Source organism: Primulina huaijiensis, chromosome 7, assembly GCF_012295235.1.
Source record: "Primulina huaijiensis isolate GDHJ02 chromosome 7, ASM1229523v2, whole genome shotgun sequence".
Taxonomy (NCBI): domain Eukaryota; kingdom Viridiplantae; phylum Streptophyta; class Magnoliopsida; order Lamiales; family Gesneriaceae; genus Primulina; species Primulina huaijiensis.
In genome coordinates this window covers 9,063,489-9,127,894 of record NC_133312.1, presented here as the reverse complement: position 1 = coordinate 9,127,894, position 64,406 = coordinate 9,063,489, and the positions used below count along the sequence as shown (strand labels likewise).

The following is a 64,406-nucleotide window of genomic DNA, read 5'->3' as shown; positions in this document are numbered from 1 at the left end:
GACTAGTAATAAGATAGTGTGGGGGTGTGATGAAACTTAAAATTAATAATTTATTATATGTTAAAACTTATATTTTAAAATTTAAGTTTCATTAAAATTATAAAATTATGTTATTTTAGTATTGTGTGTTTATATTTAAATGTCTTACTAAATATGTTTTATTTTCAGGTTTTCTACGTGTAGGTAAAATAATGATAACTCAAGCTAGAAAATTCAAATGGAGGTGATTCAAATATTTTTGGAATCCTTGAGAAATTATCTACAACTTTGCAGAAGACATGATTGCCTAAAAAGTTGGTTAAGATGATCAAATTGTGAAAATATCAAAAGGAAGACAAATTTACTTTCACCATGACCAGCATATAGTAAAAAAATCATAACTATTTCAATATTTAACTAAATGATGTGAACCAAGTGGCCAAATTCATCTACAGACAATTCTCTACATGTTTGCTGTTTTGAGCTGAGTCAAATTCGGTGATTAAAGTCGTGGAACAAAGCATTGAAAGAAGGGGCAGGGAATTAAAGTTGGAGGAGACAAAGACTACTATTACAACTACTTTGCATTAATAGAATTTTTGACCCTTTCTCTCATTTGGCCTATAAATAGAGGCCTTGTGCTAGCTTGAGAATCATTCTATCTCATTGTAAAATATAGTGTGAGTGTGTATAAAAGTTCTGAGTTCCAATATATTTTTCATTTTCTAAATTATGAGTGATGTTTTTAGTGTTGATCAAAAGTAAGTTCATGGAAAGCTAAATCTATTATGTCAAGGTGAAGATGATGAATTCTTGGTGAAGTAAGATTGTTTATATTTTGTATATTCTTTCTTTATTTCTTTTCATTTTGCTAATTTCTTTTTATTGTAGGTATAAAAATGAATTATTTGTTGTTATCAATTTACATCAAATGCTTGATACCATTGAAGTGGTTATCTTGATTTGTTGTTTAATTTTGATACAATAAATATTTCATCAATTATTATTGTTATATTATACATACATACATATATATATATATATACATACATATATATATGTACATACATACATATATACGATAGCGTGGCTCTGCCGGTTGTTCTAAATGAAATATTATGATATCTAACAATCTAACATTTACTTTATCGCAACTAACTTTTACTTTCCGCATCTAACATTTACTTTATCGCAACTAACTTTTACTTTCTGCATCTAACATTTACTTTATCGCAACTAACTTTTACTTTCCCGCAACTAACTTATTAAATCATATATTTCATTTAGGCAATAGCGTGGCTCTGCCGGTTGTTCTAAATGAAATATTATGATATCTAACAATCTAACATTTACTTTATTGCAACTAATTTTTACTTTCCGCATCTAACTTTTACTTTATCGCAATTAACTTTTACTTTCCCGCAACTAACTTATTAAATCATATATTTCATTTAGGCAATAGCGTGGCTCTGCCGGTTGTTCTAAATGAAATATAATGATTTAATTTAACATTTATTTTATGCAGTTATATTTTTATATAGTTATATTATATATATAATCATAGGTACCATATATAAAATATCGGTGAATTCGGTATTTTCTATAGTGGGAACTATATTATATTAGGTGTGTGTTTAAATATTTTTATTTTCTTGGAACCATTATTTATGGTGGTTTCCTTTGTTTTAGTTTTAGTTAAACAATATGCATAAACCAAGAATAAATCATCGAGTCTTGACAAAATTTATAATTTGTAAACTTCGTTCTTGCATTTGGTAATCTATAAATTAATAAATTTAAACTTAAAATAACCTCTCTGTGGATCGATCTCGTACTTACGAAATATATTACTTGCAGAAAACCTACACTTGGGTGAGTTATAATTTAAGTAGTAGCATGTTACAACCTCCACTCTCAGTTCTTCAGGTATCTCCAGTAAATGCAATTGTGTTTCGACATTCTTGAGCCAGTTGTGACTGACTTCCGGGTCTGGGTTTCCATCGAAAGTTGGAACTCGATTCCTTCTTAGAGATTCATAATGGTAGTTAATTCCACGCGGTTGTGGTTCTTGAGGTGGTTGGATGGCGTTAGCTAGTGGGTTCACGAATCCTTGCAACGTCGCAGCTACGATAGTGGCTATTGCCATCATATCTTCTTGGCTGAGGTTTACTCTCTGAGGTGGTGGTGGATTTTCATTTTGGTTGGCGCCACGAGGGTTACGGTTGTTTCGGGGTGGTCTGACTGCCATATCCTATAAACATGTATTTTATTAATTTGTTTGCCACATTATTTAATCAAATAAATCATTTCATTAAATTGTAAAAAATTTTCATACAATCAATCTTTTCAGAATAAATGTTTAATCCAATAGCTCTAGGTACAAGTGGTGCCTATTCTAGAGTTCTTTCCCTACTCATCTATAACTTCACCGTCTCCTTCTGCTTCATTAATTCCTTCCTCTACGGGGTTTTCTTCTAGTTGTTCCATGAGTTCTTCCATGTTGATCATTTCGTTTTGCAGGTGCTCAATGTAATTCTGCAGTTGTGTGTTGTGATGATCAATGTTGTTTACTTGATCTTGTAGCTCCTGTATTGTTGATTGGCTTAGTTTCTCATTGATTTCTTGATCTGCGATCTGTTCCTCCAGACGGCGTTGTGTTTTGAGAAGGCTATCGTCCCGGATTTTGAGGGTAAAAATCCTATCATGAGCTTTGTTTAACTCTTGCTTGGTGATTTCGTGTCAACGTTCCGACTCTAGATGATAAGCGGCATAACGTCTTACGTCCTCACGTAGTTTCTTTTTTTCTTCTTTTGCCTCACGAAGATCCTCCGTCATGCATACATTATTCCCGTCTAACTGGAAATTATCTCTTTCGAGTTTTTCATTTTTTTCTTTCAGTGTTTTAATTTCTGACTCCTTTTCCTGAAATTGATTTTGAAGTTCATTTATAATGTGTTGAAGATCCATGTTGTTTTCCTATAAAAAAAACAATTTTATACATAAGATACTTATCAAATTTTTAAATATGCAATAGAAGGATAATAGAAAGTTTCAAAATAATTTGGTATACATAGTATTTTCTTAGTCACAAATTTTATTACAACGCAGATATTATAATGCTAATCTAATCGAACATCTCTCCGCCATCGCTGTCACTGGCGCTGTCATCTCCGGCCACCTCCATCGGTGCTACCTCCTCTTCCTCCATGTTCTCTATCACCAAATGCAGGTAATTATTCTGATCTTGAAGTCTGTCCATAGTGCCATGTAGCTTCGAAATGTACCGATCCTGCCTGGCGTTGTACTCCTCCTGGCGCTGACGGGCCTGAGCAGCATGTCCTCGCTTTATCTCCACTCTATTCAATAAATCCCTGTTAAGTGCAGCTAAGCGCGTGATGCGAGCGGAATCGGTCGGTATCTGCAGCATCTGGCTCTCCGCCAAGTCCAGATGATGAGTCAATCGTTGTACATCAGTCTCCAGTATGAGTCTACTCTCAATAATCTCCTGTTTCTCCAACTTTTCTCTAGCCAGTTGCGCCTTCAGGGTCGCAATTTCTCTAGTCTGGTTGTCAATCGTGAGCTGGCGCATGCGAAGGGCAGCCTGAGCACGGGTACGTGGAGCAGCCATTTCCTAGGATAAAATCGAAGGCAAAGCATCAGAATCGTATAAGGGATAGAAAGGCACAAATAATAGAAACAAAGTGGTCGTGGAAAAATTTTGATAGTAAGAATAACGAAGCGATTGAAGGGGTAGATTTCTGAAGTCTATTCGAAATTTAAGAATCAGATGAAAGTTGGACTCAAATTGGGATGCACTAGGCTTTTGCCAAAATTTGACTTCGCCAAATTTTGTCTATCAAAATCCCAGCGGGATTATGAACCTGGCGGCTCTGATACCACTAAAATGTCATGCCCCGAGTCCGAAGCATCGGTGACATACGGCATTGTTTAACAATTACATTGAAAACAATAAAGCCTCGTATCAAGTCAAACCAGTCTTTTTCATAAATAATATATTGTCTTACAATGAGAAGGAAATAAACGTTTACATCAGAGTTTTTCAGAAGCTAAACAAAAGGAGTACAATTTCTTGATTTCTCGAAATCTGATCACCATCCCCAAAACGCTTCTTGCTCCTCCTCGTTCATTTGTTCTTCATTTTTATTTGAAATTTGTAAGGGGTGAGTGTTTTGGGAAACACTCAGCAAGTGTGGGTCGATCGATTCCGGAGATACATATAGAACTTAATTGTTTAAAAATTTCTTTTAACATAATTTTATAACATACTTTCAAAACTCAATATTCTTGACTTGACACAACAGAAAGGAAGCGAATAAAAGACGGAGCTTATCAAATGATTCAGAACAGAACAGAAACAATTCAGATCATTTCAGAACAGACAAAACACACTGTTACTCATCTCATTTCCATGGTCAAATTGTCCCCAATATGTTAGTCCTCTAATGGGTAAGGCCAGAACATGGCTTTATACCCACCAATGGGGGCCAGAACAGAACATGGTTTTATACCCACCAATGGGGACCATAACAGAACTACAATTCTCGTCTCATTTCAAATTCGAATCGTAACAGTGCAATAGAATTCAGAAGTAACAGACAGAATTTTTTCAGCTATTCAGATTTCAGAGTTATTCATCCAGACACAGCGGAACCAAGAATTTCGAAACTTAGAAGAGAACACATAGTCGATCGAAATTTAAAATAGAACACACTGACATTTTCGGAAAAGGGACACACCAACATGCATGTCACGTTATTTATATCAAAATTTAAAATAGAAACGAAGTACATAACAAAAGCCCACTTACCGTATTTTGAAGGAAATTTCTTGTTGAAAATTGGGCAGCACTTCGACGCTATTTCAACAACTATGATCTCTAATTGAGCAGCACTTCGATTATAACTTCGAGTAGACTGAGTCGTGATTTCGACAGCACTTCGACTCCGACTTCTTCTTGCCTTGGACGAATTTTAGAGAGTTTTTGTGGAAGGGGGTGGCCGAAATTTTTGTAGGGTTTTTGAAGGATTATTTGAAGTGCCCTTGCATATGGTTTTAGGTGGTATTTATAGAAAAATCTTGGCCCTTTCACCTAGCCTTGGCCGAAATCTTGGCCTCCAAGATTAGTCATTATTGTGTTTCAAATCTCCATGCATTCTTCAAGTTCAAGACTATCCATAATTGTGGTCCAAAATCCCATGCAAGCTTCAAGAGTCACCTTGATTTTCTAAAGGGTCACTTCTTGCATCATTATTATGTCCTAGCTTTTAGCTCCTCCCGCAGCTCCTTCATGGGTTAACTCAAAAGTTATTTCTTGCACATTTAATTTGTCCAAACTCTTGGCTCATCTTGTAGCTCCCTTTTTGTTCTTGTTAGGACAAGATTGGTTGAGCTGCTTTGAGCTGACGTATTGAGTCCTTGAGCTGGGGTTTTATTCCTCCCATGACAGTACTTCAATGGATGCAGTCACTTCCAGCTAGGCCTCTCGTTGAGTTAATCTCCGAGCATTGAAGCTATTTCTTCGAGTTAAGTTAGCTGAAATCTAAGTTAATATTCAAGTTATCAAGTTGGAATAAAAATTTTAGTGCTTAGTTTGAGTTAAACTTCAAGTTCGTATTACTTACTTGGCTCGTAAAATCCCGGGTTCTCACAGCTACTATAAGTAGCTAAACAAGTTTCTCCTCCTCTACAGGAGGTTTCAATGTAATAATAAATGTTTGTGTTTGAATAAAGAGATTTTTGCTCTTATCCCCTCTCATGTATTATTTTCAAAATTTTATCTTTTATTGTACACCCTAAGGTAGGAAACGAATTAGGGTTGTGCCAAATACTGCTGAAGTAATCTGCGTCGGTAACCATCGGTTGCGATCGTGTGGTTGGACTGTGAGAAGCAGTTCGTAAAATACGGTGGATATAACCCGGTAGTACTCCGGTCAAAGAGGTAAAAGATTTAATTTATTTTACGAAAGCATGATGGGCCTTTAATTTAAAAAGAAAAATCAATTACTAAAATAAAAGGATAAGAGTATTTTTGGAAATTTTAAAATATTGGGGAGCTAAAACAAAGAATTGAGGAGTAAAAATAAAGTTGAGAAAAGATGTAGGGAGTTATTGAAAGTTTGCCCTATATTTATTCCTATTAAAGTACAAATATTCCCTTTATCAATAATTTAAAATACAATTGAATTTCGTCAAAAAAATTAATTGATTAAAATCTTATCCACAGGGGAAAAAATGTCACTTCAAAAATTATTCATAAATGACCGTTTCTCTAATTATCTACTTAGATAATATAGGTTATTTAATGCTTAATTAAATTAATCATATATGATTAGATTGTATTTTTCTATTAGATAAAAACAATATTATTTTAGCGTAAAATGTGTACATCAACGATTGTTATTATATTGTAAAAAAAATCTCTCAATATTTTTCTGTTAATAACGACTACTATTTTTTTCCGGTGATATTTTAAAGAAGAAAAGATTAGTTATTATTTTTGAATAATTTATTTAATATTTTGGATCTTTTATAAATAAATATTTTTCTTCACTTTAATTTAATATGAGATATGAAATAAATAATTACTTTGTATGTGCTATATGGAAAGTGGGCATGCCTACTATAAAATTAAATAATTTGTTAAAAGATAAATGAAAATGAAGTTGCCTGTAATAATATTACAAATCTGACACTCTCCTTGGGCAACAGTATTTTAAAAACAAAACCCTAAAGGGGTCGCTTGTAAGAAAAAAATTCGCCGTCAGATTGATCTTCTCTTTTTATAAGTTCTTGAGGCCATCTCTTTCATCACTCTTTTATGTACACAAACCCTCACCCAACTCGCTTCTTGGCTCAGCTATATAATTTTTCTGGGTTTCATTTGGAACACTCTGTTTGCTGCTTTTCTTGAAATCTGAAGCGAGGAAACATGAGCTCTTGCTCGAGGATTGTTTGTTTTGTTTTCCCGGACCTGAATCCGTGGTGAAAGTAAGTAGTTACCGTCTGTTTGAGCTTCAAGCTTTGATGATCTTGGTATTTTTCTTCGAGAATGGAGTTTCTTGAGTTTTGAAGGTCAAAAACTGGATGTTATGAGCTCGAAGATTCGATTTTTAATTTGTGCTCGTGGGTTTTTATTTTTTTATTCATTTTATTGTTTGATTAATGAAATTTTCTGTTTTGATTGCTTTCTAGGTTGTGCAATGTTGGATTCTGCTTAAAATTTCTTCCTTTTGTGGGATGAAAAAGTGAACAATTTGGGTTTTCCGTTTGTGAATAAATATGTTATCTGATATGGGTAGGAGACCAAAGCTAGGAAACAATGAAAGTTCCTTTGGTGATGATTTGGAGAAGGAGTTAGGCTTGTTGCTTCGTGAACAGCGGAGGCAGGAGATGGATGACCGTGAAAGTGAGCTGAATTTATATAGGAGTGGATCAGCTCCGCCTACTGTTGAGGGCTCGCTGAGTGCCGTTGGTGGGCTGTTCAACCATGATGTTGGTGGAGGAGGCCCGGCATCTTTTGCCGACTTTGCTAGAAGTAAAGATGGTAATGGTTGCATGTCCGACGAGGAGCTCAGGTCTGATCCTGCTTATTTATCTTATTATTACTCAAACATCAACTTGAACCCGAGGCTGCCGCCTCCTATGATGTCCAAAGAAGATTGGCGGTTTGCACAGAGGTTGCAAGGTGGGAATTCTACAATTGGGGATAGGAGGAAGGTGAATAGTAGGAATGACAGTGGCAGTGGTGGGAGGGCTTTGTTTTCGAATCCACCAGGGTTCAATTCAAAGAAGCTAGAGGATGAGGATGGGAAGGACAAACTGCAGAGTACTGTGGAGTGGGGTGGGGATGGACTAATTGGTTTGCCTGGATTAGGATTTGGTAACAAGCAGAAGAGTCTTGTCGAGATGTTTCAAGTGAGTTACTAGAATATGGTGGCCTTTCTAATTGCAGGATCCTTCTTTTACCCCAGAAGGACATTCATGTTTTAATGTGATTCCTGGTGTGCTGATAGTTGGAAATACTAACATCTAGTTTTGTATGCTCGAGGATTGTCCAGAGATTCTATTAAAAATAACGTGAATGTGCTCTGCTTTCCTCTTTCTCAAATACTTATTTAATTTATGTAGAAGAATATTCTTGATATTTAGTGAGATGAAGTCCATCCGAAGATGAATGACTGGACTATTGGCAGAATCGAAATTCCCATTTTGTTCACATTCATTTATGTGTTTGCATTAAATACTCAGGGATAAGATAATTTGATCTAATTGAAGAGTTTGGAGTCTTTGGATTATTTTTTTTGGATTATACATTCCTTTGTTATTATATTTGCTGCATTAGTCCAAATTGTTTGCGGTTTGAATTAATTTTATTTTTTCCAATTTTTCATTTTTCCTACTGTTGTGATAGTTGCTTTAGAAATCTGTTTGCTTGCTTAAAAAATTAAATGTTCTGTTTGTAAGAATTTGTTTGATCCTGCTGTTATAGTTTGTTCATTCTCCGTTTGAGCAGCCATGCATGTGAATCACCAAGAGATGTATTTTCAAATGCATGTTATCTTGTTGATTTGATTAACTTTAAAGTGCTACAATTCTTTCTCTGGCCTTTTATGTATATATATGTATATATGTATAGGCTTTAATATGCAGATGCCCATGCATTTTTGGGTGTCTCCAATACTGCTGGATTACTATTCCACATATTTAAATGTTTTGATTGATGTTACCTTTTGTGATTCCAAATCATGTTATCCCTCCTCTCTCCCATCGTGTTTTCTTTGATTAAAATACCTGATATCTTTGCAGGATGACTTGACCCGTGCTACTCCAGTTTCTGGCCACCTTTCACGCCCATCTAGCAGGAATGCATTTGATGAGAATACGGTGGAGGCCGAGTTAACTCATTTGCGTCGTGATTTGACATCATCAGAACCTACGCGCAGTAATTTAAATATTCAGGGGTCGTCTGCTGCACAACATGCTGGACCCCCTGCATCCTATTCTTATGCTGCAGCTCTTGGTGCATCCTTGTCAAGAAGCTCTACTCCCGATCCCCAACGCATTACAAGAGCTCCTAGTCCTTGCCTAACTCCTATTGGAGGAGGTAGGGTGAGCAATTCTGAAAAAAGAAATATCAGTAGTCCAAACTCCTTTAATGGTGTATCTTCTCACACAAATGAATCTACAGATCTAGTCACTGCTTTATCTGGCATGAATCTTTCAAATGGTGTGATTGATGAGGAGAATAATTTGTCATCTCGAATGGATGAAGTTGTCGCTGACCATAAAAATTACCCTTTTAATCTTCAAGGTGGCCCGAATAGCATGAATCAGCGTGCTTATGCCAAGAAACCTGAAACCGGGCAATTTAATACGTCTGCTGTTCATCAGTTGGGTAAAATGATCAATTTTGAGACTGGTCTTAACAATGGTGGTGGATCGGATCTCAGTAATACTTCGCTTCATACTGAGATGCAGAGAAATGGTGTTCCTTCTAATAACTCATACAGGAAAGGATCTTCTAATAATGGAGTTAATGGTGGGGTTGGCCTACTTTCCCCGTATCAGCACTTGGACAGCCCAAATTCATCATTCTCAAATTATGGGCTCAGTGGCTATCCTATGAGTCCAATTTCAGGCCAGCTGGGAAGCTCTAGCTATCCTCCTCTGTTTGAGAATGCTGCAGCGGCAGCTGCTGCTGCTATGGCTGTACCAGGATTAGACTCTAGGATTCTAGGAGCATCAAATCTTAACGCTGCAACCACTGAGCAGAACCTTGGTAGAATGGGGAATCAAATGGCAGGGAGTGCGCTGCAAGCACCTTTTGTTGACCCTTCGTATCTGCAATACTTGAGAACAGCTGAATATGCTGCAGCACAAGCTGGAGCTCTTAATGATACCTCTTTGGATAGGAACTACATGGGTAATTCCTACATAGACCTTCTCCAAAACGCTTATCTTGGAAATTTGATATCTCCACAGAAATCACAGTATGGGGCCTCATTAGGTGGCAAGAACAGTGGTTCTAGTCCTCATGGCTATTATGGAAATCCGGCATTTGGGATTGGATTATCATATCCTGGAAGTCCCCTGGCAAACCCCATGATCCCGAATTCTCCTGGAGGACCTGGGAGCCCTATGAGGCATGGTGAGTTCAACATGATATTTTCTGGTGGGATGAGGAATGTTGCTGGGGGTATAATGAATCCATGGCACTTGGACAACATGGACGCTAGGTTTGCTTCGTCTCTACTGGAGGAGTTTAAGAGCAACAAATCCAAATGCTTCGAACTTTCTGAGATTGTTGGTCACGTTGTTGAGTTCAGGTACAAGTTTTTTATTGAATAGCATTGAATCCTTATTTTCGTTCATGTCTGATTTTCAATGTTCCTATCTTCATGAACATGATTAGTGCGGATCAATATGGGAGCCGGTTCATCCAGCAAAAGCTTGAAACTGCCACAACAGAAGAAAAAAACATGGTTTTCCAGGAAATTTTTCCTGAATCTCTTACATTGATGACTGATGTGTTCGGTAATTATGTGATCCAAAAGGTACCCAGTGCATGGTTATTCATTCAGTCGATCTTTTTTTTATTGTACTCATCACAGCTGGTGCTTAGACTTTGTGAATCCAGCTTCTGTGCTAATATTACTGTCTTTCCAGTTTTTCGAGCATGGAATGGCATCCCAAAGAAGAGAACTGGCTTGCAAGCTTTTTGGACATGTTCTTACTTTGAGCCTTCAAATGTATGGTTGTCGTGTGATACAGAAGGTCAATCTGAATTCTCAGTCTTTAACAGCTGTTACTCCTGAAAATCTATATCTATGTTATTATGCTGTTAATTCATACTCCAGTTAATGACATGGAAGTACTAAGCAGTTCTGCATCATTTACGGCTAATTCTTCGTTTCTTTGCTATATATTTTTGTAAGTGTGTAACAGCTAATTGAAATGTAATGTTGTCTGATTATTTAGGCAATTGAGGTCGTCGATGTGGATCAGAAGATAAAGATGGTTGGAGAGCTAGATGGGAATGTGATGCGATGTGTACGGGATCAAAATGGAAATCATGTGATTCAGAAATGCATTGAGTGTGTTCCGGACGAGCATATTCAGTTCATTGTGTCTACATTTTTTGACCAAGTTGTGACTCTTGCAACACATCCGTATGGATGTCGAGTGATACAGGTTAGATTATTGTGGCATGTTTGAAATTTTTATGCTTTTACCTAGGGAGCTTAAATTAACATTCTATTTGGCAGCGCGTTCTGGAGCATTGCAAGGACGAAAATACCCAAAGATTAGTGATGGAAGAGATTCTGGGATCTGTAAGCATGTTGGCACAGGATCAGTATGGGAATTATGTTGTTCAGGTTCATAAATCTTCTAAGAATTCTGCACTCCATGTGAATTTTCAGAGAGTTTAACATGAATTGTTTGTGTTCATATCTTGGTGTCTGTTTTTGTGTCTGAACTAGTTATGCGTATTAGTGTTCCATTTTTTTCACCTTTATCTTCCATCCTAAACGAATACAGGCAAAAATAATGTTTGAATGAACAAGAACTAAAAAATTATTCGAAATTTATATCTAGTGAGCGGGATTGGCAATCTATTAGCTTATATTCATGCTCTGATATTGCACACTCGCTGCTCCAGATGCATGTCTTTGCTACGTTTTTCCCACAGTTCACAAATTAGATTTTGTATCTTTTTAATAGCATGTGCTGGAGCATGGAAAACCACACGAGCGATCGGCCATAATTCAGGAACTAGCTGGAAATATAGTTCAAATGAGCCAGCAGAAGTTTGCATCAAATGTTGTCGAGAAATGCTTGACTTTTGGAGATCAAAATGAACGCCAACTCTTGGTGAACGAGATGCTGGGAACAACAGATGAAAATGAGCCTCTTCAGGTAAAAGTTTTAGTTTCTCCGAATTTGATTTCAGATCGTCAACCATTCCTTTTTGAGAGTATTTCTTACCTTCCGCGTGAGATTTTAATGGCAAGTATGTTGAAGGGTTTGAGAATGTATTTTGTTGTAGTTCCTTTGGGAACCGAGGAAAATAAAACCGTTTGTAGTTTTTATTAGTTGGCAATTTGTTTTGTCTTGGATAAATATGTACTCCGTAGCGTACCAAATATTTGGTAAGTGTTTAAGTGTAGTTTATATCCCTTCTATCGAAGTGATTTATCCTGCAAATACAAATTAGATTGGTATATGGATAACACACTTAAGAGTAGACTGTATTAAGTACAAGTAAAAATCTCCTCAGACTGTGAAGATTGTCAAAGTCTTTGATGAGCTGAGAGTGGCTGATAAACATGCTTGCAAAATTCACTCGTTTCTCTCTCTTTCCTCCACTTGCCACTGCCTCCATCATCTCCAACTTCACGGTCACCTGTTCTCTCCCCCAACCCACGTGTGGCTGCATCCTCCTTTTTCCTGGTATTCCTTGCTGCAAATCTCTCTTACCACCACTAGGAGATCCAGTGTTGATGAAGGTGTTGGCATTATCCTTTGCAGCTCCTTTACTGCCACATCTGGCAGACAGTGGCGCATAGCTTGCGTTACAATGTGGAGGGAGTGACTTGTTTTTTTTAATAATAATTTTTATTTCCTAATAGAATATGTATTGAATGTATTCTTGGAAATATCAAATTGTTGTTTTCAAAAGAAGGGTTTTCAGTAACATTTTCAAATGATAGCAATAGAAGTGACACTTGAACCACCTTCTGTTCAACTTTTTCTGTTATGTGTTGATGCTGAGGAAAGGAAGTTTGGAAGGAATGAAGGAGAAATTATTCGGTCAGATGACCACTTTTTTTTATTGCTAAACGATTGAATTTGAAGGTAATTGATGGTAATCATCTTGTAATGTTTTTCTCTGGGTGCGGGATATGCGTTATATTTCATGTGTCGATGAGCAGTGTTTACTTTACATTGTTTCTTATCTATGTAATTCGTTTGACTAGTTCAACTTCTAACAGCAAAAAAATTCCCAACTTCTGTTTTATTTTTTACAAAAACATTTTTATGAATATTACCGTATTGCATTTTACTTGGTTGTGCAAATTGCTAGTTAAATGAAGTTGCATTTTGTTGCTATTTTTATATTATATGAAGTAACTTCATTCCTTCATAAAAAGTTTGATTGTTTTACGTTTATCTTTTACATGATTACGACCATAAAACTGTCAAATGATTATGCTATTTGATGTGTACTATAAATCATGGCCTTCCTAGTTGGGATTGTGTAGGAAAGTGATGAAAATAAATGGTCAAGGTAATTAGTGAAAATTGAGAGAGTTGATATTTTTCCTGTCCAAGAACGGCAGGTTTTAGGTTTCGGCAAGTTACCAGTGTAAGGTATATCCTATATTCTCGTGAAAAAGCAGGTTTTTCTGGTGATTGTTTATAAATTTTTTTATCCAAATCCGTATTTTTACATTATATTTCTTTTTCTCTACAATCAGGCTATGATGAAAGATCAGTTCGCAAATTATGTTGTACAGAAAGTGCTTGAAACTTGTAGTGATCAAGAACGTGAACATATCATGTCAAGAATAAGAGTACACTTGAATGCATTGAAGAAGTATACGTATGGGAAGCACATTGTAGCCCGTGTAGAGAAACTTGTTGCTGCTGGGGGTATGCATAACTCACCTTTCAATTTTTTCTCATGATTTTTTTTTTCCTGGAAAACAATTTAGTTACTCAACTTAGATCACTGGAACTCCAAACTTTATCTCTTTCTTACGTTTCCATGCAGGACAAAAAGATTAATGTGTCTTCAAGCTGTTGTTACTTGAGAATATTTTGGAAATGAATGTGTCCTTCCCCCCAAAAAAATTAAATTAATCGATGTATTCATTCTGATGGAGAAGCTTTTTCTAAGTATGCCCTTTTATTACAAGAGTTGATGTTTGGTTAGGTTATAATTTTTGAAGTGATTAAAATGTCGAAATCAAGAAGATAATAATAATAGTGTGGCTTAAAGGACTTTTGCTTCCGCTTCTTTTGAAAAAATTAAAAGTAGTGTTTTTTTAACTATCATTCTCAAGTATAAAAGTGCTTTTGCTTTTTATTCTAAAAAAGCACTTTAAAAACTTAACTTTATAAATTGGTATTCTAAGTTAAGTTCTTATCTTTTCCGAACTCAAAATCTGACTTCTTCTTTCCTGATTTTTTATTTTAAATGGTTTGATATAGTAGTATTCTTTTTGACTTTACCCCTATGTTTTCTCAACTAAACTAACACTCGCCTTGTTTGTTCTTACAGAGAGGAGAATTGCTGCTCAGTCGTTGTATCTGGCTTAAAATGTTGTAGGGAAGAACTTTGTACAGCTAACCGAGGCTAGTTTGAGCTACCTCTCTCATCTTTCTTTCAAGATGGTACGTTGTGTTTGCAAATAAAGTTAATGCCTGTACTAAAAATGTACATTGTTTAGTTCTTAAGTTTATATACACAGTCTAGTAAAGCTGAGGCTCAGATTTCGAATATTGATGCCCCGTAGAGGAGTTACAAGTGCGCGAGGGTGTAATATATATAAAAAAAAGGCGAGGTAGTTTACAGTGCGCTATGTGACTGTACAAAAATGATACATTGGTTGTCTAGGTTGAGGCTGAGCAATGCCCTGTATGGTAATTTAACAATTTTCTTACTTGGCCAAAGTATATGTTAATCCCTATAAATTTCTATATCACATATTTCATTACTTAGTATTGAAACTGATGTGTGCATGTTTATCGCTGATATAATCGGGTCTTGGGTGGCTTCTGGAGACCAAATGCGTAGACTTGTGTGTGTTTAATCCCCTAGAAATGGGATGCGATTGGTATGCATGGCATCTGCCAAGCTCTTCTACCTGTAGCATTCGGTTTGGCACAACGCAAACCCCTCGCCTGTCCTGTTCTTTAATCAGAAACTGCTAAACTGGAGAGTACCTCTGTAAATGCAAATATGCATGTTTGCACGAATTCTCAATGGAACGCGACTAAATCAGTAAATAGAAAGCCCTCTTCTTTTTCTTTTTCTTTTCCCCAATATTGCCAAATCTATATCAATTTCTTACCATCTTTGGTAGCTCCAAGTCTAGTGCACAAGATTGTTGAAGTTAAAGATTTGACTTTATGATAAATAAATCAAAGAGTTTGTTGTTTGTTTAGATAAATTTATTTTACAGTAAACCTAAGTTTTAGTCATTTTAGTTGATTTTAAATTTATCTCAATATTTTATAGTATTTTACTCAAATCTAAAACATGGAAATTTAGTTTGCTCACGTACTTCGCTAGTTTCACTTATCCCAATTAGCAATATGTCTGGAATACACTCAAGATTCAAAAACAAAACGTCGTATTAATTTGGTCCGGAAATGGGTACTATCTTCTTTAGCACGTAGTTAAGTTTGAACCACTGAAGTGTCAAATAAAAGAAAAAAATTGGCAGGACTCGATGAATATTCGCTTTTCAAATTTTGAGTCATCAGTGTGTCCCAGGTTCAGAACAAGATGAGATCAAAAAGTTTTCTGAATGTGTTAAGAGTAACTTTCAGTAACTTTAGCTTGTGACTGGATAACACAGCGTTTAGTTAGTCAGAAGTTAGTGACAAGAGGTTGGAAACAAAATATATAACTAAGAACATGAATTGTAAAAGATGATCTGTTTTTTCTTCTCTCGGATATCAAAGATGCTTTCTGCACTTCTCGTTCAATCTCCGTAATATGGTATCATTAGTGCTTCCGTTCCGATCACCGGAGACATTCAACTCAAATCGTCCAGAGAGATTCAACAATCGCTTGCATTTTCGATTGGAGATGCTAGATTCTATCGACCGGATCTACTTCATCATCTTATTTTCAATCTTTTTTCGGATCAAGTGCTTCAGAATTCATGGAGAACACAGGCTCATCAACATGGAATTTACCGGTTCGACCTGCCGTCTATTATCCATCGAGTCCATACTTTCTTCATCATTATGATAATCCAGGAATCATGCTCGTCTCCCAACCACTCATAGGTGACAATTTTGCATCATGGAGCCGAGAAATGAAAATTGCACTTTCCGTCAAAAACAAATTTGGATTCATCGATGGATCTATTCCCAAGCCATCAGAATCTGAACCGAATTTGATGAATGCCTGGAGTCATAACAACAACATAGTCATTTCTTGGTTATTGAACTCTGTCTCCAAAGATATATCAGCTAGCATTCCCTTTACGGAATCAGCTGCGGAAATATGGAATGATCTTAAGGATAAATTTAAGCATAGCCATGGTCCTAGAATTTTTCACCTTCACCACGACTTGCTTAATCTTAGGTAAGATCATGATTCGGTTAGTGTCTATTTTACCAAACTTCAAGCTCTTTGGGAAGAGCTAAATCACTTTCGCCCCATGTGAAACTGTGGGAAATGAATTTGTAGTGGAGTAAATAACGTCAAGACATATGTTCAAATGAATCATACAATGACATTTCGCATGGGTCTCAACGACTTGTTCACACACATCAGGAGTCAAGTCTTACTCCATGATCTTTTGCCACCAATCAGTCGAGTTTTTGCCTTAATTGTCCCAGATGAACGGCAACGGGAGATTGGAGGAAATCAAGGCACCAATCTTCCAAATCAAGGCATGGCTTTTACACTCAAAGCTGATCATACTCAGGCACAACTAGGCAGTCGAAAAACACAAAATCAAAAAGGGAGACCCTACTGCACAACCTGTAATGTTCCAGGCCACACGGTTGACACCTTAGAGGTGCTTTCAACACAATAAATCAATGAGCTGCAATAGCTCGTGTTCTAAGAATGTATACATCGATGAATTAGATCAAGTTTGGTATTAAACCAAGCGGAAAACACTTGAAATAATTCTTCCTTAAGAAAACTGATATGTTGTATATACTGTGAAACTGAAGAACTGAATTTACGGGAAAATCAGTTAGAGCTTATATCAGTTCAGTTATGGACAGAACTGAACTGATCAAATCAGTTAAGAACAAAACAAGCAGTTAAACAGTTAAAAGACACAGGATATGTATGAAACAGTTCAACAATAACAACAATAATCATAAATCATGCATAATCATATAATAAAATGTAATATGCAATGCATGAAAGGCTCAACGAATAACCGGGATAACAGGAGCCAACAAATGGTACGATAACAACTGGAATAATGCTCGAGCAACAACACAGGGGAGCTACATCGTCATGCAGCTAAACCGCCCTGCCAAGTATGCGAGGTATGCCAAGCTGTGCTGAATAACACCCCTGACTCGGCCTCCATACAGCTGATACGATATAACAAGATGGCACAACAGAACAAACATGATGACACAATCCCAGCGCTCACCTCAAAATGCTGCACTAACCACGGAATTGTTCAATCACATCTACGGTCTCATGTGTATAGGCCTATCAGCCACACAATGATCCCGAGATAAACAACAGTGCCAGATAACAACGGATATCAACAATGGGCTAACAAGAACGATAGGGCTCAACATGAATGTCATAACTATATGCCATATGCTAAATGCCAATAATATGTCATAATAATAAACATACATCACAACGAAAGCATTTAACAATTTACAATAGTCAACAAGTCATAAACACGATCCATGTAACACAGAATGACAATTAAACATAATTTATGTTTTACCGTCGTATGTTACCGAACTGTAACATACCTATGCCGATTGATAACGACAACAAGCTCAACTTTGATCTCCTCGGCCTAACAATGAGATGATATAACAAGTCGAGTAAATTTCCAATTCAATACAATATTTCCAAATTTCAGCTTGTACCTATACTAAGTTTTAAGGTCAAAACTTAACCAAAATATACTTATCATACATGTTTGGAATCCTAACTTAAAAACCCATATTTCATCAGAAGATGTCAACAAGAAATTCAATCATCTTGACATAGGTAAACATCCACAACCAGAATCTAGAAAAATGAATTCTGTTACAGTTTCAGATTCGGCACCTATGACCATAAAATTCATATCTAATTTATTTTTGATCCAAATCAATATCTGCCAATTGGAAATGAAAGATAACTCAATTATCTAAGTTTCTCCAGTTAAAACCATCTTCAGAATCTCAGTAGATTATTCTCAGAATTTTCAAGAACACACTGCTACTCAACAGATTTTCTGACAAAATCTTGTACTGAGCAGTTTCGGAAAAATGAGCATAACTATCTCAATTCTTAATGGAATTTAACGAATCTTATATCATTACAAAGAAAACACATAGCTCTACAATTTTTTTTTGAATCACAAGTCCAGAATCCGAGCGTATAATTGACAAAAACTCGAATTACAGTAGGTGTCCTGCACAGCACAGTTTCAGAATTCGATTTGACACATTTTGGTAGAAAAATCATATCAATTCCGTTTCTTATCCAAATTTGATGATTCTAGCGGCTAAAGAAAGCTAACAAACAGAGCTACAAGTTCTTTTTAGGTCATTTCTACAAATCCAAAATACAAAAATCGCAGCAACCCAAAAACGCTCACCCAAAAACCGGAAGAATTCGCCAGAAACAGAGCACCGGAACAGCAGCTTTGATCTTCCCGAATCCTTACTCAAACTTTGCGATTTCTGACTTAAATCGAAGCTTAGGATGTTAGAAAGACACCCCTTCAAAACCGATTGAGATTTGGACGCCGTACGGAGGAGTTATCGTGATTTTCCCGCAGCTGCTCCAAGGGTTGCGAAAATTTGGGTTTCTTCTTTCTTTTTCCCTTTTTCCCTTCTCTCACTTCTTTTCTCTTTTCAATGAGATGTGTGTATGTGTATGTATATTTATATATATTGTATATTTGATTACTCAAATAGTAACTCAAGCCCATTTATTGCGGTCTGTATTTATTTTGCTCTCGTGTGTTATTTAAACTCTATATGTATTTTATATCGTTAAATTCTCCGATATTTTAAAATACATATTTTTAACACACTTATTGAAATTATTTGACATAATTAATTATTTTAATTTATAACTCAATAATTATTCTAATTATGCCAAAATTACCGGATAATTAATTACAGGACCTTATATGCGCACTAAGGTAGATTATTAGAAACAACATAACAAGTTTTGTTAACATCAAAATTAAGCAAAGATTGCGAACTTGAAAAGTTCCAACACACATGCTATAAGATACATGGTTATCCACTTGGATACAAGGCTCGTTACAAGATTGGCACTCGAATCTCAGTTGCCCCCGTTAATCACGTGTCTGGTCACAATAGTATCCATAAAGCTCGAGATGACACCAATATTTTCCAGCATTTCAACAAACACTACAAAAAAAAGGCAAAAGACAACGGTTTTTAACCGTTGCTGTAGGTCAAATAAAGCCGTTGTTAAAGGTCCTATAGTTAAAGGGTGTGCTCAAAGACAATGGAGAAAAACTGTTGTCGTAGACGTCTAAAGACGACGGTGAAAAACCGTTGTAGTAGGTCTGTAAAACCGTTGTTAAAGGCTCTGTGGTTAAAGAGTTCGCTCGAATACAACGGTTTTTGAAAAACCGTCGCTAAAATTAGCGACGGTAGTCATGCAAAATTGTCGCTAATAAGCGACAGTTTACTAAACCGTCGCTAAAATTAGCGACGGTTTTTTATAGGAAAGTTTTTATAAAATTCGTCGCTACTTTTAGCGACGGTTTGACATGAATTCTGTTGCTAATTTGTTCAGCCAAATAAAAAAAATTATTTTTAATAATTTAATAAATATAAAAAAAACTTACAATCTTACTATGCTAAAAATATTCTTGATCTTAAAAATTTACCAAAAATTAAAGCGAAAAAATTTACCCTAAATCGAAACTAAAATCGTGTAAGAGAGAAAAATTTTAATTGTTGTGAGGTGATGTGGAAGAAAATGGACCGAAAACGCGGATATTTATAAACAGTTTGCGACGGTTTTTGGTTTAATCGTCGCTATTAGCAACAGTAATTTTAAAAACCGTCGCTATTAGCGACAATTAAACAAATTAACGACGGTTTTTAAAACGTCACTATTAGCGACGGTTCTTAGACCTTCGATCGCAATTTTAAAATTAGCGGCGCTTTGGCAAAAACTGTCGCCAAATTTAGCGACGGTTTTAAACAAAACCATCGCTAATTTAAAAGAGAGGATGACGATGAAATAGAAGATGCTGATTACTTGCCTAATCAAGAAGGGGAGCAAGAATTATCTGAAGAAAGCGAGGGTGATGATAATGAAATAGAGGACGCTCCTTACTTGCCTAATCAAGAAATTAAAGTGGAGCAAGTTAAAAAAAGGCAAGTTCTACCTCTCTCTTTTCTTGAAGAATCTGGCGTGATTTTTTTGAGTTTCTTACTTTGTTAAACATCTTTACATTGGTTCAAGTTTATATAGATGCAGTCGGTGGCACTAAAAGGAAAAGAAAAATCAAAAGCGAAATTTCGACACCTCTATATCCAAAATACAGTGGTTTTGAGATATTTGAGAAGGGATTGACTAAACAACCAGCCAATCCTCATTTTGTAGTCGAAGTTAAGGCAAAGAGAACGAACGATTTGGTAAGTTTGACGTGACCAAAATCACAAATCACATCATTATATATTACTTATTCTTATATATGGGATTATTTAATATATTGTATGGTGGCAGTTTATCCCTCTACCCTTGGTCGAGGAACACAAACTTGATCTACCAAAACCACATATGTTATTGGTCGATCCGCATGGGGGAGAGTTTCATGCGAGGTACAGAAGATGGACTGATGGCCAGATACTGTACACAAGGGAGTGGAAATTCCTTCTCAGAAGGAACAACATTGTAGTGGGAGATACTTGTATCTGCGAGTTCGTGGAAAGAGATATGGGCCTTTACCTAAAGGTTAGTTTCCTTCGTAAAAGTACTGGCTGAAACTAGTTCCTGTTTGACGAGTAATACCGTTGGATCATGTACACCGACGTGAAATCCGAGCGAGACTCAGTACCGTACCCTTTTAAACTCTCTTGATTCAATGATATTATAATTTACCTTTATATGTATGGACTGCATTATTGATGTCGTGATTTAGCGACGTACCGTACCGAATTTATGGTGAATTGCATAGTGACCCCCTAAACATTTTTCCAAGAATAATATTGAATTCGTTGCGTAAAATTACATGGAATTAGCATGTAAAAATGTCCATCTTCGCCTATTTCTTGAGTTAATCCGAAAAAAACTAATTATGATAATTAGAGTTGGGGATCACAACTTAAGACATCTGTCAAACTAATAAATCTTACAGTGAATTTTTTTTTTGCCAAAGATTATGATAAAAATAGACTTGATTGGTCAATTCACCAGCAACCATTGTTGCGGAGGAACCACGTTTCTGTGAATACATATATTCCATCCCATTGACATACGAAAGGCAAAAAAATTTCCGGCATCTTCAAGATATAGCTTCCTAGAAATGGAAATCACTGTCATGTATCTTCCAAAAAACGCAGAAAAAAAGAAATTTTTAAACGCCAAATTTAGCGACGGTTTTAAACAAAACCCTTTTCTGTAATTTCTAGCCCCAATGTGTGACCACCTAGGCATCAAGGAAGAAGTGGGTGCTGCCGAAATCAATAAGAACGAGGAGGGTTGATAATTTAATATATCACTTCACTTGCATTGTTTTGAATGATGGGACTCTAGAAATTGCATTAATAAAGATGCCCAGCATGTTTGATTCTTTTGGTTCGCTATCATCATCAATTGTTCTGGCCTCGATCACTTCCAGAAGGAATAACTTCTTGCATCGTTGCCCTGGGACGAAGAGTTCGTCACAATTAAAAAACAATCTTTTGGTGCATCACTCTTCATCTCGGATCTACTCAATTACTTAATGAACAATGGGCGAGTTATGGAGTTGGGTCGCTTAGCGGAAGGTGTAATTTTATACCACCTTACTTCTGAGCACCTATCAAATAATCGGGTCAGGCCCACTGCTTTTGTCAAATCTGGGCTGATGAATTTCCACCTCAATTGAAATGTGCTCCTGTAGCCTGCCAATGAAAATTTCTACCTTTTGCTCACTGTTGAGGAAAGAGGCTCAGGCAGATAATTGTTCAAAGCGTCATATGTATTCCTCGACCGAGCGGTTCTGGCATAATTTGGATAATTCACCCAGTTTATTCGAGCGTATTGGAGGCCCAAATCTCAGGTGACAATATTCTTTGAAGGCTTTCCATGTGAGATTCGGGCGGTTGCATTCTAGTTTCAAAAACCAGTTTTGAGCGTCCCTTTCAAGCTAAAAGATTCCAGACCCACTTGCTCATCCTCTGATATCGGCTAATCCAACTGAGATGATCAAATAAGCCATCAAATCGCGGAAAATCTATCTTGGAATATTTGGGCATGAATGGATGTGTTCCTCCATTGTCCTTGGATGTGCGAGATTCATGGAAATGCGACCCCGATGATCAATTAATTTCCTTCTTGTTGTTGCGGCTCATGGATGCATAGGAGACCGCCATTTAAATAAAAAAAGAAGTATCATCGCTTATTTAGGAATGGCGTGGCATAATGCATTCTTAAATACCGAAATTATGCCAGTTATGACCAAAATAAAAAGTAACTAAAGATTGTATCAATCCTTGCAGATTTTCCTCCAGTTTATTCTTGAATCTTCTATGGCTGAATCATTGGTAAATAATGTCATTGGGCTTTGCATCTTTATCTATTTGCATATTGGACTGGTATGATGTGTTTGGGTCAATGACAGAAAATCATATTTGTAGAGCCCAAAATCAGTACACGTAAAACACATGCATTTATTGTTACTTATTTATTTAATTTTAAAATGATTTTTAGCGACACTTGATTTATGAAATTGAATTATTTTGAATTATTACAAGTTTATATGACGCGTGTTAAAATGTTTTCTTGAGTTTAATGTTTCAGGCGATTATTCGATGCGGGATCGAGGAAAAGAGACCAGTGACGATTTGGACGACTTGTAAAATGTGGCTTTTTATTTCAAGTCAAAATTTTGATATTTTAAATGATTTATGAAGTTTTAAGCATTTTAAAGCTTAATATAATTATTAGGTAATTTTTAAGATTTTAAAGTTTATCACTTGAGTATTTTATTCTAAATTATGGGATTTTTAGTAAAGTTAATAGTATGTTAGTAGTCTTAATTAACAAGTTGATTATTAATTAAACCCCTTAATTCACACTAACCCACTAACATACACATGTGTTACTCACTCACGCACACGCACAATATTACACACACACACACATGCTTTGCGCACACACACACATCTCTTGCACCTTTTCATTTTTTTGGGAGAGAATTGGTAGGGTTCTTAGTTTTTTTTCCAGCAGCCACCCTCCCCTTCAAATTATTTCAGCAACCACACGTTGATTTTAGCAGAAATATCGTGCCTCAAGTCGCCCGGATCGCTTCCCGCACCGTGTCGCTTTGTTATTCGCTGTATCGTGAGTTTTAAATATCAAAGCCATGTATATTATTTCATTTTCGCATCGATATTGTCATAGTAATTATTTTGATGTATATTGTATGAAAAACATTTGTATGTTATGCAAAAGTTTGAGTAAAAATGTTTGAAACGATTTTGGATCAAAATTTTGGATATCAAAAATCGAGTCTACTGTCTTTTTGAATACTGTGACTTTTCAGTCAATTTTCTAGAAAAACTTTCAACATATAAAACGTAGAAATTTTTGATACCTTCGATGTGACAATAAATTCATAATTTTTGGATAAGAAACGAGGGCGATATGATTTTTATCGTAAAACCGCACAAGCTGTGAAATTTCTGTGTCACAAAATCCATCACCCTATGTTATTTCGAATTTTGCGACTTATAGGTTGGTTTTCGGGAAATATTTTCAACATATGATTTGTAGTATTCAGTGTTATCTTCGATTCATTAGTAAATTCGTTATTTTTTGATAAGAAATGAGAGAGATATGATTTTTATCGTAAACCCGCTCAAACTGTGAAAATTTGTACATGTTCTTCACGTTTTCTCAAGTTTTGGTTGCAGGCTTCGTTGGGATCTCCTGAATCTTTGCTGCTTTGGTTAGGGCAGCATGTCCAGAGCGTTCCAACGAATCCTTCGACACTTTTTAAGTATGTTCGACGTGTAAAAAGAAAATATTTTATGTTTTTGAGGTATGCGAAATGTCTTGTGATCAAATATGAACGGGTTTAGAAGTCAGTGAATGTGGCCGAGGACCTCTCCACCTCGGTAAAGCATGATCGGGTTTAGATCAGGATCTGAAAGCGGCAAAGCATGACCAGTGACCAATCCACCTGGTAAAGCATGACCGGGAATCTCATGTATGTGGTAGTGGACATCCCTGTCAGCCCAGTACTGTGGTTTAGTCTGATCAGACGCATTTATGTATGAGTCATTTGCTTTGAAACATATCTCTACGCAAAATGATGTTATGCATGTTCAAGTATGTATGATACAAGTATGTTTATGAAAAGGTTTATGAAATGATGGCTCTATGTTTATGTACGTATGTTCAAGTTCAAGCATGTACGCTCTACTTTAAAATGCATGTGGTTTTTATTACGTATTATTTGTTATTCTCAGTTTATACATGTTGAGTCTTTAGACTCACTAGACTTGATCGATGCAGGTGAGGGCGAGTATAAGGAGACGAGGGGTGGGGACCAATAAGCCGGCTCGATCTGCGTAGGAGGCTAAACCCGAAGACCGCCTACGTTTTTAAGTCATTATGCATGTTTCAAATACTCTGATTTTTACGAGACTGTTTACGATGTTTAAACGATTACCTTTTTGTAAACTTTGTTTGTAATTGTTTTCATTTCAAATATTTTTAGACGAGCAGATTATTTTCATCGCGATTTGAAGGTTTATTACTTATTTAAAAATTTTTTTATTTTTCCGCAAATTTTAAGTAGTTTAAAAGTACGGTACGTACAATATCCCTATTGTGAGAATGGATAAGCCAATGAAGGCGCTGAAAAGAATAGCTGATATGACTGTGGAAACTCCATTGTCGCTCGTGGGAACTATTGCTTATGGAATAGCATATGGGATTGCTTCTGAAAAGAAAAGATCACACCAGTTAAGGAGAGGCTCCAACTTTTTGTGGGTTTTTGAGCAACTGCATTTGGAAAGTTGAGGTTATGTGATCTTCTTCTTAAAGGATCTGAGTACAAAGGTAAAGAATTGAGAAAAGGAGCACGTGGGGGAGATGAATTGAAGAGGCTTAAGATTGAGAGTGATGCAGCCATGTTGACTTCCATCAGTAATGCTTCAACATTCTGATTGCACATTACTACTTCTGTGATATAGGTGTGTCAGGTGCAAATATACAGCAATATATATAAAAATGATAAAAATGTAACTTTTAACAATGATTGTAGATACTAAACTTGACCGTCCATTATGATCTCCTAAACATATACAACTCCATGAACAAAGAAAACTAAAGAAACACTATTGGAAATTGCAAGATAAACTCCTAACATGATTTATATTTCAATAAACTGTAGGAACTTACAAAATATTAATATAAAAAAAGAATATTGCTGAAATCTGAAAGAAGATGACTTGAAATACTAAAAGAATGTGAAGCTATTAAAACGCTTGACTAGAACTATCAAAATTTTGCAAGGGGTTTGCTAGAATTTGTGCGATTGAATGCGTGTGTCATTTTCTACTGTCTACACGCCCTTTTTCTTCCGAACACTGCCGGTTCTCTCCACTCTCCTATGACACACGATCTTCTCCTGTTTTAGCACTTCATGATTTATTTGAATCAATTTGAATCGATGGAAATTCATCTAATTTACCTGCTAAATTTTGATGGGTTTAGACAGTTAAATTGGGCTGGTACAATTTTAGCCCAAACAATTGGCTCCACAAGCATTGGCTCATTGGGCCAAAATTCGGAAGTAATTTATTAGTTTCACTACGGATTCTAAAATCGTCTCTTATTTTGAAGTACTATTGTATAGTATATATTAAGGAGTTTAATTTTTTGGGCTTAAAGTTCTGAATTTTATGTCTAAGCTATTAAGATTATATTACGACAATTTATTTGTAGTCTTTGTGATTAAAATGACAATCAAATTAAGTATGTCAACATAAAGTATTTTAATCGTTGGAGAACATGTTAAGTAACATAAAGTGGTCAATGAACACATTATTATTGAATTAATTATCTTTTGACCTAAAGGCATGCAAATTAATATTTTTAAGGATCATGTGGTAATTAATGATATATATTTTGTTTTGATTATGAAACTCGTTCAATTATGATATTTCTCATATTAAATTATTTATATATTCAGTTATCTGGAGAAATTATCAATTAAGTTGGACTTAGAATAAAATATTGGTTTTATTCATTAAGTTATATTAAGGAATATGATATATGATACATGGAAGATAATACTCAGTATAAAATGACATATTGTCTTGATTCATGTATTTGTTTCTTAACTTTAGACGATGATTAATTTCTTGATTATTCAGTTCATTTGAAATATGTAGACCAAGTTGGAGAATGTTAGTTTAAAATAATTTAATTATAGTCAACATATTTCATTATGATAAATGTGTAAGATGTTTCATATTTAAAAGAAGATAAATTAAGAATATTATCAGGATTAAGATGATAAATATTTTAATATTTGATTTATCATATCCCAGATAATATCATCAAGATAAGTCATAATCAATTCAAACTCTATCAATGATGGTTAGAGAACATCTATAAATACTGTCATACATGATCTCTAAATCAATGTAGTTATTAAAAAATACATCAGCTCATAAATTGCATAAAGATTTAGAAGATCTATGTTTTCTCATATTCATGAGATCTTGTCAGTTGCAGTCTCAAACAACGTCAATGACAATAGGTAACATTCGATCTATATTCCACGTTCAGCATTCAGTTATTCATGTAAAAATTTATGTACATGATTATAAATTCTTACAAAATTTCTTAGTGATTGAAGTTACTAGATCAAGAAAGAGAATCTATGTATCTCAAAGAAAATATATTCTAGAACTAATGAAGGAGACATAAATTAGTGGAAGCAAACCTAGTGATATGCTCATGGATCCAAATCTGAAGCTAAATGGAGTGTCTAAAGGAGCTTCCGTTGAAAGAAAGATATCAACGTCTTGTGGGTAAACTCATGTATCTTTATCATACAAGACCTTATAACACTTTTATTGTTAGTGTGGTTAGTCAGTTTATGTATTCACCACATGAGAAACAAATTGACGATGTCTACAAGATTTTGAGATATTTAAATAACTCTCCAAGAAAAAGTTTATTGTTCCGAAAGAATAATCAGGGAAGCATACACAGATGCAAATTAGGCAAGTTCTATTTCTAAGATACGGTCTACTTTAGGGTACGTACTGCATTTTTCTATGGTATAATCTTGTGTCATGGAGAAGTAAAAAACAAAATGTACGTTGTAGCTCATATATAGTAATGTAAAAGCTGAATTCAGGGTCATGGCGAATGGAGTATGTGAGTTCTATGGATAAAGCTAATTCTTGAAGAGTTGAAGTTAGATTGGTAAGTTCCAATGACGCTATTACATGACAATTTGTGAGCAATTAACATGGTGAATAATCCATTACAATATGATTGTACAAAACATATAGAAATTTAGAGGAACTTCATCGAAGAATATGTTGAAGGAAGAATAATTTGTATACCCTTTGTTATCAACGCTTTAATAAAGAGTCCTTTTAGACTCAAGTTCGAAGGTTTCATTTTAGTTGATTCTGATTTCCTATTCTAATAGATTTTGTTGTAATTACAGAAGTTTGATCGGATCTTCCAATCGATAATGAAAATTATTTATTTAGCAGTTAACTATTAAATTTTACTTCTTGTCTCGTGTTAGTTTGTCTCATCAAATATTTTGATTATTGATCTTTTTTATCTCATCAAATTTTGAACTCTCTCGAAACAACATGAACTAAATAATTTTGAGAAACTTGATCATTTTTACGATTCAGTGCTATCAAAATAAAAAATGTGAGACCAAGCTTTTAGTCTACTAATCTCATCTTATAAAAAAAATTCTAAAATCTCATCCTCGTCTTAATCCTCATCCTCATCCTATGTCGCTTTCATATTTTAAAAAATAAGGAAAATGTATTATTAAAAAAAACAAAAAAAAAAAAAAAAGTGTAGGATTGACAAATCTAGTAATGTGAAGTAATAAAGGTATTCGTTAAAAAGGCAAGTTGATTAATTTAATCTAAAAAGTGGAAGATATTTTGCAGATTATATAAAATATCTAGGATAAAGCCTCCAGCGTGGCACACTTTTTCAATCTGAAATCGCAATTTCAATCAGCTAAATATTTTATTTTATACAATTTGCCTCTAGATTCTTTAGTTATTCCACTCTTACCCCTCACACCACTATTTTACGTTCCACTTCTAGCAACTATTTCTGAAGATTCGTTGAAATTTTCAATTCAGAGAGAAAAAATGGGTGAAGAAGTGAAGATTGATGATGGGGTGCCGGAGTGGGAGGCGGGTCTTCCGTCCGCAGACGATCTGATGCCGTTGTCTCAGGCGTTGATCCCGGCGGAGCTAGCGTCGGCGTTCAAGATATCGCCGGAGGCACCGCGGTCAATGCTGGATGTCAACCGTGCATCGGACACCACGCTCTCGTCACTGCGTGCGGGGTTCAATTTCAAGCCCTTCAATAACGACGATAAGGATCACGCCATGGCCGAGTCGGATGAGCCCGAGGAAGGATCTGACCCGAAGAAGACGCGCAGGGTGGACGCCGCCGATAATTTCACCGACGATGCTGAGAACGAGGCGGCGAAGACTCTGAAGAGGCCTCGGCTGGTATGGACACCTCAGCTGCACAAGCGTTTCGTGGAAGTGGTGGCCTACTTAGGGCTGAAGAACGCGGTGCCGAAGACGATTATGCAGCTGATGAATGTTGAGGGTTTGACTCGAGAAAACGTGGCGAGTCATTTGCAGAAGTACAGGTTGTATGTGAAAAGGATGCAGGGGTTGTCGAATGAGGGCCCTTCGCCGTCGGACCATTTGTTTGCGTCCACTCCGGTGCCGCGGCATAGCTTTAATGAATCTTCTAGTAATGGGAATGGAAATTACAGTGAAAAGAATGAGAATAATCATGTGGGGATGTCGATTCCGATGCCGTATCCGCCGCCGCCAATTGTACCGATGCCGATTATGGGGATGGCGGCGAGTTCTGCAAGTGGGTATAGCGGGTATGAATCAGCTCATTCTTATCAGCATCACTTTCAGCAGCAGTATAACAATATGGTGCATCAAGAAAGGGACTGGTCTGGGAATAATTTTAAGTTAATGAAGTGAACATCATTGGATTCGTAGAAAAAAGGTCAGTTGCTTTTGTGGTATTGAAGTATTTGGTTTTTTCTATTATCCATTTCTTGACGATCGATCATACCTTCTCTGCTTGAGTGTGTTTTTGCTGATATTAAAGAAGTTGGTATAGGTAGCTTTGTTTACTTTATTGTATCCATGTACTATGTATGATTTCGATCATCTTGATTTAAAGAATTGCATGTAGGATCATCTTTAGATTATATTCTTTTAATCGTTAATTAATTGTATAAGCTGTGACTGACAGAATATGGCACCTTCAAAATCTAAAAAAAAATGTGATCTTTTATAACGGCCAACAATTAAGATTTTAGATTTTTTAAGGGAAATGTCTGTGTGTAGTGTGGATAACGTCCTTGCAATGAAAGGAAAGTCGCTGCGCATCCCTGCTGATGAAAGCTTTGAATGTGATTTTTAGTATTCTACAGGTTGTGGAGTCTTAATATTGTGTCTTTTCTATCAAGTAATTGACCATATATACATTATTTGTACTGCGGAAATGCATTCTTCAACCATAAAAGTGGAATTTTTTATGACATATCACGCGATCAAATTCTTCTTCTCTGTACTTTCTTACATTTTCCATCTCGCATAATTCTTGTTGCAGTTTTTAGCTGTAGTTGATATTTGAATTACTTTGTCATCTTCAGCACATGAGATTTTGTGGTCAATTTTTACATTGGTATTTTTTTTTCATTTTCATTTTATATCATCAAGCAAAATGCAGGAAACAATAACAACCGTCATCTGATTTGACCTCTGGAACGAAGCTTACTTACTTCCTTCGAGCCCATCTTCATCAGTGGCCTTGCCTTATCTTGCTCATTATTATTGTCATTCACTTGGACACTAATTTTTAGTAGTTATTGGTGCTCATTTTGTCAACAATGTTAGTCTATATTAAGTCTTCATCTGGATAGATAGTGTGTGAATCCTTGTGTTTATGGGCCTTAATCAACATCACTGTAATTGGTGATCAATGATATTTTTTGATGCACTATTCACTTACATTTCCACTTTAATGAGCTGGAATCAACATCACTGTAATTGGTGATCAATGATATTTTTCACTTACATTTCAACTTTAATGAGCTGGAATCTGTATCTGTGTGTGCATTGCATGCGTACTTTCTTGTTGTGGTAAGTTTCAACTTTTTCCCCTTCTTGATTTATAGGGAAAAAATGTTGCCATCTCAAATTCTCCTCTGCTTTATGCATGATTTATTTGTGCATAATCTCTTGCATGTTTCACTTGCTATTACATGCAATTAATCTTTTTTTGGTGGAGCCTTGATCCGAAAATACTTGGGACATGTTTCACTTGCTATTACATGTAATCTGTCTTTCTTTGATGGAGCCTCGATCTGCAAATACTTAGGACATTGGTTTTGTTTTTGTTCTTTTCATCGTTACTATCATTCTTCATTGGCTCTAGGATTGTTAAGATTGATAGAATTGTCCAATCCTCTGTGAGAATCAAATCTATGGATTCTCATAAAGAAACAGATAGTGTGAATTTCTGAATGCCTGAGAGTTTTCACATTTAACAATTCGGAAATCCTTATAAATTTTGTATTGCTTGCCATGCTTACTTTTGTATTCTCCCTGGCCTACTTGTTTAGCATATATTAAAATCCACTAGCCATGCATATTGAAACGAAACCTTGATAATCTTGATTTAAAACAGAGGATGTGTCACATTGCATGCATCAGATGCCGATGGAAACTCCATAAAATCGCAACTGAAGCTTCAGAAACTCTCGCACAAGATCCATATGTGACTTGAATGCACCAAAAGACTCGCCCCAAGTTACCGTGGCTGCAGTTGATATTCACTCGTTGTCAAGTTAATGTTCCTTTTTTGCTGCAATCTTCAAGTACCTTTATCTCCCAGTATATTTATATTCTAATTCTTTTAAGCTTATTGATGAATGTAGCAAGTATTTCTCAACCTGAACTGTTGTAATGAATCAGCAATGTGTTTGCCTTGTTTACATAATGTTGTGTGACACTTTTAATTAATTATATAATGTTTTATCATGGNACATACACAGAATGAAATCTTTTGTTAAGATAGTTAACACAAAAAATTTGTGAGACGGGTCTTCATTTGTTTTATCTAATTATTATTTTTTATATCGAAAATAATATTTTTCATAATAAAAATGAATCGAATTGATATATTTCATGAAAATAAACCGTGAGAAAAAAAGTTCACGACACGTGGGCCTTCGACCTCCACGCGGCATTGCTCTTTCAGGCTTTCGCCTATTGCAGGTGGTTTTCTCAAAAATGAAGCATGAAAGGGAACCACTACGAAGAAGTTTTGGGAGCAAAGTTTTATTGTTGAGTGACAAATTAGAAATTTAAGGAAAGTTACAATCTCCTCCGTTTTTTTATTTTTGTCGGCCGCTCCAGCAACTCTTTTATATATTTTCTTGCAGTCGATTTTGAATCAATTTATTCTATCATGTTTTTAATAATAATAATAATGATATACCAATAATAATAGTAATAAAAATAATACAACTAAAAATAAAATATATTTCTCACAAGATAATAATTCGATAATTAATTGGGTCCATGACGGTTTATGTGGGCAAATAAGCCACGGAACAAAGACTCTTGGAAAATGACGACCCTTATATTTGGATTTTTGGAAAAAATAAATAAATTGTGCAAGCTCACTTTTTAAATTGCCCCGTCATTTTATAAATTCGAATTTAATAAAAGGGCATCCGTTTTGTTAAATTATCGTTATGCAATAGATTTTATTATATTTTTTAGATAATAAAAAAACAAACAAATAAAGTCTTTCTTAAAAAAATAACATAAAGAAAAATTTGAAATTTAAATGACTTATTATTATTATTATTTTTATCTTTATGTGATAATAGGTCATTTGAACTCTATCTATTACGTCATTTGAAAATTTATAGAATTTTATAATATAAAAGCTAGCAAACAACACGATCCTAAGCATTTTTTTACGGATAAAAACTAACAAGTTGTTACGTGCTACATTAATTTTTAGTGTGAGTCATTATTTGACTCCTAAGGCTTCGTTTGATTTGTGTGATGGGATAACTGAGTAAAAAGATATTTAAATGATTATTTATACAAATATTAAGATAGTTGATATAATGTGATTAAATATACAATATTTGGTATCAATGATTAGAAAATTGGGATAAATAATTGAGTGTTTGGTGTGATAAATTATAAAAATATACCTTAATTTCTCAAAATGCCCTCAATTGAACCTTCTTTTCATATCTACGCACAAGAAATCACCCAACCCTTCATGTGTCTCCCAGGCCAGAAGAAAACTTCATTATCTCTTCAAAAACCTTCGCATAAAAATATTACGTCTTATTCACAATCACTTCTTTGTCAATGCTACCCCTTATAAAAAAAAAATTATTGCCATAAGAGCAAATTAGTATTCAATAATAGGAGATAAAACCAGAAGGTGGAAACAATCTTGAAACAAACACCATGCCATTGATATATACAATATTCTAAAATAAATTTAGATACACAATGGCGATAACTGAACTTTGAAACCAAAAAAAAAAAAACAAGTAAATTAAAGCACAAAAAAATAGTTCTTATGTTTGCCCAACACGGTGTATCAACATATAAAAGAAAACACAACAAAAATTTTGAACATTTATTCGAAAAAGAGGTTGTTGCCAACAAATGTTTCGAAAAAAATATGGATAAAATAAGTATTCCTTAAATCAATGTAGAGATCTCCATCTTCAGAAAATTAATTTTTGGTCGATGTTCGTAGCAACAAACTTCAAAACAAAGAATGATTAAAATTCTTGAAGAAACTAAGCATTGTCATGAAGATCGACACACTTACCTTGGTCGATGCTTGCTACACCTTCTGAAATTTATTTTTGCTTCATTTCATCGTACAGTGGTCATGGGAGGAAGAGGGTAAAATACCGCCTTTTTTCCCTGCAGAAAAAATATTGCCGCTTGTAGAGTTCATTGGGAAAAAGGTATTTGTATAAAGATATTTTCTCATCTTTAATATTGTTTAATACTGAATACTCATCATTTGGGTGGGTGAAGATCTCTTCTCCTCCTAACTTATCTATTTATCACAGGCCCAAAGATTAAATTGGGCCGGTCATGAGAAGAACAAATGACAAATAATGATTATGAGACAATCAACTCTTTATCTGACAAACGAAACAGAGCCTAAGATGATAGGATAAAATATGTGATACCAAATTGAAAGATAATGATATTATAATTATTTTTTTAATATCAATTATTGTAAAATTTGAATCAAACATGAGATAATGTAAGAATATTGAATCTCAAAAGTCGTATAAAACGGTGCCTAAACTTAATACTCTAATTTTGTTGGTGTACCGTTTTCTCGCACCAAAGAGCAGCGGAAGTTTAAAAAATTTTGTTTTGATGTTCAAAATGTTCTTTGGGTATCGTATAATGTAAACCATTCATATAATGTTTTAGAATAATTTACATTTGTATATAACACATACTCCAATTATTCTGGATTTTAAGTGAGATAGCTATTGTTGTAAATCTATACTATTATTTTATTGCATAGATCGCGCTAGAGATCTAAGAGAAATTTTCCTCGAGAGTTGATCACCGAAATTTCAGAAATCCGGGGGATTGCGGCGGCATCACGAGGGTGATGTGGTGGAAGGTGGCTAGCGGAATCCCATGGAGGAGGTGGTCGACTTTTGGGAGAGAAGAGAGAAAGAGCTTTTTTGATATAAAATTGCTATGTGATTTTTCATGTGCTAATTGTATTTAATAAGCACAAAATTCAAACTCCACGAGGATTCTCCTCTTATAAGGATATTGTTTTTTCATTATTAAAAAACTCTCGTGTATGTATTTTTCNTTTAAATTAAATAATTTTTATTTAATTACTCAATTAATTATTAATTCATTAATATATTCTATACTCTTCTTGAATGTTTAATAATAATTTTGCACTTAGTGATACCTATTACTGATTTATTATTTAATTAATATATTTTAAATTTATTAAATAAATAATTGTGTACTCATTTTAATCTCGTTCGACAATCAGGTAAGACCAATGTATCTAGTGTACAAATCTCGTTCATATAATGAAAAATCAAAATTTCAAAAATCAAAAATTTCAAATGATCCAATTTTTACACATGCCTATTTTGTAAACTATTTCACTAAAACAGACAGTTCCACTTTCCTCACTTTATTAATCTAATTTCTGCAACTTCCATTTGAAAGAGGATCGGTTACGGGTGCACGGATGCGCAACGGAAGTTTAAAAATCATATTTTCAAATAGTAGAACCAAGCACCCCACTAGTTGTGTAGCAAATAATTAATAAACACAAAATCATACATAGTGTGTTTAGAATTTTTACCTATCAATCACAAGGATTGATTATTGGCTTCAACAAAGTTGTAAACAACTTAGCTCTTGAATGGTAGACAATCGCACACCTTGCTCAAATGGATTATCTCCTTCAAATTAAATCCACCACTAACTAGGAAGATCCACTCTACACTTGCACTAGAAAAAATAGTGTATTTTTCATTGAGAAGTGTATGCTCTCATCATCAAAATGAAGAAGCAAAAATTGGGAGAATCATGGAGAAACGTTTCGGCCATATCATGCTTGAGAAGAGAAGGGGAAAAAAAATTTCTTGGTTCTTGAAAAAGTTAAAATGCATGTGCTAGACATGCATTGTTTATTGAAAAAGTTGTCTCCCAACTCTTCACCTCCCTTGCATGCAATTTGGACTTGTAACATGTACAAAACCCATGGACTATTATTTAAATATCTCAAACACATTTGAGATCAATTAAATATTTACTTGAATTTACTCAAGCCCACTAGTTGAATAATTATTTCCAATTGGGCTTTACAAGACTCAATGTTATTTAATTAATTCAACACTTGAATTAATTTAATTATTTGGACTCTAATAGGTCCACTAGGGTTTAATTAATTAAACACTTGAATTAATTTAATTTAGTCCATAACAATATTTATGAAAATCACAATTTTCAAATACATTATTTATTTGAGCCAATTTTTAATTTAGGAACACTTCCAAAAATAAAAAATTACATTCCCCATAATCCTCTTATAGAAGTCATACTTCAATTTTTCTTTGCGCTTATAACCTCTTTTATAAGCCGTTCAACACATTGAACTATTTTTCTTCTCAACGGGATCTACAAAGTTAGCACTTGTGTGACTCTCAATGGTTCAATGATACAACTAGCAGTGGGTTCACATCTCAATGTGATTCGGGACTAAACATGTCTTTATACGAGAATACCCCAGTTGCTTCATTCTTAATTATCAACTCCTTGATAATAAGAACGTCAGAACTTAAGTCTTATCGTACCCGACCAAACATGTTGAACGCCTAGCAGCATCGCTTACATGATTCCATATGTATCAAATGATAGTGCCTGCAAGAACCATATCATTATGGTTAACGTACAGTACGGTCCCTTCATCTTATATATCCCGACCGATTCGACAATTATTGGTATATCGAGAGTTGTCAAAGAATCGATACTATGTGTCATTTCATAGTTGCATCGTTGGTGTAATTCAAGAAACTCCTTTCTTAATTATCACCCACACTCTGATCAGAGATTTCAAACTACATATACATGAGAACACATAGGATATCAATACCCGAAGATAAGCGATGAATCCCCGACTAAAATGCATCGACTCATATATGTTTCGAAAAAATACCCAACCTTGCCACCTGATGACCCCGTAAGAGTCGGTAAACAAGTCAAAGTGCAATGCTAGCATATAGAGTCTCAATGTTGTCCCAGGTCATAAGTACTAATGGTGTACAACCATAAACTAGGACGTTTTCACTAGATAAGTGAGAACCACTTGGAAAGTCCTTTATAGAGGGTTGTTCAGTGCACTCTACAAGGAGAACCTATCTGCATGCTCGGACATCACAATGTCCCCTACCAATGAAACATGATACTCACATCGCAGATACTAGTCTCAATCTCGAGCGGCCTTTATCCTTCTTAACGGCGGCTGAATTGACTAGGAACTGTTTAGAATATACAGTATTCTAAATATGAGTGTCGTGATACTCATCATATGAGCATCTCATATCCTTTCTACTATTTGTATATTCAAAGACTTTTATCTTTGCAACTAGCATGGGTATACAGATAAAGATGTGCCAAAATAATAATTTCAAATATTATTAAAATAAAGATTATTTATACATAGAGTTTCAATGTGAACCATCGGCCAACACCTGGCTCGACGGGCACCTACTCTAACAATCTCTCACTTGCAGTAGAGCCAACTACCCATATGCTTCAAACCCATCGATTCCCGATGCTTCTCGAATAATGGTCCAGGTAAAGGCTTAGTTAATGGATCAGCAACATTATATGCGGAGCCGACTTTGTCAATCTACACTTCTCCTCTTTCCACAATCTCTCGGAAGATGTAGCACTTTCTCAATACATGTTTTGATTTCTGATGAGACCTTGGCTCCTTCGCCTGAGCAATGGCTCCCGTGTTGTCACAAAACACTAGGACTGGAGGAACTCCATTAGGAATGACGCCCAACTCTTGGACGAAAATCCTTAACCAAACAGCCTCCTTTGCTGCAGTTGTTGCAGCAATGTATTCGACCTCAGCGGTGGAATCCGCAGTACTGTCTTGCTTGGAAAAATTCCAAGAGACAGCAACACCATTGAGCATGAATACAAACCCAGAGGTTGAATTTGAGTCATCGAAATCTCTTTGGAAGCTAGAGTCGGTATAACCTTCCAATTTTAGTTCTCCACCCCCATAGACCAAGAACAACTTATTGGTCCTTCTCAAATACTTGAGGATGTCTTTCACAGCTTTCCAGTGTGGAATACCAGGGTTCGATTGATACCTACTCACTACACTTAGTGCACAAGCCACGTCAGGATGTGTAGATATCATCTCATACATGATACTACCAATTGCAGATGCATAAGGAATGCTTGTCATCGCCGCGATCTCTGCATCAGTCTTGGGAGACATAGACTTGGATAGGGACACACCATGACACATTGGTATATGTCCTCTCTTGGACTCATCCATCGAGAACCGTTTAAAGATGGTATCAATGTATGTGGACAGGGTGAGACCAAGCAATCTTCTTGATCTATCTCGATAGATCTGTATTCCTAATACAAAATATGCTTCTCCCAAGTCCTGCATTGAGAACTTACTCGCTAACCATATTTTAGTTGATTGCAACATCCCTACATCATTCCCAATGAGTAGAATGTCATCAAAATAAAGTACCAGGAATGTCACAGTACTCCCACTGATCTTCTTATACACATAGGGTTCCTCAGGATTCTTTGTAAAACAAAATTCTTTGATTGTACTATAGAATCTGAGGTTCCAACTCCTATAAGCCTGCTTTAGACCATAAATAGATTTATGAAGTTTTCATACCATATGCTCACTTCCGATAGATGTAAACCCTTCAGGTTGAGACATGTAAATCTCTTCCTTAATATCTCCATTAAGAAAGGTTGTCCTTACATTCATCTGTCATATCTCATAGTCATACCATGCAGCTATGCCTAGCAATATCCTTATAGACTTGAACATTGCAACTGTAGAAAAGGTTTCCTCAAAGTCAACTTCTTGTCTTTGAGTATAGCCTTTTGCTACCAATCGCTCCTTGAAGGTCAATACCTTCCCATCCGCCCCAAGTTTCCTCTTGTAAATCTATTTACATCCTATGGGAACACTTCCCTCGGGTGGATCCACAAGATTCCACACTTGGTTAGAACACATGGAATTCATCTCAGATTCCATAGCTTCAAGCCATTTGGATGAATCGGCATCAGATAACGCTTCCTTGAAGGTCATTGGATTACATCCATGGTTAGGCTCATCATGGCTCTCTTCAAGAAGCAGACCATACCTCATAGGTGTTCTCGAGACTCTCTCGGATCTTCGAGGAGCTTGTATCTCCTCTCTTAGCTCTTCGGGTGTGGGTTCTACAATTTTGGGTGTCTCTCGAACCTCTTCTAGTTCTATCATCTCCTCTTTTCTACCCAATATAAATTTCTATTCCAAAAAGGTTGCATTCTTAGAAACAAACACATTTGTTTCTTGAGGATGATAGAAATAATATCCAACTGAATTCCTTGGATATCCCACAAAGTAACATAAAATGGATCGAGTATTTAATTTATCTCCCACTACCTGCTTCACATAAGCAGGGCATCCCCATATTCTACGATAAGAATATTTGGGAGGCTTACACATCCATATCAAATATGGTGTCTTATCAACTGCTTTTGAATAGACATTGTTCAAAAACAGTGCCGGTGTTTCAAGTGCATATCCCCAAAAGGATGGCGGCAACTCCGTGAACCCCATCATAGACCGAACCATGTCCATCAAAATTCGGTTACGAAGCTCTGAAACACCATTTAACTGCAGTGTAGCAGGCGGAGTCCACTGCGAGAGAATCCCATTCTCCCTAAGATACTCTTGGAACTCGGCACTCAGAATACCACCTCAATCCGATCGAAGTGAATTGATGCTTCGTCCCAACTGTTTCTCTACTTCACTTCTGAATTCTTTGAACATTTCAAAGGCTTCAAATTTTTATTTCATCAAATACACATACCCATACCTCGAAAAATCATCGGTAAAGGTGATGAAGTAGGCATGTCCATGCTAAGTGGTGATGCTAAATAGACCGCACACATCGGAATGGATCAAATCCAATAATCCTTTGGCTTGCTCCACGTGGCCCTTAAAGGAAATTTTGGTCATCTTTCCTTTCAGACAGGATTCACAGGTTATGAGAGAATTAATATCAGACATATCAAACATGCCTACTCCCACTAGCTTGTTCATCATTTTTAGGGAAATATGTCCTAATAGAGCATGTCATAATTGTGCCGAATTTAGAGTATCTTGCTTTCGTTTGTTTGTTGTTGTTATTGATTGGACATTGTTTAGTGGAATATCTTTCAATTTTAAGTTATAGAAATCGTTTTCAAGTTCTCCCGTACCAATCAAACATTCATTTTTGTAAATGTTACAAACACCTTTGTCAAATAAACAAGAATATCCATCTTTATCAAACATAGAAATGAAAACAATTTTTTTTAATCAAATCATGTACAAACAAAATATCTATTAAAATTAACTTAAAATAATTGTTCAACAATAAGTAAACATCTTCAATAGCCTTGGTAGCTACTCTTGCCCCGTTGCCCATCCTCAAGAAGGTCTCACCTTCCCTTAGTCTTCTACATCTTCCCATCACCTGCAAATCATTACAGAGGTGTGAGCCACAGCCGGTATCTAATACCCAAGAAGTAGAATTAATTGAAATGTTTACTTCAATATAGAACATGCCATTTCCATAACATTTATATGCAAGACATTCTTTGCAGTTACGCCTCTAATGTCCAGGCTTCTTGCAGTGATGACGGATATCAACAGTCTTGTCAGCCTTAATTGGTATGGCTGCCACAACGAGATTCGGAGATTGCTTCTTCGAGAACTTGGGACGTTGGAAAGAACGTTTCTTTCCCTTCCCATGTGGACCAGTTTTCGTACCAGATGAAGAACCCACATAAAGAACCGACTTCTCTTTCTTGATGGTGGACTCAAAGGTAACAAGCATATTCACCAACTCCTCAAGGGTAGGCTCTAGCTTGTTCATGTTGAAATTCACCACAAAAAGATCAAATGAGCTAGTCAGTGACAAGAGCAACACGTCAGTGGTCAACTCCGATGTCAACGTAAGATCCATGCCAACGAGCTTGTCCACAAGCCCAATCATATTTAGGCCATGCTCATGGACCGAAGCCCAACTCGCATGCGTAAAGTGATTAGCTCCTTGACGGTAGCATGTCTTAGAGGTCGTGTTTGCTCACCAAAGAGCTATTTGAGATGCAAATGAATGTCAGCATCACTCTTTGCATTCTCAAAACGCCTCTACAACTCATCATTCATAGAAGACTGCATATAACACTTTCCTTTCAAGTCATGGTCACACCAATCCTTGTAGGTCTGCAATTCCTCTGGAGTACGGCTAATCGGGGCCTCAACAGGGGGCGACTCAGTAAGTGTATATACTATCATTTCCGAATTCAAGATGATTTTTAGGTTTCTTATCCAATTGAGGTAACTAGGTCCGGTTAAAATGTGTTTGTCGAGTATTGCAGATAACGGGTTGCGAATCGAAGACATTGTCAAATTTGTACTGAAAAGTAAAAAGCAGATAAATGTTAATGACTATTTTAAAATATTTAGTAAGATAAAAAGTATGGACTTTTTCTTCATAAATTTTCACTCCCATTGTTTTGACATTTTTCACTACCTTCTATTGAAAACAGGAAACTCCTTTTCTCAGTAGGTACGTAAGGTCCAATTAGAAAATTATGATCTCGAATAATATCAGCCAATCATAATTTCTAAAAGATAGTTTCCAATTGCATCTCCATGCAACCCTCTACGTAAACGTTTGTCTCACGTTTGATTAGGACCCAATAATACGACGTCATTCATCTTTACGTGTCAAGTCTTACCCATCGATGTTGAACCTTAATGGACTATCGCCATGAGTTCTCTCAATAATATGAGCCAAAATAATTGGAGTTCTACGTAGTTCACATCACCATGTCAATGGATGTCACTACTTTTCGGCGTCTAGGGCTCCCCCAATAATATGAGCCGAGCACTGAGCACGGGTAGCGTTCATCATGCACCCATTGTCGATGGAAGACATGAAAATTATAAACAGCTTTATAATTCTCTTTTTCGGGCTTGATATTAATTTTTAATCTTTATTCAAAATGAGGGTTTTATAATTTTGAAAAGTTCTCATCATTAATTTTATTTGAAAGCTCGTCATGTTTGATTGTATGATTGCCGGATTCATGCAACTTAGTTATTATAATAATAATAACACACATACTCATTATTTATAATATATCATGCATATATTATAAAAAGTAAACTAACAAGGATGATCAATCGTCCTAACACTAATGGCCTGTGTGAGCCAAACACGGGCCAAGGTCTAATCCTAGGGAATGCATGAGATGCAAATGCATAATTACATAAGCTTTCAATATTTACAGTCTTCGATCTTCATAATCTTCAAGGCCCACCATCTTCCAATCATATCTTTCACTATACTAATATTTACAAATAAATATCCATGACAAATAGGGATACATCTCATGGGGTGGGAAATAGCTATAAACCAAGCCCACTTATAAATTGATAATTATTACAATCATTCAACACAAAATATCCTAGCATACACCTAGCAAATTGGGCTTGGGCTTTTGATCATCTTTCATGCATAATATCACATATAATACACCATCAATTAATTATCACAATAATCAATTGATCCAATATTATTTCTTGATCCAATCACTAACCGCCACGATTATAAATTAAATCAACAAAGTAAACAAACCCATTTGTTAACTTTCTAATTAATTTATTTATAACCGAATTTCTTGTAAATCACATTTTACTATAAATATATAAAGTCCAACTTCAATTATTTATTTTATTAGAAAATATATACAAATTTTGTAGATTTAAACTTAAGGGCCCAAAAAGACATTTTTCACCAAAAAATATTTGACTCATTTAAATTTCACAAAATATGTCAACCATCTTATGGTCTAACAACTTAAGGCCCATGACACTTTGATATTCCAAAACACTTTTGGAAACTCTAGTCCTCATCGTTGTCGTCAGATTCCGGCAAACAAATTTTTTTTTTGTTAAAATTGTTTGGGAGGGCGTTTCGGGCAGCAACATTTCGCCCAAAACAGCCCCTCAACGTCCCTTGATTTGTTGTGTCGAATATTCTCATACGATTAGAAATAGTCAATATAATATCAAGTATTTGCTACACATAAAAATGACCTAAGCCCTTGATACCACTTGAAAGGGGATCGGTTACCGGTGACCGAATGCGCAATGGAAGTTTCAAAATCATATTTTCAAATAGCAAAACCAAGCACCCCACTAAATGTGTAGCAAATAACAAATAAACACAAAATCATACGTAGTGTGTTTAAAATTATTACCTATCAATCACAAGGATTGATTATTGGCTCCAACTAAGTTGTAAACAACTTAGCTCTTGAGTGGTAGACAATCTACAAGCTTCCAAGAGCACACCTTGCTCAAATGGATTCTCCCCTTCAAATTAGGTCCACAAGATGATCCACTCTACACTAGCACTAGAAAAAGTAGAGTATTTTTCATTGAGAAGTGTACGCTCTCATTATCAAAATGAAGAAGCAAAAATTGGGAGAATCTTGGAGAAAAGTTTCGGCCATATCACGCTTGAGGAGAGAAGGGAAAAAAAATTTCTTGGTGCTTGAAAAAGTTAAAAGTGCATGTGCTAGACATGCCTTGTTTATTGAAAAAGTTGTCTCCCAACTCTTCACCTCCTTTGCATGCAATTTGGACTTGTAACATGTACAAAGTCCAGGGACTATTATTTAAATATCTCAAACACATTTGAGATCAATTAAATCTTTACTTGAATTTACTCAAGTCCACTATTTGAATAATTATTTTCAATTGGGCTCTACAAGACCCAATGTTATTTAATTAATTCAACACTTGAATTAATTTAATTATTTGGACTCTAATACGTCCACTAGTATTTAATTAATTCAACACTTGAGTTAATTGAATTTAGTCCATAATAATGTTTATGAAAATCGCAATTTCCAAATACATTATTTATTTGAGCCAACTTTAATTTAGGAACACTTCCAAAAATTAAAAATTACATTCTTCATAATCCTCTTATAGAAGTCATACTTCTATTTTTCTTTGCGTTTATAAACTCTTTTATAAGTCGTTCAACAAATTGAACAATTTTTTTTCTCAACGAGATCTAGAAAGTTAGCACTTGTGTGACCCTCAATGGTTCAATGATACAACTAACAGTGGGTTCACATCTCAATGTGATTCGGGACTAAACATGTCTTTATACGAGCATACGCCAGTTGCTCCATTCTTAATTATCAACTTTTTGATAATAAGAACGTCAGAACTTAAGTGTGATCGTACCCAACCAAACATGTTGAACGCCTAGCAGCATCGCTTACATGATTCCCTAGATATCAAATGATAGTGCCTGCAAGAACCATTTCATTATGGTTAACGTACAGTACGGTCCCATCATCTCATATATCCCAACCGATTCGACAACTATTGGTATATCGAAAGTTGTGAAAGAATCGATACTATGTGTCATGTCGTAGTTGCATCGTTAGCGTAATTCAAGAAACTCATTTCTTCATTACCACCCATACTCTAATCAGAGATTTCAAACTACATATACATGAGAACACATAGGATATCCATACCTGAAGGTAAGAGATGAATTCCCGACTACAATGCATTGACTCCTATATGTTTCGATAAAACACAACCTTGCCACCTGATGACCCCATAAGAGTCGGTAAACAAGTCAAAGTGCAATGCTGGCATATAGAGTCTCAATGTTGTCCCGGGTCATAAGGAAAAATGATGTACAACCATAAACTAGGATGTTTCCACTCGATAAATGAGAACCATTTGGAAAGTCCTTCATAGAGAGTTGTTCAGTGCACTCTACAATCACAATGTCCCCTACCAATGAAACATGATACTCACATCGCAGATATTAGTCTCAAGCTCGAGCGGCTTTTATCCTTCTTAAAAGCGGTTGAATCGACTAGGAATTGTTTAGAATATACAGTATTCCAAATATGAGTTTCATGATACTCATCATATGAGCATCTCATATTCTTTCTACTATTTATATATTCAAGGACTTTATCTATGCAACTAGCATGTGTATACATATAAAGATGTGCCAAAACAATAATTTCAAATATTATTAAAATAAAGATTGTTTATACATAGAGTTTCAATGTGAACCATCAGCCAACACTTGGCTCGACGGGCACCTACTCTAAGACCATTACAAAAAATCAACTTATAAACTCTTTTATAAGCAATTTGTTTGATCTCCATCAAATTAAAGTTGTTAAATTTGACTCCTTGAATTCAATTATCCCAACGGAAACACAAAATCCAATTTCTTATGTGATCTCAATGATTCAGAGATACAATTAATCGCATGTTCACAACTTCATGTGATTTAGAACAACATTTGTCCTTATTCGAGTTTACTCTAATTAACCCATTATTTTCATCAATCATTTCTTAAGAATGTTAAAACTCAAATCTGATTACATCTATCAGATAATGGTAAGCATGTCAAGTAGCATCGCCTCATGATCCCTTAGGTATCACTGATAATGCTTGCAAGAAACTTATATTATGATTAACGTACATTGCGGTCCTTTCAATTCATATATTCTGATCTAATATACAACAATTGGTATATCGAGTTGCAAATGAATTCAACAATGATGTGATATATCTTTGAGAAATAATAGTGACATGGTATCACATGTTTATGTGCAATTGAGGAAACACCTTTGCAAAATGCATATTCATATTCTAGTCAGAGATTCCTTGGATTATTAACTCATCAGATCACATAGGATATCTTTACCCGTATGTGAGCGGTGAATTCTCTACTACAATATATTGACTCCTACGTATTTCAAAGCTATACCCAATCTCTCCACCTGATGACCCTCAATGTAGCTGATAAATTGATCAAAATACATGCTAGTACGTTGTCACGGGGGCAAATTACTAATTGTGTTCAACCATAACCGTAAACTATTCTACTCTTCAAGTGATAACCACTTGAAAGTTCGAGGGAGGTTTGTTCAGTGTATCATCAAATGATCGGTCATATGTGTGAATTGACATCTACATGTCCTCACCAATAAAACATAACGTTTACATAACATATGTTAGTCTCGAGCTCAAGCGACTTTTATCCATTTTTATGCGGCTGAATCGAATAAAAACTAATTTAGAATATACATAACACTTCTTAATAATTTTCATGATCTTATGTTGAGAGACATAACTCATGGTACTTGTTGTATATTCAAATGCTTTATATATGCAGCTTACATGTATATACAGATAAAGTAAATGTGATAATTGGATAAAATCGTAGAATATTATTAAAATAAAAATTGTATTTACATAAAAATCAATAAAGCTCAAACCACAAGTTAGCTTTCTGAACACCTACTCTAAAAAATTTCACATGATTTATTATTAATAAGATTTATTTTTGAGGTACTAGACAAATAAGATAAATTAAAAGACTTGAAAATTTGACAATGACAAGTTTTGATAGAAAATTTATAATTTTCTCATTTCAAATCCAAATCGAGTGAATTGTCATTGGAAAGCTCTTTCAAGAGGCTACAATTATCTTGTTAATTTTTTTCCAAACTTCTTACTCATTTTCAGAAAATGGGTGATGCAAATAGTACCCGAGAAACAATGTCAAAATTAAACTTTTCTTACGGTCACTATTCATAGTTTGACTTGGTCTTGTAAGTAGAAAAATCGCCGAAATTAGATTATTTACACCATTTTTCAGATCCCATTTCTTGCTCTAAGGCTTTTGCTATACCTTTTTTCTAAACTTACGAATTGAAGATTTGGTGGTCGTTTGGTATGTGAGTTGAGATAATTAAATGATTAATTGTAATGTCTGAAGTAAATATTACAGCTATAAAATAATATTGATGGTATTTTTGTAAATAAATTGAAAAATATTCAATTTATTTTGATGGCATTTTCGTAAATAAGTTGAAAAATAATGAATTAATTTTAAAGACAAAATGGTAATTAGTAACATATCTTGCTCATATGAAATCCAAATGATTTGATATTTAGATATAACATAGAAAACTCAAAGAAATAAAAGTTTTATGTTTTGAGTTTTGGAAAATGTGATCGTTTAACTGATCCAAAGGGATATACCGATGTTAAAATGTTAAATAGTATATATTTATTATATTTTATTATTAATATAATATAATATAATATTTAAAAAAAATAAAAAAAATAAAGATAAATATTAAACCTTTACATGAATTCATTTACAGAAACGTAACCGGGGAAAGAGAAAAAGAAATAGAATATGATTCAGATTTTCTTTTCGAACTTGCGACTTATCAGTTTATCCAATCGACGAACCGACTTCAGTTCTGGGATCGTTGACACGAGGTCTTCGATTTGAGGTATAAATTTTATAGTTTTGGTGATGTTTGAAATTCGTTGATTTCTGGAATAAATCCGATAAATTGTTAAATCACACTGAAATTGAAGATTGTTGAATAGTGTATGATCTTAACGAAGTAGAGAAGATTATAGTGGTGTTGATTTGAATTATTCCTAATTTGTTATAATTAGGGATTTTAATTGTTGGATTGAGATTGGAGAGTTGTTTGTTAGTTGTTATTAATTCTGATTGTACATTCGGAGTCTATGAAATATAGGCTACACGTTGATATAAAGTTTTCGTAATTTGACGGATGTTGTAAAATAGCCTATTATTTGAAGTTAATTAATTAGGGTCTATTTGATGTTAGTATGGTGAAATAAAATACACTGGAATATTAATTGTTGAACGATAAGAATTTAAAATCGAGTTTTATATTTTGTTGAATTAATTGTTGTTGGGCTGTTTGATGTGCTATATTGAGTTTGTTATAATTGTGTTGATACGGTGACAATGATCTGATAATTGTTGTTGAGTTATTTAGATACATCACAAGCTTCGGGATTAAAGAAATAGCAAGATTATATATATACTCGATTATCAGGTACGTGTTGACGTACGAGCATATGTTGTTATTGTTTAGTATTGATGAATACTATTGCGTTGAACGATGATAAATCACTGGTATTGGGTGATTTGATATTATATCTGTTGTTGTTTATTATCGTTGATATTGTTGGTTGTTGTTTGTTGGGAGACGTTACGTTGATGTTGTTCGTTCGACGATATTGCTGTCGCCGGTGTTGGAGTGCGACGTATCGTCGATGTTATTCGTTCAACGATATTGCTGTCGCCGGAGTAGGGGTGCGACGTATCGTTGATGTTATTCGTTCGACGATATTGCTGTCGCCGGTGTTGGGGTGCGACGTATCGTCGATGTTGTTGTTGCAGTAGTATGAGAGTGATGACGTTGATATCGTTGGTGGTTTGATTGTCCAGAGACAGCAAAGGGAGTATTTCTGTTATCATTCCAGTTATATTTTATATTGCTGATAATATAACTGTTTTGTATTACGATGATGATTGTTGTGTATGCTCACCCTTTGGGGGCTGTTTCTGTTGGACAGGTTACAGGACTCTACTGTGAGACAGGATAGTGGTGAAGGACTAGGTGTGTCTAGTCAAACAGTCCTGTAGTTTATAGTAGATAGAGACAGTATAGTTTATTGTCTTATTTGAGTTGTATGTGTGTATTTATTATATTGTTTCTGCTACACTGACGTAGATAGTGTGGTGATTGCACTATTTTGTCGTATATGTATTATATTATTACGTCGTTGAAAAGAAAATTTTTATGCATATGACGTCACATGTTGTATGATTACGTGACGAGGTTTGGGGAGCCACATTGGTGGTATCAGAGCATATGTTAGATGTCTGGGATGGTTAGGAGTTGGGTTTGTAATGAGGGAGTTGGATGACGCTATTATCTGCGTGTGTCTGTGCATTTGACTTGTTATTGATGATTTCTCGATATGATTGATTGGTCCTTAGTTGCGTGTGCTTTCGTGCGAAAGGTGTGCTGATGATTACTGGATTGTCATTGTTAAATATTATGATTAACAATTTGATTTCCAGTGATGGCAGCTAGAGAACAGGTACATCCACGCGAGGAAACGGACGAGGTTGACATTGGGTTTGGGCAGATGAATCCATTGCCACCTCCTCCTATGGGACAGGCACCTGCAGATCAGCCTTTATTGACGGTGAGTTGACTTTGGCACAGTTTAGCAGTTATCTTCCGCCGAGATTTGATAGCTCTTAAACTGGTGAGCGAGCAGAGGAGTGGATTGAGAGGATAGAGCAGATTTTTGTGACTGCTCCGTGTGCTAGGTCTGCTTGGTTACGATTGGCTACATTTCAGCTTTCAAGGAATGTACTATTGTGGTGGCTGACAACTGAGGCCGGATTGAGAGCCCAAGGCCGTATTGTTGATTGAGATGTGTTTCGATCTCGTTTTCTTGATAAATATTTTTCTATAGCAGCCAGGCAAAAGAAAGAGAAAGAATTTGACGATTTGAGACAGGGTAGTATGTTTGTTGCTGAGTATGCGACTCGATATTCTGCATTGCTGAAATATGTGCCACATGTTGCTACGAATGTTCATGCGAAGATGAGGCACGTCTTGAAATGGTTGAAGTTAGAGCTATTTGATCGTGTGCAATCAAATAACCCGGTATCATTTGAGGATGCAGTGACAAGGGCTGAGATGGCAGAGTTGGTTATGCAGGAGTATGGGCTCAGAGACGATTATCAGAGCCGACTAGGGAGTCATTGCGACCGCAAGGACAATCTTTTAAATATCATAAGGGTTCATCTTCTTCTTCAGCATCATCTGGGAAGCGCCGATTTGATTCACGACGTGTTGAGAGTCGTGGGGGAAGTTCTCAGTCTGTTCAGGGGCAGAGAGGGGAGTCCAGAGCAGTGAGATGTTTTCGTTGTGAGGGACCTCATCTGATCAGACAGTGTACACAGACCGAGATCATTTGTTTTGAGTGTGGCGGTGTTGGCCATATAGCGAGACAGTGTCCTAGCCGTGAGGGACAGCGAGAGCCAAGGAGTGATAGAGGTAGACCCTCAGAGAGAGGAGGACGACAACCTCAGCAGTTTACACCACGACCTTCTGGAGGACAGCCACGTATACAGGGAGCTAGTCCGTCTCAGGCACAGGTGTATGCTTTGACACGAGAGCAGGCAGAGGAGGCACGAGAGAAGATGATAGCGGGTAAATGTTATTTATGTTCTTATTCTGTTTATATTCTTGTTGATACAGGTGCCTCGCATACATTTATATCGAAGAGGTTTGTGGTTGAGCATCATATGCGCTCGTCTCCATTGTCTATGCCTCTTTCTGTTTCGACACCCTCTGGAGTTGATATATTAGTTGTATCGATGATATTAGATGATATTATTTCTTATGAGGGCTATGAGTTGAGATCTGATATGATTATTCTAGAGATGACTGATTTTGATTGTATTGTGCGAATTAATGTGTTGAGGAGATATTGTGCGACTGTTGATTGTTATCAGCGGGTAGTATATTTTTACACCGATGAGAAAGAGCGTTGGACATGTTATGGGAAGGGTTCTCATCCCCGTGTGCCGTTGGTATCTGCTATCCGGATGTCTCGGTTATTGGAGCATGGCCATGAGGGTTATCTTATTTATGCTGTAGATGTGACATAGAAGAAGAAGGAGGTGGGAATAGAGGAGATACCTGTAGTTGCTGAGTTTGCTGATGTATTTCCTGATGAGATTCCAGGATTCCCACCAGTCCGTGAGGTGGAGTTTGAGATTGAGTTGATGCCAGGTACTTCCCCTATTTCTCGTGCTCCTTACAGAATGGCACCAGCAGAGTTGAGAGAGTTGAAAGCCCAGTTACAGGACTTGCTGGACAAGGGATACATTTGCCCTAGTGTATCTCCTTGGGGTGCACCAGTCTTATTTGTAAGAAAGAAAGATGGTACGATGCGGCTTTGTATTGACTACCGACAGCTGAATAAGGTGACGATTAGGAATAAATATCCCCTCCCTCGTATTGATGATTTGTTTGATCAGTTGCAGGGAACCTCAGTATATTCGAAGATTGATTTGAGGTCAGGATATCATCAGATACGAGTTAGAGAGGAGGATATTCAGAAAACAGCATTCAGGATCAGATATGGGCATTATGAGTTTTTAGTTATGCCGTTTGGGTTGACGAATGCTCCAGCTGTGTTCATGAGTTTGATGAAGAGGGTATTTCAGCCTTATCTCGATCAGTTTGTTATTGTGTTTATTGATGATATATTGATATATTCCAGGAGTGAGGCTGAGCATGTTGGGCAATTATGTTCAGTATTACAGGTACTGCGAAATAGACAGTTGTATGCCAAACTCAGTAAGTGTGAGTTTTGGTTGGATCGAGTGGTCTTCTTGGGTCACGTTATATCGAGAGATGGGATTTCTGTTGATCCAACGAAGGTCGAAGCCGTGTTACAGTGGTCTGCACCTACATCTGTACCAGAGATCCGTAGTTTCTTGGGTTTAGCAGGTTATTATCGTCGATTTATCGAGGGATTTTCAAAGATTACTAGACCTTTGACACAGTTGACTCAGAAAGGTGTGCGATTTCAGTGGTCTGAAGCATGTGAGAGGAGTTTTCAGGAGTTGAAGCACCGACTGACGACCGCACCGGTGTTATCAATCCTAACAGAAAATGAAAGGTTTGTTGTTTATACTGATGCATCGTTACATGGTTTGGGATGTGTTTTGATGCATGATCGACATGTTGTGGCATATGCCTCGAAACAGCTGAAACCACATGAAACTAGGTACCATGTGCATGATTTGGAGTTGGCAGCCATTATCTTTGTCTTGAAGATATGGCGACACTATTTATATGGTACCTCGTTTACGATTTATACGGATCATAAGAGTTTGAGATTTTTGTTTACTCAGACAGAGTTGAATATGAGGCAGAGACGGTGGTTAGACTTGTTGAAAGATTATGATTGTGCAATTGAGTATCATCCTGGTCGAGCCAATCTTACAGCTGATGCATTGAGTCGTAAAGTTAGATGTACTGCAGAAGATGTGAGTCGTTTATCAGCTATGATGATGTCTTCTTGTTCCTTGGGATGTGATTTTGATATCTCGACGACTCCTATCCAGGTATCGACCTTATTAGCTGAACCTGATATAGATGGTTGTATTCGTGAGGCACATATGACAGATGAGAGAGTTCAGCGATGGAAAGAGTTGGTTTCTTAGAAACAAGATACTCGTTTTAGAGTTGCTGATGATGGCAGTTTGAGGATGAATGATAGATGGGTAGTTCCTGATACTTCGGAGTTGCGCCAAGGCCTGTTGCGGCATGCACATTGTAGTCGATATTCTATCCACCCTGGTGGCAAGAAGATGTATAAGGATTTACGTTCTCAGTTTTGGTGGAAAAGAATGAAACGTGATGTGATTGATTTTGTACGTCGATGTCTCAATTGTCAACAGATCAAAGCTGAGAAGAGAAGGCCAGGAGGTGAATTGAGTAGTTTAGAAGTGCCGACTTGGAAATGGGAGCACATATCGATGGATTTTGTGACTCATTTGCCAAGAAGTACTGGAACTATTGATGCTATTTGGGTGATTGTTGATCGATTGATGAAAGTTGCACATTTTATACCCTATAGCATGAGTAGTACGTACTTGGCGATGGCACAGTTATATATACGAGAGATCGTACGGTTGCATAGGATTCCAGTGTCTATTATATCTGATAGAGATCCTCGATTTACTTCTCATTATTGGGAAGGATTGTAGACTGCGATGGGGACAGAGTTGAGATTGAATACAACTTATCATCCCTAGACAGATTGTCAAACTGAGCGTACTATTCAGACGCTGGAGGATATGTTGCATGCTTATGTTATGGATTTTAAATCTGTTTGGCAGTCATCTATTCCATTGGTGGAGTTTGCGTATAACAATAGTTATCAGAGTAGTATTCAGATGGCTCTATTTGAGGCATTGTATGAGAGACGTAGATCTCCGTTATACTGGGATGATGTTGATCGAGCTGCAGTTATCGGTCCTTATATGATTCATCAGATGGAACAGAAAGTAAAGTTGGTACAGCAGCGATTGAAAGCAGCTCAAGATAGACAGGCCGCCTATGCAAATAAAAAACGAAGACCCTTGGAGTTTCAGCAGGGCGATCGAGTATTTTTGAAAGTGTCTCCTTTTCGTGGTACAGTACGATTTGGTATGAAAGGAAAGTTGGCACCGAGATATGTTGGCCCGTATGAGATATTGCAGCGGATAGACACTTTGGCTTATCGATTGGCTCTACCTCCATCTTTATCTGGTATTCATGATGTGTTTCATGTGTCGATGTTGCGGAAGTATGAGCCAGATCCTTCACATATGTTGGATATTTCTGATGTTCAGTTAGATCCTGATGTATCTTATATTGAGAGACCAGTTTGTATTTTGGATCGATCTGAACGAAAACTTTGTAGTAAGCTTATACCGATGGTGAAGGTTCAGTGGGAGCATAGAGGTGTCGAAAAGGCCACTTGGGAGACAGAGCGGCATATGAAGGAGCTCTACCCCTACTTATTCTGATGGTATGAGGTATCTTTATTTATGCATGTTATTACTGTTGTTGATTAATTTCGGGGTCGAAATTCATTTAAGGTGGTAGAAATGTAGTGCCTGAAGTAAATATTACAGCTATAAAATAGTATTGATGGCATTTTTGTTAATAAATTGAAAAATATTCAATTTATTTTAATAGCATTTTCGTAAATAAGTTGAAAAATAATGAATTAATTTTAAATACAAAATGGTAATTAGTGACATATCTTGCTCATATGAAGTCTAAATGATTAATATTTGGATATAACATAGAAAACTCAAAGATATAGAAGTTTTATGTTTTGAGTTTTTGAAAATGTGATCGTTTGACTGATCCAAAGGGATATATCGATGTTAAAATGTTAAATAGTATATATTTATTATATTTTATTATTAATATAATATAATATAATATTTAAAAAAAATAAAAAAAATAAAGATAAATATTAAACCTTTACATGAATTCATTTACAGAAACGTAACCGGGGAAAGAGAAAAAGAAATAGAATAGGATTTCGATTTTCTTTTCGATCTTGCGACTTATCGGTTTATCCAATCGACGAACCGACTTCAGTTCTGGGATCGTTGACACGAGATCTTCGATTTGAGGTATAAAGAACAAAGCAAAGCTCCGTTCGGAAGTTGTCGTGCAAACCTAGTTCAAGAAAACAACATATAAAGTTAGAAAAAATAATCTTCTGAGTAAGCTATCATCTGCATAGTTATTCTTCGAGTAATTTTATTTCACAAATTTGTACATAAAATAATTTGAAAAGGATTGAAATGGTTGGTGCGTTTTCCTGAAAAACAATTTCTGGTTTACAACCAATATTTACGTAAGCTAAGATAAATTGTTAGATGATCCTCATTTAATTATGTTAGTAACAATGCTATAATACAACAATGAAACTACTGATTTTGGTAATTATGATGGCTCATAATCTCAAACATCATCATCTGTTCCATTATTTTTCTCTTCCCATTTAATTGCATATATAAATGTTGGTTGCATAGGTATAATGGAATTGAACACACCACCACAATGTGATTGTGGAAACAGGGTCATGATATTACGGGCAGCTGAGAACTACTCAGGCCGTCCAGGTCAGCAGTATTTACTACACATGTCCAATGGGGCTAAAAAATCGGAAGAGATTCTTCTGGTATGATGAGTACCATGTCATAAATGTAACATTCACTGCTGAACAATCATACAACGTCGACAACAACTCAAGTAATTTTGAAGATCATTTATGTTATGGTAGTAATAGAAGGCGTTGTATGAACAACAAAATGAACTCTTCCTCCAGCCTGTATGTTTATCCACTACAAGAAAAACGATTTTTCGCAGCACGTCATCAACAACGTGTATTAAAAGCATGCTGCGAATATTACTTTTAACAGCCAAAACACCCATATGCGTGCTGTTAATATTGTTGCACTTGACAGAAATAACGGAGTGGATTAAAAACACGCTGCGGATAGTAATATCCGCAACATGCATTTATGTGTGCTGTTAATAAATTATATAAACGACAGCGTGCAGTTATATGTGAGTTGTTAATAACCTATGCAATTTTCGCACCGCACAATAAAGGCACTCCGTTAATAGTATTATTAACAGCGTGCATGTTTATGTGCGGTGTTAATAGTAAATCATTTAAAAAAAATATCGTGTCTAGACATTAATGGCGTACATTAATTGCACGCCGTCAATATTATTATTCACGGCATGCATATTAGCACGCTCCGAAAAATGGGCGCCCAATTATTTAGCAACGGTTTTAATAAAATTGTCGCAATTTTTAAATTAAAAACCGTCGCTATATTTAGCAACGGTTTTTGTTAAACCGTCGCACCTTTTAAATTAGCGATGGTTTTACTTAATATAGCGACGGTTTTAAAAAACACGTCACTAATTTTAAACTAGCGACGGTTTTAACCGTCGCTAATAGCCGTATTAACAACTGTCGCTAATAGCGACAGTTTAATAAACAACCGTCGCTACGCGAGACGGTTTAATAAAAAACCGTCGGTGTTATACCAAAAAAAGTCACAAATTGTCTATAAATATTCGTTTTTTCGATCTAACACTTAAAATTTTTCTCTCTTGGACGATTTTAGTTTCGATTTAGAGTACGTTTTTTCCTTTCAATTTTTGGTTAATTTTTAAGTGTTAGTTAAGATCATGAGTATTGTTAGCATAGTCAGATTGTAAGTTTTTTAAAAAATTTATTAAATTATAAAAATAATATTTTTTATTTGAACAAAAAACGTAGCGATGGATTATGATATACCGTCGCTAAATTTAGCGTAAACGTAGCGTCGTTTTTTAAACTATCGCTAGATTAACGACGGTATATCATAATCCGTCGCTCAAATTAGCGAAGGTTTTTGAACAGTCGCCAATTAGCGACGACTTTGTCAAAAACCGTCGCTAATTTTAGAAATATTAATGAATATTAACGGCGTACATTGCAAGTCGCGGATAATTGTATTAACAACGTGCATATGCATGCCGTGGATAATAGTATTAACAGCATGCACATATACGCCGTGGATAATCTTGAACTTTCAACAGCTTGCAGTTGTGCAGCATGCAATGTGCGCTGCGGAAAGAGAATTTGCGCGCTGCGAAAAGTTATTTTTTTTGTAGTGCTCATTCGAACCAAGATGGTCCGTATGCCACCAATAAATATCCTGAAATAGACCGTGGCATGTCATCTTGAATACGGGAGTTACCGAATCAGGGAATGAAGAGCACACCTTATGCACGTGAACAAGTTTGTTGTTGTTTTGGGTTCATTTGTGCACTGATATGTTTTCTTTTTCTACTCATCTTAGTCCTTGTGAGCAGAATCTGATATATGTTGTCTATGTATTCCTTCTTAAATCCTAACATTGCATCATTGAACCCTATTTCCATGTATTTTCCGTAACTTCTTTATTAATGAATTGTGTATGTGTTTTATTTAATTTGTTAGTCTGGTTTTTGTCAATCATTGTGAATCAATCATACATTCACCCATACTATATGACTTATAAATACACAAATCATTCACCGGTAATACATATTTCCGAAGAACTGCATGGTTTTATTACTTTATTGTTTCTTTGTGATTGTAGTGAACAACAATAATACTAACAGAAAATAATAGTGCCACAATGTTTATTATTTTTTTCTTCTCTTGAAAAACTAGTCATTGGAATTGTCCCATAGCTTAAAGAATAACAAAAGGTGATTGAAAAGGCCCGTATTTCGTATTCATAAATTTGCGGAATTATTAAAATTTTTCTAAATAAATAAATAACTTGCCCAATTTATAAAATAAACACGTAAAAAAAAAATTTAACTTTAAACTAACAGCGGAAGTCAACATAATATCTCAAACAACAATTTAAAAATAATCCAACATGTAAAATCGAGTTTGAATAATAAAAGGTGCATAAATTAAATCATGAGGTCCTCGAGTTTACTACTGCTGCCACAAGATCCCTCACTGGTCTACGCCCTCCGTCTCGACCTCATCAGTACCTACAATAATCAAGTCTAGTGAGTCTAAAGACTCAACATGTATATATCGTGAATAACAAGTAAATATATCATAAAATCGCATGCAACGTAAAAATATAGTATCGTAAAGCGCATGGTGAAAATCGTATCATGAATAATTATAACTACGTGCATATCTTAAAATCATACGTAAAAGCTTTGCTCAATAGAGCTCTGTCATGTCATATCATAATTTTCTGGTAGAGATAATGTTTCTAAGCAAGTGGCCCATAACATAACGTAAGCGCCTGATCAGACTAAACCACAGTATACTGGGCGGTAGAGATCAATCACAGCCCTTGGACTGGATGTCCGTACCCATACATAATCATAACCGGTCGTAAGTCACCGGGTGGAGAGGTCCTCGGTTGCGCCTACCGACTTCCAAACCCATAAGCATAAGGTGGCCACAAGACATATAGCATATATCTCAAAAATAAACATTTTATATTTTTATGCACGTAATATAATTATAACCTTATTTTTACCGGATGAGTTGGATCGCTCCCAGGCTCGCTGTTACTTAGTTCTAATATGTGACACATGCAAATAATTTTAACTTGACAAAAACTTAACAACTAAACCAAAAACGAGACGATTAGGACCTACAACTTGATTTTTATTCATGGCTTCGTACCAACCCGAACCAGCATTAAACCGACGCTTAACCATGATTAAAAATACCCCAAACATACTGAAAAACATGCATAAGAATTGCAAAACACGAAAATAGGTGAAAGGAATCCAAAAACATAAAACACTCTTTCGAGAGTCATTTTGGCACCTTTCACCGTAAATTCTCGTACGACCCCTAAACTCGACCAAATCACGAACGGCCAAAAACACGACTTTTATAACTCATTAATGTAGTGTCCAGTCTAAGGCCATGGGCTAAAAGCCAACCAAGAACTCAAACCACAACCAATACCGAAGCTCGAGTTGCTGTCAAAAACCAGAAATAGCAGCTTGTGTGTTTGTAGTGAAAATCCTGAAATAAATGACCATGGGCTTGAACCACCACCCAAGGACTCTTACTAACATCCTAATCCATGGCTTGGACCATGGCTATGGGCTAAAAGCCAACCACAACCCAAGCAAACACCTAGGACAACAGAAAGTATCAACCGAGAGCACCAAATCTGTGCAGTGGTGTAGATATTGACTTGTTTTGCTGTCAATCTTCGTTCCAGTGTTATATCATTAACCTTGGCTCGATCTTGACATGATAAAGTGTGGTATGAACCATGGTTATGAGCTACAAGCCAACCACAATCCATACAACACCCAAAAACCGAAACTATACTCACACAAATCAGAAACAGAATTTTCGAGTGATGCTTGTGTTGCTGTTTTAAAAAAATCTGTTGGAACCATGAACCAAGCTTTGAAAAGATGATTTGGTCACGTCCTAGACTTGATAAGGAAGGGTTCTAACCATGGCTACGGTCCTAGGACAGCCATGATTCGAACTCTCATCCCAAACAACCAAGAACAAAAATCGTGACTCAATTCTGCAGCTTATGTAAAGTTTGCTGTCATTGCTTCATTCTTGAGTGTATGGACTGAACCAACTGACCCAACAACACCCTAACATACTCTAAATCATGACTATAATCAGCTTTGAGAGCCTGGAACCGAAGCAACTTCTGAAACCAACAAAATACAGCAGCCGTGAAGCACCATAAAAAAAAAACGAAAAGCTGTACAGATTTCTTTCAAGCTCTTTGCTATCAAATTGTGTTGTGTCACTTGATATATGAACATATACTGATTTAAAATGGCTAATATAACTTGATTGTAGAGAAAAGGAATAATATATAGATGCCTGGAATTTGTTTTGACAAAAACAAATCAATACGACGAATACGAGCGGCGGAGTCGGAGTTGGTTTTCTTCCTTGTTCTTCAGCTGTTTTCTCACGATTCTTGCTGGTATTTTTCTGATGATTTTCGAAGGTAATGGTGTGTGATTTCTAGACCATAGAGATGGGTATTATAGGAGGTGTTAAATGGGTATTGAAGTGCATTTAGTTGAGAGAAGTGAAGGATTTGAATGGGTTTTGAATTTTTTTTTCATTCCCTTGCTGCCGATTCTTGTTCTCAATTTTCTTTCTGCCTATTCACGTTTCTTGCTAGTAAAATAACTTGAGGAAGGAATAAGGTGTATTTTTTTGTATTTGATTATAATTAGTGCATTAAAATGGGGAGATGATTACACCATAAAAACAATATTAGAGATGGCTTGAATAGGGTGTTATTAACCATTTGAATTATTTTAAATGTTGGTCATTATTGCAAATTTGCATTGTATATTTTTATTTACACCTTGCATTTTAATTGCTTAGGATTTTAACCTTCATTATATATATTTAAATGCATACATAATTTAATTTAGTTTAGAATCTTGTTTAGAATATTGCATGGCATACATGACTTCAAATTTGAATGTTTAAAGGTTATGTTTAAATTCTGGAATATATTTGACCTATATTAATTCATCTCCTTTTGTTTACATATTTTTATTTAAACTTTAATTAAATATTGAACCTCAAAGAATTTATTTANGCGTAATCAAATTTTCGGGTTCTACAACTCTACCCCCCTTAAAGAAATTTCGTCCCCGAAATTAAAACTTACCGAATAACTCGGGATAACGACTCCTCATCTCTGGCTCAGATTCCCACGTAGCTTCCTCCTCTGAATGATTGAGCCATTTGACTTTCACTAGCTTGACCATTTTGTTCCGAAGCTTTTTCTCCTGACTGTCTAAAATTTGCACTGGTCTTTCCTCATAAGACAAGTTCGGAGTGAGCTGCAACGGTTCAAAGTTCAGGACATGCGATGGATTCGCCATATACTTCCTCAGCATGGAAACGTGAAACACGTTGTGTACTCCGGCCAGATTCGGCGGAAGAGCAACACGATAAGCTAACGTCCCAACCCTGTCGAGGATCTCAAATGGTCCAATGAATCTCGGGCTGAGCTTTCCTTTCTTCCCGAACCGCATGACACCTTTCATCGGTGCTATCTTCACGAAAACATGGTCACCAACAGCAAACTCTAGATCTCTTCTTCTCTGATCCGCATAACTCTTCTGTCTACTCTGAGCAGTCCTCATCCTGTCACGGATCTTGACTACTGTATCAGCAGCCTGCTGCACAATCTCCGGACCCAACTCTGATCTCTCCCCTACTTCATCCCAATGTATAGGAGATCTACACTTACGACCGTACAGTGCTTCATATGGAGCCATACCTATAGACGACTGAAAACTGTTGTTATAGGTAAACTCCACCAACGGTAGCTTTGATTCCCAACTCCCGGAGAAATCGAGGACACATGCACGAAGAAGATCCTCCAAAATCTGGATAACTCTCTCGGACTGACCATCTGTCTGTAGGTGAAAAGCTGTGCTAAACAACAACTTCGTACCCATAGCTGAGTGTAGACTCTTCCAAAATGAGGAAGTGAATCTAAGGTCTCGGTCAGACACTATAGAAACGGGAATACCATGAAGTCTAACGATCTCCCGAATATATAACTCTGCATACTGGATCATGGAGAAAGTTGTCTTAATAAGCAAGAAATGAGCTGATTTCGTAAGACGATCTACAATCACCCATATAGCATTCGACCCTCTGACTGATTTCGGCAATCCGATAACAAAATCCATGGTGACATTCTCCCACTTCCATTCGGGAATGGGAAGAGGCTTGAGTAAACCTGCTGGTCTCTGGTGTTCCGCTTTCACTAGTTGACACGTCAGACACTCAGATACAAATCTTCTGATATCCCTCTTCATTCCTGGCCACCAATATAATAACTGCAGATCTTTGTACATCTTCGTACTCCCTGGATGAATAGAGTACGGCGACATATGGGCCTCAGCTAAAATATCTGCTCGAATAGAATCGCTGCTAGGAACCCATATTCTGTCTCGATATCTCACAATCCCGTCCCTAACTGTGTACAAAACACTGCCCTTGGCCTCATCTCTCTGCCTCCACTTTGCCAACTGCTCGTCTGCTAACTGTCCACTGCGAATACGGTCTAGAAGAGAAGACTGGATCGTCAAAGTAGATAGACAAGGAACTCTACCTTGAGGATATGTCTCCAGATCAAACCTCTGCATCTCAAACTGAAGAGGTCTCGAAACCACCAAATGAGCCATCCCTGCGACTTTCCTGCTCAACGCATCCGCAACTACATTAGCTTTGCCAGGATGATAGCTAATGTCACAGTCATAGTCCTTCACTAGCTCCAACCAACGCCTCTGCCGCATATTCAACTCTTTCTGTGTAAAGAAGTATTTGAGACTCTTGTGGTCGGTAAAGATCTGGCACTTCTCCCCGTACAAATAATGTCTCCAAATCTTCAATGCAAATACTACGGCTGCCAACTCTAAATCATGGGTAGGATAATTCTTCTCATGAATCTTCAACTGACGAGAAGCATATGCTATCACCTTCCCATGCTACATCAATACCGCGCCTAACCCGAGTTTCGAAGCATCGGTATACAAAACAAAATCTCCGGGTCCTGACGGCATGGCCAACACTGGTGCTGAAATAAGAGCTTGCTTCAATGCATCGAAGCTCTTCTGACATTCCTCGCTCCACACTTACTTAACATTCTTCTTCGTCAATGATGTAAGTGGAACTGCAATAGAGGAGAATCCCCGAATAAACTTCTGATAGTATCCTGCTAGCCCAAGGAAACTACGGATCTCTGATGCATTTTGCTGCACAACCCAATCCCTGACTGCTGCAACTTTCACCGGGTCTACCTCAATACCGCTGCTAGAAACGACGTGGCCTAAGAACGCTACTTTCTCTAACCAGAACTCGCACTTGCTGAACTTCGCGAATAGCTTATGCTTTTGTAAGGTCTGCAATACTGTGGTCAGATGTCTGCTGTGATCCTCTTGATTCTTTGAGTAGATCAGAATATCGTCTATGAATACTATCACGAACTGATCAAGCTACGGCTGGAATACGCGATTCATGAGATCCATGAAGATCGCTGGCGCATTCGTCAAACCGAACGGCATCACAAGAAACTCGAAGTGGCCATAACGAGTCCTAAAAGCAGTCTTGAGAACATCAGCGTCTTTCACCCTCAACTGATGATACCCAGAACGCAGATCAATCTTGGAGAATACTGAAGCTCCATGCAACTGATCAAATAAATCTTCAATCCTCGGGAGTGGGTATTTGTTCTTCACTGTAACTTTGTTCAACTCCCGATAATCAATGCAAAGGCTCATCGACCCATCCTTCTTCTTCACAAATAAGACTGGCGCGCCCCATGGATAAAAACTCAGGCGAATGAACTCCTTGTCAAGAAGTTCTTGAATCTGCTTCTTGAGTTCTGCCATCTCTGTCGGTGCTAATCGGTACGGTGCCTTTGAGATCGGCGCGGTACCTGGCATAAGCTCAATATAGAATTCCACCTCTCGCACAGGTGGTAACCCAGTGACGTCATCAGGAAAAACATCTAGAAAGTCTTTGACAACAGGAACATCGGATGCTGACTGTTTGGGCGTCTCAGGAACAGATACAAGAGTAGCTAAAAATGCTCGGCACCCTCTATGAATGAGCTTCCTAGCCTGGACACAAGATATCATACGCGGTAAATGAAAGTACATGTCTGGTTCGAATAAGAATTGTTCCATGCCAGGCGGTCGAACTAGAACAGATGTTCGCTGGAAGTCAATCAAAACTCTGTTCCTCAAAAGCCAGTCCATACCCAGAATGATATCAAACTCAGGCATTGGTAGTACGATAAGATCCGCATAAACGAGATTACCATGAAGTTCGAGGTCTATGTCCGGATCACGTTAGTAGCTGTCATCTCCTCTCCAGAAGGCAATGTTACTGAATACGCTATGTCTAGCCCAATTGTCTTGATCTTGAGAGAATTCGCAAAGGTTTCTGAAATGAATGAATGAGTAGCCCCTGAATCTATCAAGGCTTTCGTAGCTGAACCGGCTATAAAGATTCTCCCTGAAAGATTGGAATATCATGCTAAACCCAATAGTTTTACTAGAGCTATGCTTGTAGACATGCAAAGGTCAAAGTTCTCCTAACCTAAATTTCCGTCAGTAACACCGATTAGAACATGCAATCCTATCATAAATTCTAAGTTCAAAATTTTAACCCAAAACATTAAACTTCAAATACAGCTTAAAGATTTAGGATACCTGTCATGAGCATCGTCTCTGGGTTAGTCTCCGCAGCATGGAGAGCAAAAACTCTGCCTTGGGTAGGCAGATTCTTCTGAGGACAATTCTTCAATATGTGGTCAGTACTACCACATTTGTAACACTTTCCCGAACCATACATACAAGTCCCAGCATGACGACGTGAGCACTTGGCACAGACTGGATACTCCACTGTCCTCGGGACTGCTCGTCCCTGTTGCTGTTGCTGCTGCCCTCTGTTCCTGGGTGGACCGTGGAAAGGTCTCTTATTCTGGTGCTGCTGCTGGTGGGGAGGACGGTGTGGTGCCTGAAATGGTCGTTTACCCTGGCGATCGCGCTCAATATCATTCTGGTCTTGCTCTGCCGCTAGAGCTCTGGAAACAGCAACATCATAGGTAGTAGGGCCAGCCACCCTAACATCACGGCGCAAGATCGGCCGCAGACCATCCATAAAATGCCTCAATTTTGCACCAGCGTCATTTGCAATTAGGGGTACAAAGTGACAACCCCTCTCAAACTTATGGATAAACTCCGTAACCGTCATGTCTCCTTGCCTCAGGGTCATAAACTCCCTGGTCAACCTGGAACGCACCTCGTCAGTAAAATATTTTGAGTAGAATACCTCGGTGAATCGCGTCCAGCTTAAAGTAGCCAAATCCAAAGCTATAGATGCTCCTTCCCACCACAGGCGAGCGTCTCCTCCAAATAGATAAGTCGCACAACGAACTCTATCTCCATCTTCAAGCCCCATGAACTCGAAAATAACCTCAAGGGATTTAATCCAGCCCTCTGCAACCATAGGATCTGTCGTACCGGAGAACTCTTTCGGCCTCATCTTCATGAACCGCTCACAGACAGCTTCAGGCCCCGTCTGTCTGGTTGCCACAGCGTTGTTCCCCGCAAACTGCGCAAAGAACTGAGTCATCCCAGCTAACATCTGGGCGTTCATGTCTGGTGGAGGGGGTGGAGGTCCCTGCCTCTCTTGCCTCTGACCCTCACCGTATTCATGACGGTGCTCACCACCACCTCTCGGGCGTCCAACCTGGCGTCTAGGAGGCATACTGTTCCATATATAGCCCATACGTAATTAACATGCATAATTCCATAATTTATCTTAAATTTAAATAAATACTGAAATAATTAAAAATCTGAACGTAAAAACATTTCATGAAAACATGCTGTTAAAATAATTCATGCTTTAAATAAAATGCGTAAATGTAAACTTACAGACCGAAGACGTGACTTCATGAGCTTCTCGAGAGCAGTAGTAGTACAACCCTTTACAAGATCATAGGCTCTGATACCAACTGTAAAGGCCCGTATTTCGTATTCATAATTTTGCGGAATTATTAAAATTTTTCTAAATAAATAAATAACTTGCCCAATTTATAAAATAAACATGTAAATAATTTTAACTTTAAAATAACAGCGGAAGTCAACATTGTAATTCAAACAACAATTTAAAAATAATCCAACATGTTAAAATCGAGTTTGAATGATAAAAGGTGCATAAACTAAATCATGGGTCCTCGGGTTTACTACTGCTGTCCCAAGATCGCTCACTGGTCTCCGCCCGCGGTCTCGACCTCATCAATACCTACAACAATCAAGTCTAGTGAGTCTAAAGACTCAACATGTATATATCGTGAATAACAAGTAAATATATCATAAAATCGCATGCAACGTAAAAATAAAGTATCGTAAAGCGCACGGTGAAAATCGTATCATGAATAATTATAACTACGTGCATATCTGAAAATCATACGTAAAAGCTTTGCTCAATAGAGCTCTGTCATGTCATATCATAATTTTCTGGTAGAGATAATGTTTCTAAGCAAGTGGCCCATAACATA

General features: G+C 36.4%; 3 protein-coding genes across 6 annotated transcripts; all 3 read left to right on the top strand.

The window, feature by feature from the left end:
- The first annotated feature begins 6,701 nt into the window (after positions 1 to 6,701).
- On the top strand, positions 6,702 to 14,708 carry LOC140981767 (pumilio homolog 1-like). Of its 4 annotated transcripts, none has more exons than XM_073448223.1 (10): positions 6,702 to 6,978; positions 7,192 to 7,914; positions 8,806 to 10,325; positions 10,412 to 10,553; positions 10,666 to 10,773; positions 10,978 to 11,190; positions 11,265 to 11,375; positions 11,722 to 11,916; positions 13,479 to 13,653; positions 14,285 to 14,708. In XM_073448223.1, the coding sequence occupies exons 2-10, from the start codon at positions 7,279 to 7,281 to the stop codon at positions 14,320 to 14,322; spliced, it is 3,138 nt and encodes a 1,045-aa protein (XP_073304324.1). In that variant the 5' UTR covers positions 6,702 to 6,978; positions 7,192 to 7,278; the 3' UTR covers positions 14,323 to 14,708. The 4 variants fall into 4 exon arrangements, with proteins under 4 accessions (XP_073304324.1, XP_073304323.1, XP_073304325.1 ...); XM_073448222.1 differs by having other exon boundaries at positions 6,702 to 6,987; XM_073448224.1 differs by having other exon boundaries at positions 6,702 to 7,062.
- A 1,188-nt stretch (positions 14,709 to 15,896) lies between these two features.
- On the top strand, positions 15,897 to 16,781 carry LOC140981572 (uncharacterized). The gene is made up of 2 exons (XM_073448002.1): positions 15,897 to 16,324; positions 16,430 to 16,781. Exons 1-2 carry the CDS (start codon positions 15,897 to 15,899, stop codon positions 16,779 to 16,781), a joined length of 780 nt encoding a protein of 259 aa, XP_073304103.1.
- Positions 16,782 to 28,475: 11,694 nt separating this feature from the next.
- LOC140981814 (transcription factor PCL1-like) lies at positions 28,476 to 31,477 on the top strand. The gene is made up of 2 exons (XM_073448289.1): positions 28,476 to 29,410; positions 31,105 to 31,477. The coding sequence occupies exon 1, from the start codon at positions 28,519 to 28,521 to the stop codon at positions 29,383 to 29,385; it is 867 nt and encodes a 288-aa protein (XP_073304390.1). The 5' UTR covers positions 28,476 to 28,518; the 3' UTR covers positions 29,386 to 29,410; positions 31,105 to 31,477.
- Positions 31,478 to 64,406: the final 32,929 nt, after the last annotated feature.

Excerpts from the sequence above, each read along its gene's own strand:
- LOC140981814 (XM_073448289.1), top strand. The coding sequence starts at position 28,519 with ATGGGTGAAGAAGTGAAGATTGATGATGGGGTGCCGGAGTGGGAGGCG.
- LOC140981572 (XM_073448002.1), top strand. The coding sequence starts at position 15,897 with ATGGAGAACACAGGCTCATCAACATGGAATTTACCGGTTCGACCTGCC. Across the intron at positions 16,325-16,429 it reads CACGACTTGCTTAATCTTAG|TGGAGTAAATAACGTCAAGA; the intron begins GTAAGATCATGA and ends ATGAATTTGTAG.
- LOC140981767 (XM_073448223.1), top strand. The coding sequence starts at position 7,279 with ATGTTATCTGATATGGGTAGGAGACCAAAGCTAGGAAACAATGAAAGT. Across the intron at positions 10,554-10,665 it reads GTAATTATGTGATCCAAAAG|TTTTTCGAGCATGGAATGGC; the intron begins GTACCCAGTGCA and ends CTGTCTTTCCAG. Across the intron at positions 11,917-13,478 it reads ATGAAAATGAGCCTCTTCAG|GCTATGATGAAAGATCAGTT; the intron begins GTAAAAGTTTTA and ends CTCTACAATCAG.